The sequence below is a fragment of the Euleptes europaea genome, chromosome 4 (assembly GCF_029931775.1).
Source record: "Euleptes europaea isolate rEulEur1 chromosome 4, rEulEur1.hap1, whole genome shotgun sequence".
NCBI lineage: Eukaryota > Metazoa > Chordata > Lepidosauria > Squamata > Sphaerodactylidae > Euleptes > Euleptes europaea.
Window position 1 is genome coordinate 12492880 of NC_079315.1, and position 70980 is coordinate 12563859.

The following is a 70980-nucleotide window of genomic DNA, read 5'->3' on the forward strand; positions in this document are numbered from 1 at the left end:
CTTGAATATTGCTCTTCTACTGAGGTATTTTCTTGCCCCAAGCAGGGTACACCCATCCCCTCTGAGCCTGTGCCTCCACTGCAAACCCCTGCAAGAAGCACTGCAGGGGATTTGTTTGGACCTTGCCAGCAGTAATGTGGGCCCAGGACAGGATGCTTGTCACCTCCACTGCTAGGGTTGTGCAAAAAAATATTAATATACATTTCAGTAAATCCAGATTCAACCACTGAATGGTTGATCAGACCAAGTTTGATCCGATTACACGGCCCCTAACTCAAAAGGGCCCCAACTACGGGGCTTAACAAAACCAGTTAAAAAAAGATGGAAAAATGGGAGAAAGGACAGAGCCATGCAACTGAGCAAAGGTGAATAGCCGAACCTGAAAAAAGCCGAATAAATATTTGGCTTTTTTCGGGAATCACCTATTCAGCTTTGGGCAAATTCCCAGGTTTTGGTACTCGGTAAAACCGAAACCAATTTATTGCTGAAATGGCTAATTTCAGGTTTATTTTCAGTTCAGGTGTATCGATATGCACAACCCTATCCACTGCCCTCAGATGGCTGGGAGTGAGCTGAGTCCCCCAGCTTCTTTGGCATTCTCTTCATTTCACAGTCCCAAGCAGTTGTTTGGATGGCTTAGTTGGAAAGCCAGCCCTGTTCAAGTCTGAAAAGAAGAGCAGAGATGAAGTAATGAGATCACATCATGGCAGGGTCTGCCAAAAGAGTCAGTTGGCCAATAGGTTTGAGCCTGATGAAATAAGGCATTCCTTCATACAACGCATACGTAACTGAATATTGAAAATTAAGTTTGCGCTAAATCCAAAAAAGTGTGTTAAATATTTTGCCAAATAATATGCCAAAATATATATTGAACTATTTAAGTATATGGTCTCAGCGGCAAGAGTGGTGTACGAAAGAAAATGGAAAGGAGAGGACTGACTACCCAGATATAATTGAATGGACAGACAAAGTAGCAGAATATGCAACTATGGCCAAATTAACGTCTTTAGTGCATTACAGATCAATCTCTGAATTTTATGAAAAATAGAAAATATATTTAATCATATAGCCGATAATTGGGAAAAAGAATGTAACAATAATAAATCCATGATCAGATATGTCAATATAATTAGAAAGTAGAAAGCAGTAAGTCAAAGAAAGTGATAATTGGATTGCAATCAAAGTAAGTCCCAAAATAATCTAACAATTTGTGTGAGTATGTTTGTATGTTTTGTTTGAAAAATAATTTTTAAATTTTTAAAAAATGTATGTAACTGACAGAATTTGGTGCCACAAGATATGAGATTTTGAGGGTTGGGTTTGTGGACTTCAATGTGGTATAATGCCATAAGGTTGTCAGAGGTGTCAGTCGTTCCTTAGCTAGTGCCTTGTGTTGCTCTGTTCTGCCATGCTGGGGCCGGCCCGTACAAGCGGTTAGGCTCTTGACATGAGCACAGGCCCGGTTGCGGATGTTTGCATATTTGCTGTACTGTTCTCACCCTCGGTTTCCCTCCACCCGTTGCTGTAGCCTTGAGTGGCTAACAAGCTATGTCTCCCCACTCTCCCTTCATCCTCCCTCTTCCCCCCCAGACATTTACACCAAAACGATGGAGGAGCATGTAACTCTGGTCAAGGAAGTCTTAGCACGACTACGTGCTCACAAGTTGTATGCCAAAGTGTCCAAGTGTGACTTCCATCAGTCGTCTCTGACTTTCCTGGGTTACATTGTGTCGCATCAGCGGTTTGAAATTGATCCCGAGAAAGTTCGGGCAGTTGTGGAGTGGGAGCCTCCCACTACTCGTATGCAGTTGCAACAGTTCCTCGGTTTTGCTAATTTCTATCGGAATTTCATTCCTCATTTTGCTCAAGTCGCTTTGCCCCTCACCTCCTCGTTGCGAACTAAAGGGAAAGGTCCTGAAGCCGCTTTGCCGTCTGCTCGGCTTCAGTGGACCCCTGAGTGTCAACAAGCGTTCACTGCACTCAAACAGTTGTTCACGTCTGAACCAGTGCTGCAACATCCGGACTGCGAAAAGCCTTTTTGTTGTGCAGGTGGACGCCTCTGATGTTGCTATGGGGGGGGGGGCTGATGCAAAAAGACAATAATGGACATTTGAGGCCATGTGCCTATTTTTCCAAAAGGTTTTCACAATCTGAGCTCAACTGGGCTATTTGGGAAAAGGAAGCGGCTGCCGTAAAACATGCTCTTGCGATTTGGAGTTGAGGTGCCCTTTGAGGTCTGGACCGACCACAAGAACCTAGAGGCCCTGAAAGGGTCAAGAAAGCTGTCCGTGAAGCAAGTACATTGGGCCCAATTCTTTGCTAAGTTTCATTTCGTTTTAAAACATGTTGCAGGAAAGGACAGTGCCTTAACTGATGTGTTGTCTCGCTTCCCTCAGTACCGGGGACAAAGCGACCGTCCTGTTGATTCTCTGTTCACCCCGGAGCAGCGGGGGGAGGTGTCGGGGTTGGCTGTGACTACTGGGCTCAAAGCCGGACTAACGGTTCGACCACTTTTAGTGGGCTTCCAGACACTTTTCGGTTAAAACTAAGCGAAGCCTTGTGTCAGGAGGAAACCACGCAGATCCTCCCCCAAGCCCTCACTCGTCAAGGGGATTTATGGTTGCATGGGGAACAGCTTTACGTGCCCGAAGCTGTTCGGAAGGACGTTTTGGAGATGGTGCATGGGGCAAAAACGGCCGGACATTTTGGGTTTGTCAAATCTTTGCACTTGTTGCGTCATCAATTTTGGTGGCCGGGAATGAGGGCTGATGTGGATCTTTTTGTGTGCAGTTGCCCAACCTGCGCAAACTCTAAAAGACTCATGGGGAAGCCCCCTGGACTTCTCAAACCTCTGGAGATTCCGTCTGCTCCCTGGGAGGTGGTTACCATGGACTTCATTACAGACCTGCCTCCCAGCCAGGGGAAAACTGTTTTGTGGGTGGTGACGGACTTGTTTTCCAAGCAAGTGCATTTCCTTCCCTGTTCGGGGTTGCCTTCTGCCCAAACGTTGGCACGTATGTTTGTTACACATGTGATGAAATTGCATGGGATCCCACACAAGGTGGTCTCCGACAGGGGGTCCCAGTTCGTGGCTCAGTTTTGGAGGGCCTTCCTGAAAATGATGGGGGTGGAGCAAGGTTTGTCCTCGGCTTACCACCCTCAAACGGACGGTCAGACCGAACGGGTCAATGCTGTGATTGAATGCTATTTGCGCTGTTATGTGAATTACCATCAGGATTGGGTCGATTTGTTGCCTTTTGCTGAATATGCCTACAATAATGCTCCTCATTCGTCCACAGGGTTCAGTCCCTTTCAGGTGGTATATGGCAGGGAGTTTGGGCCTTTTGGGAATGCTTCTTATTCCCCGGAGGGGGAGGGGGCTGTAGAAATCCAGGACTGGGTGCATGTGGTTCAAACCACCTGGCCCTGGCTCCAGAAGAATTTGGAACGAGCCAAATCCAAGTATAAGGAACAAGCAGATAAACATCGTTCTCCTGGTTGTGCGTTTAAAGTAGGGGACCTGGTGTATCTGTCCACAAAGAATCTGCGGTCCTTACGTCCCAGTAAAAAACTCAGTGAGAAGTATATCGGCCCATACCCAGTCACCAGGGTGATCAATGAAGTGGCAGTCGAGCTTGAACTCCCCAAGGCTCTTAGGGGGGGTTCATCCAGTGTTTCATGTCTGTCTCCTCAAACCTTACACGGCAGCTCCCCACTTCCACCCGGTGCCCAGTCCTGAAGTGCCTACCATGGGGGGGGGGGAGGTGCATTTGGAGGTCGCTAAGATTCTGGATTCTAAGCTGAGGAGGGGAAAGTTATTTTATCTGGTTCGTTGGAAACATTTGGGACCTGCCCAAGATGAGTGGGTGGCTGCCCCCCATGTTGCAGTCCCTTGCCTAGTGTGTGAATTTCACACTGCTTACCCTCAAAAGCCACGTCCTGCCACTGGTGTGGGAGGGGGGCCTTAAGGGGGGCAGAATGTCAGAGGTGTCAGTCGTTCCTTAGCTAGTGCCTTGTGTTGCTCTGTTCTGCCATGCTGGAGCCGGCCCGTACAAGCAGTTAGGCTCTTGACATGAGCACAGGCCCGGTTGCGGATGTTTGCATATTTGCTGTACTGTTCTCACCCTCGGTTTCCCTCCACCCATTGCTGTAGCCTTGAGTGGCTAACAAGCTATGTCTCCCCGCTCTCCCTTCATCCTTCCTCTCTCCCCCCCCCCAGACATTGTTATTAATCCCTTTCCCAGGCTTGTTAGAAAGTGCACCTGTGATGTAATCTTGCTATCACGTTTAAGCTATGCTCTGTAGTCTGGCTCATTCATTAGCAGCTTTGAATTCTGCAAGTTACCTTAGCTGTACCTGATGCTTCTTCAATAAAGTTTACCTGCTTCTGACTTGGCTGTCTGAGCAAGTGGCTTTTTGGGAATTGCCCAGGTTGGCTGGAGAACCTGACATTGGTCCACCTTCCAAAGCAGCCATTTTCTCCAGGTGAACTAATCTCTGTCACCTGGAGATCAGTTGTAATAGCAGGAGACCTCCAGCCACCACCTGGAGGTTGGCAACCCTACCCACTACTCTTCCTCCAAATCCCCAAAGTGCCCATAGGCTCAGCATGGCTGAGAACCTCTGAGGTATATTAGGTACACTTATCAAAGAGTTGCCAACAAAGTATATTGCAATAACATTGGCTATATAGAATTTTTAAGCATATTCAATACTCTTCATACCCAGCATTCAAATTCAGACGGTAAACACATGTCGCTGTCTTTCTTTTTTTATTTATTAACTTTCCCCCCAACATATTATTAAACATACAACAACATACAACAAAAAACATACAAACCAAACGATGTAACAAATCTGCCTGTTAATACATCCCTAGGACAAGTTATCGATGTGAATACCTGGAATGGGTTTATAATCTTTCTAACCTGGACTATTATAAAACTATTAAATGCTTACACAACATAATATTGATTAGTTAAAACTACATGGACCTGCTATATATTTATCTATATATTTTACTTTACTAAAAGATTACATTTTCATATCAATGAGTAGTTAATAGAATTGAACTCAATTTGCTGGTATCAAAAACACATGTCCCTTTCTTTTACACAGAACCTGGAAAGCTAACATGCAGAATCAAACTTCAGTGGCTGAATTCTTCCTACTGGGTCTCTCCAGGAGCCTGACAATCCGTCTCATTCTCTCTGGGTTCTTTTCCGTGATCTACAGCATCACACTGGCAGGCAACACAATCATATTGTTGCTCATTTGGTCGGATTCTCGACTCCATACTCCCATGTATTTCTTTCTGAGTCACCTCTCCTGCGTGGACATCTGCTACACTTCCACCACCATCCCTCAGATGTTGGCCAACCTCCAGAACCTGAGACAAACCATCTCGTTGGTTGGCTGCGCCATTCAGATGCACATTTTTCTCACCTTGGCTATCACTGAGTGCATTCTGCTCGCCGTCATGGCTTACGACAGGTACGTGGCCATATGCCACCCCTTGCACTACACATTCCTCATGAACAAAAGAGTGTGCTTCACACTAGCGCTAACATCCTGGGCTGGTGGCCTTCTGTTGCCGGTGTTACACACTTTCCTCACCTGGCGTTTGCCGTTCTGTGGTCCCAATCGAATCGACCACTTCTTCTGTGAAATGCCAGCAGTGTTGAAGCTGGCCTGTGCCGACACGAAAACGGTTGAAAACGTCACTTCACTGGGGTGCATCTTCACCTTGATCACTCCCACCTCCTTTATCATGATGACTTACATCCGCATCCTGAGAGCCGTCTTCAGAATGAAATCGGCACACGGTCGAGGCAAAGCATTCTCCACATGTGGCTCCCATATTACCGTGGTGGTGCTCTTCTATGGCAGCGCCATGTTAATGTACATGAGACCCACGTCCAGCCACTCACCAGAGATGGACAAAATAGTCTCTCTCTTCTATAGCGTCATCATCCCCATGTTCAATCCCATGATATACAGTCTGAGGAACAAGGAAGTGAAAGGGGCCTTGATAAAAACACTGCAGCATTGCAGAGTTTCTGGACTGTGAAAATGGTTGTAAGATTGTGCAGGCTCTCTTGGCCTCGTCCAGGTGTCCCCTGCATGAGATCCTTCTCCCTCTGTTGTAGTGTTGGTGCCTGCAAATCCTTTAAATTCTTAGTTGCTGATTCCATAGCCAGGGCCAACGTTAATGCAGAATCAAAGGTTAAGGAAGATTCAGACAGTCACCCCTGTATTTTCTCATCATTTACTCCGCATACTAACCGATCCCTTAACATCTGTGTCAAAGTGGTACCATAGTTGCCATTCTGAGAGAGCTTCCTCAGTTCAGCTACGAACTCCCCTACAGACTCCCTGGACTTTCTGGACCGTGAATTAAATTTAAAACTGATGGGAATTTTACCCTTAATAGAGGAAATGGATCGTTGAATATTAATGGAATCACCGGCAGAAGCTAATTAAGGTTGCACGCACACAAAGAAAGACACGCAGTCATTTCTCTTAGTAAAAATCACCTTTACTTACTAACTTCAGGAAAGGGTTACTTGGATGTAAAATAATAAATCTCTTTCTACATTCTAAGTTTCCTATCACATCCCAAAGTGGGAGTTCTATAGTTTACATCTTCACATGGTCAGATCTAAAGTCTAATTCCTAATGGCGGAGGCTTCTTCTAGGTAAGACAAAGAAGAAGCTCCTGGTATGCAAATACCTTTACAACTGTCCTGTTTAGCCAATGGCTATTTGACACATACTGTAGGTCACATCACCTTTGATCTGGTCAGCTTGGTTACAAACAGTTTAACCCTTGAGTGACTGAAATACAATGAAACTCGCTATCCAAAACCCAACAAACCCCTTTTCGAGTTTACATAGTATTCAGGCATACAAACATAAAGCATCACGCAAATATTCAAATTGTTGCTTGTGTAGTGGCTTTGTCAAAATGTCCGCCACCATCTCTTTGCTCTCACAGCACTTCACTTTCAAAAGTCCTCTTTGTTGCTTGTCTCTCACGGAGGCAGTCTTGTATTGAAGAAATCTTCTTCCTTTCCTGGCGCTTTCGCTGCTCAGTATTGCTATGCAAGCTTGATTGTCCTCAAACATTGTTACAGGTGTCAGTCCATCTATTCCGAAGTCACGTAGTAGTTCAAGTATTTCCTCTAGTTCCGCACACGCGCTGCTGGCTGCTTCACATTCAGCATCTGTTGAAGAGGTTACAACATTTTGCTGTTTCTGGCTTGTCCAGGAGATTAGGTTTCCTTCAAAGAAGAATAAATATCCACTTGTGGATTTGCAGTCTGTTCTGTCTCCACCTAAATTAGCGTCCATGTATCCTACGAGTCTTGGTTCATCGCTTGGAGTTATCTTCAGTTTCAAGTCGATTGTTTTCTTTAGGTATTTTGTCAGGTGTTTTATCGCGCTCCAATCGTGTTCTGTAGGTGCGTTGGTCTTTCTGCTCAGAATTCCAACTGCAACAGCTATATCTGGTCTACTAACATTACTCAGGTATAGTAGTTTTCCAATTGCTTCTCTGTATTTGTGATTGTCCTTCAATGGTTCACTTCCTTCCAGACTCATATATGATGGGTCAAGTGGAATATTTTTGGTTTTGCACTCCATCATATCCATAAATTGTAGGAATTTCAGTATTTTGCTCCTTTGGCTGATTGAGAATCCATTATCTTGATCTCTTTCAATTTCCATTCCAACATAATTTTTCACTTCTCCAAGTAGTTTGACTTCTACTGATTGGTTCAGTTTGTCTGCTATTTGCTTAGCAGCTGTTTCTGTATCACAACAGATTAGAATGTCGTCTACAAAAATTAAAATATATTGCCATCGATCATCCACTTTCCTGCTGAATAAACATTTCTCTATGTTTCCTTGTTTGAAGCCTTGAGCTTCCAGTAAGGTTGTAAGTTTGTGGTTCCATGCTCTTGCAGATTGTTTAAGTCCATATAAAGTCTTTTCAAGTTTACAAACTTTATTCTCCGTATTACTGTCCATTAGTCCAGGAGGTATTTCCATGTATATCTCCTCTGTTAATTCTCCATTTAGAAATGCTGTCTTGACATCCAGTTGTAAGACAATTTTGTTCTTAGATGCAGCTATACTCAGCAAAGTCTTTATAGCTGTTTGTCCACTAACAGGTGCATACGTTTCTGTGTAGTCAGTCCCATATTTCTGGGTAAATCCTTTTGCGACTAATCTTGCTTTGTACTTGTTGATCTTTCCATCAGCATTTTCCTTCAGTTTGAAAACCCATTTACATCCCACTGCCTTCTTTCCAGGTGGGAGTGTGGTTAATTTCCAAGTTTTATTTTTCTTCAGCGATTCTAGTTCATCTCGAATTGCGTCAAGCCATTTGGTCCGCTCACCATCGGGAAGCTTTTCCAGCTCTTCCCAACTTGAGGGCTCCATCTGACCTTTCACTTCCGCATAGAGATTCAGTTTAGGCGCTGGTATTCCTTTTGTAGTCCTTGTGGATCTTCTTAGGATTGGAGAGGGTGAGGTGGTTCCATCAGCACCGGGGTCATCCCCTTTTGTTCCTGCAGTCTCTGGGTTGTCTGCAGAATCAGGTGGTATGATTTCCCATGCTGTAAACGGAATCCCCTTTTCTTCCTCTTCACTGTCCTCTGGATTAGATGAGTAGCTGGTTTGCTTTCCATTCATGACATCTCTCTCATCTATGTACACTGCATTCAATGCTTGAACTTTGAATGTCTTTGGATTCATTACACGGTATCCTTTTGGGAGGTATCCTACTAAGATTCCAAGTTCTGTTGTAGGACTTAGCTTTCCCCTTTTCTCTTTCGGGATGTAAGTATATACATGACTTCCAAAAGCTTTCAAATGTCTTAGACTAGGCTTTCTGCCATTCCATCTTTCATATGGAGTCATGTTAATGGTACTAGAAATTGACCTATTGTAGAGATAGGCTGCTGTACTAACACATTCTCCCCAGCAGGGGTCAGGCAATCCTGCCTGCAACAACATACATCTCGCACTTTGCATCAGAGTTCTATTAAATCTCTCTGAGAGTCCATTGTGCCGTGGGCTATATGCAACACTGGTCACATGTTCAATCCCTTCAGATTCAACAAATTCCTTCATTTGACTATTAACGTACTCAGTTCCTAGATCTGTGAATAACACTTGAATTCCTTTATTAAATTTGTTCTTCACCATGGCAGCATACATCTTAAACTTATCAACTACTTCAGTCTTTGATTTCAATAAGTAGACATATGCATATCTTGAATAACTGTCTATAAAATGCAGAACGTATTTAGATCCTCCAGCAGAATCTTTGATTGGCCCAATAAGATCAGAGTGAACTTCATCAAGAATTTCTGCCTTAACATCTGTGCCTCTCTGCACGTGCTTTGGGGCAGTTCCTTTCCCTCTAATGCAAACGCTGCATCGCTCCTGGCTGGCAAAGCATTCTTTTACTGCTATATCACAATCATTCAGCAGTTGCTTCACAGATTTGAAATTTCTATGCCCTAATTTCACATGATATCCATAAACACAGTCCTTATGATTACATTCCTTAGTTTTCATCTCATTTGATTTTCCATTATATGCAGCTAAATGCTCCGTTTCTGAATCGCAGGCCTCATCCTGCGCTTCCTGCAATGCCTCATCATTGCAATCTGAATCAGAAGTGTCTATTTCATCTGCTATGTTAACCAAACAGTAATGAGATCCTTCTGCTTTGGTTGGATAAATCCGTCCTTTAGGGTCAATTAACCAACATCCATCTTTCTCCATAGTCACTTTAAAATCTGCATTATTCAGTTTCCTTACAGACATCAAACATTCTTTGGCATTAGGCACATGATAAACATCAGTCAAATTCAGTTGCATTACATTTCCACATAGGCTCTCTATATACACAGTCACAGATCCCTTTTCCTTGCAAGTGATTGACTCTCCATTGGCAACTGTAAGTTTCTCATTGCATGCTTCCATATGGTTAAAACATTCTCTGTTAGACCATAAGTGGCAATCCGCTCCTGAATCAAGAATAATGTCTCTAACATGCTTGGATTCAGTTTTAGACTTTAAATCAATACAAGAAGTCTTCTTAACCATAAGCGTGGTCATCTCATTTGGCCTTTTACTTGTACTCTGGTTCCCTCTTGTGGCTGGTTGGCGCGATTGCTGCCTTTCCGGCCTTTGTTTGAATTTCGCGGGCTTTTGGTGAGAAGAAGAAGAGGGGGAGGGGGATGAGGGGCCCCCCTTCGCCATGTTTTCTCGGCATTGAAAACTTCTGTGACCAATTTTCCCACACGTAAAGCATTTAAAAATCTTTCTTTCATGCACATTCATCACTGAGATCCCACTTGATACTTCATTTAAACGTTTCTGATCATTTTCAAACTCTTTCAGTGCACACACAAGATCATTAAGGTTCAGTTCCTTTCTCCCTAGCAGGTTTCTCCTTTCAGACTGAAATTTGGGATGAAGACTGGCTAGGAAAATTGTTATAAAGTCTCTTTCTGACACTGTTTCGCCTGCAATGCGAATTTCAGCGGCCAGGGTCTGTAATTGTCTTAGATGCTCAGTCAGAGAAATATTTTCTGGCATCCTGCTTGAGAATAAGTTTCCTTTCATTGCCATGAGCTGATTTGAGGAAGTTACAGAATACTTTGCAGATAGCTCTTTCATTATATCTTTGGCCGTTTCATTATTTAACAGAATATCAGATTCGCTTTGGCTTAATGCTCCCATTAAGAGGCAGACTGCTTGTGCATTTGCCCTCTTAAAATCAGGGTACTCTGGGTCATCTCTTCCTGGCTTTTCTTTATCTAAGACCCATTCAATATCCATAGCTTCAAAGGCAAACATTACATTTCTCTTCCATAAAGCAAATGGTGTTTTTGCTATGGGAGGTATAGTCACAGTTTGGGGGCCTTTTGCACTCACGACTCGTGGAGTTGCGTTGGGAGCGGCTGGAGTTCCCGTGCTCGTTGTAGCTCTGTCGTCTGGGTTCGACATCCTCGCAGCTTTCCTCCTCTCAGATTACAGCACGCTGGGTCTGAGTTCCTCAGGTCTCACACGAATAAACCGCTGAGCTTTTGCAGAGAAAAAGATCCCTTCTGGCGTTTTGTAATCCGTTTGGCTTCCCTGGAAAAATCCTAACTTAAGCTGTGCGTGTTTTGGCTTCTCCAAAATCCATTAATAATTCATATTAATATTCCAAACCATCCTCTGCTACCAATTTGATGGGAATTTTACCCTTAATAGAGGAAATGGATCGTTGAATATTAATGGAATCACCGGCAGAAGCTAATTAAGGTTGCACGCACACAAAGAAAGACACGCAGTCATTTCTCTTAGTAAAAATCACCTTTACTTACTAACTTCAGGAAAGGGTTACTTGGATGTAAAATAATAAATCTCTTTCTACATTCTAAGTTTCCTATCACATCCCAAAGTGGGAGTTCTATAGTTTACATCTTCACATGGTCAGATCTAAAGTCTAATTCCTAATGGCGGAGGCTTCTTCTAGGTAAGACAAAGAAGAAGCTCCTGGTATGCAAATACCTTTACAACTGTCCTGTTTAGCCAATGGCTATTTGACACATACTGTAGGTCACATCACCTTTGATCTGGTCAGCTTGGTTACAAACAGTTTAACCCTTGAGTGACTGAAATACAATGAAACTCGCTATCCAAAACCCAACAAAAACGCTCCCCTGTCTCACTGGGAGTGGGGTTAAAGCGGCTCTGCAACAGATTCACTAATTCTCCAAATGTTTCATCCCTGGGTTTTTCAGGAAGGAAGAGGTTTCTCATTAAACTCTAAGTGGAAGGTCCCACACTGCTGAGCAAAATTGCTCTCTTCTTTCCCTCATTGTGAAGTGCCTATAAACTTCATTTATATGGGAAAACATATATTCTTTCATATGTATGAATACTCACAGAATTATAAGGTGCTATGCTCAGATATGAGACCATAAGCATCAGGCACATATATATATTCTGCCCCATGTATAAGGGGCAAGAGAACGAATCTTTGGTTCATATTCACTAGTGTGTGAATATGAGTTAGCAGCCATTGCTATCAGGTGTCAGTGACCTCATCCTGCAGGCCTGGTACAACAGGGCTCCTTAACAAGGCTTAAAACCAAGTGATTGAAAACACCAGGAATGTCAGAAAAGAATGTTAGGTTTCGGTTCTTCATTAAGGGATCATATGGCCATCTAAAGTGAATGCCTTAAGACCACTCTTATAGGATATGCAAATGATTGTGTATACGAATCTAATTTGTATTGGCTCTGATTGTTATACACCATCCTGATTAACTTTCCTTTATGCTAAAGTCTATAAAAGATGATGCATTCTTTTGTTTTGGGTGGGCAATGCTCTGATGCTGTAAGGGCATTTCCCACGCGCGCTGCCCTTTTATTGGCCAATAAAAGAACTGTTGGATCCTGATAACCTCTCCTGAATTACTTCATTGGGCAATTGAGGTAATTGAGGCATTTCAATTGGTGACATCATTTGCAGTGGAAAAACTGTGTGAGGATTTCAGAGTATTCCTCCCAAGCTTGTTGCCGCTGATGAAATCGTGATACAGTCGCCAGGGTGGCGGCCATTTTCTCTCAGCCTCAGGTATACTCAGGAAGGAAAAGCAGCTGCTTCTTTGCCAAAATGCCTTCAGTTGATGCTCGTCGCCATAAGTCGTATCGTGAACACAGGACGCATCCGCTTCGCTTAACTTAAGAAGAGTCTTATTAAGTTCTTTTTGGCTGCCTCTCTTTCTACTCGGCCTTCTCTCAGTCAGCCTCTCCATTAGCTGCCTCAGCCATCAATTGCCAAAACTAACGACATTACAACAGTTATGGTCTCCAGGTTGGGAAACACCTTGAAATTTTGGGGGTGGAGCCTGAGGACAGGGCAGGGTTTCGGGAGGGGCGGGACTTCAGCAAGGGATAATGTCACAGAGTCCACCTTCCAAAGCGGCCATTTTCTCCAGGTGAACTTATTTCTATCGCCTGGAGGTCAGTTGTAATAGCGGGAGATCTCCAGCCACCACCTGGAGGTTTATCAAAACAATTCCCAGTGCGATGCTAATGTATGTGTGTGTGTGTGTGTGTGTTAAGTGCCGTCAAGTCGCTTCCGACTCATGGCGGCCCTATGAATGAAAGTCCTCCAAAATGTCCTATCTTTGACAGCCTTGCTCAGATCCTGCAAACTGAAGGCCGTGGCTTCCTTTATTGAGTCAGTCCATCTCTTGTTGGGTCTTCCTCTTTTCCTGCTGCCCTCAACGATGCTAATAGGCTATGCAAAAACAATCCACCCAAGGCTCAGTTCTGTGCATATATTCTAAAGGAGATAGTCAATACAAAATGTGGGGCAAGCAATATCTATAGGTGAGTGACAGTCAAACAAGAGAACATTATACAAAAATATCAAAAGACAAGTCAAAGAACAATATACACAACAAATCTATGTCTAATGTTTCTCTTTGAGTCTTAAAGACTTTCCAGTACAATTTCAGTCTTTGTAAGAGCTGGTCCCGAAAGTAGAAAGATTTCCTACAGGTTTTCCAAGAGTCCAAGTGGGAAATCAGACTTTTATATCCACTGGCTATGTGCTGCAGGTGTTTCAAATGGAGACCAAGCTGGCACTTATAGTAGAATGGAAACGTCTTCCAGGTAATAGACGCTTTCACCAATGATGGCTTCTTCAGCCTTGTTGTTTTCTTAATGCTCCACAGTAGTCTGGTGGTTGAAGTTTGCCTGTGTAGTGGTAGCTTACGCTTTTCTGAGTAAAGTTTCTATTCACAGGTGTTCTTTTGACTATATGTATAGAACTGAGCCTTGTGTGGATTGTTTTTGCACCACCTGGAGGTTGGCAACCCTAAGTGTGGTGTAGTGGTTAGGAGCGGTGGACTCCTAACCGCTGGTGATGTCTCTTGCAGGAGATTTGAGAAACGAATGCAAGGATATCTGACGACTGCGGCAAGGATGGTACTGTGGTGTAGTGGTTAGGAGCGGTGGACTCCTAACCGCTGGTGATGTCTCTTGCAGGAGATTTGAGAAACGAATGCAAGGATATCTGACGACTGCGGCAAGGATGGTACTGGCAGCATCATGGAAACAAGAGACTGTTCCGGACTTAGAAAAGTGGCAACAAAAAAATGGAAGAATTTGCAGCGATGGCCAGATTAACCAACATCCTGAAAGAAAGAATGATTGAAGACTCACAGAAGAAATGGGAATGCTATTTTGAATATGTTAACGGGAAAGTGTAGACTAAAACTTAACAGAGCTAGAAAACAATAGCTATGTACCTTGAATAAGTTATAGATAAAGATAAACTTAGAGTATAAATATAGATAAGTTTAGTAATGTTGAAGTAAATATAACAACAGAGTAATGTTTATGCAAACTGATCCCTGAAGTAAGCGCAAAATGTGTGGATGGAAGTGTATGTATATGTTTGTTTGTTATCTTTTCTGAATAAAATATCTTTTAAAAAAAGATGAACGAATGCAAGAGATAAGAGAAAATACTGTATGTTAGTCTGCAGACTTCAATATAATTGTATGGCTGTTTATTACTCTGACTGAGAATATATGGAATTGTGGGAAATTTGTGGTTTTGGTACTATTTGATAGACATATATATTGCACTTTTCTGACTTATGCTGTCTGTTTTCATTGACATTAACACAATAGCATAAGTAGGGTTGCCAGGTCCCTCTTTGACACTGGCGGGAGGCTTTTGGGGGGGAGCCTGAGGAGGGCAGGATTTGGGGATGGGAGGGGACTTCAGCGCCATAGAGTCCAATGGCCAAAGTGGCCGTTTCCTCCAGGGGAACTGATCTCTGTCGGCTGGAGATCAGTTGTAATAGCAGGAGGTCTCCAGTCACCACCTGGAGGTTGGCAAGCCTAAGCATAAGGGTATTCCTGTTTTGTACCAGTATCTGGAGGTTGGCAACCCTCCCCTCCCCCTCTTTTTCATGGGACCTGCACAAACACAAAGGTGATTTCATTTGGACACACACCCCCCCGGTGATCCGGACCCCCTCCCCTTTTCCTTTCTCTACGAAGCCAACTCAGCAGAGAAAAGGAGAGGGGAATGGCGCTGAGCAAGAAGCTGCCCCGTGCTACTCTGAAAGTGCCCCCTTTCCTCTGTAGGCAGTGAAGGGATTGTCCACATGGTTACGCTCCCTCCTCCTGGTCACTCTGCAGATTCCCTTCTGAGCCAATTTACAGCAGTTTTATTTTTTATTTGGTTTAACCGGGAAAACCTCAGAAGTACCTAGGGTTGCCAGGTCCCTCTTCACCACCGGCGGAAGGTTTCTGGGGTAGAGCCTGAGGAGGGCGGGGTTTGGGGAGGGGAGGGACTTCAATGCCATAGAGTCCAATAGCCAAAGCTGCCGTTTTCTCCGGGTGAACTGATCTCTATCGGCTGGAGATCAGTTGTAATAGCAGGAGATCTCCAGCTAGTACCTGGAGGCTGGCAACCCTAGAAGTGTCCCGAGTCATGTTTTAATGCCAGCATGGTGTAGTGGTTAAGAGCGGTGGACTCTGATCTGGAGAACCAGGTTCGATTCCCCACTCCTCCACTTGAAGCCTGCTGGGTGACCTTGGGCCAGTCACAGTTCTCTCAGAACTCTCTAAGCCCACACAGAGGCAGGCAATGGCAAACCACCTCTGAACATCTCTTGCCCTGTAAACCCTACAAGGTCGCCATAAGTTAGCTGTGACTTGACAGTGCGCGCACACACATGCTTCCCATGCAGAGAAAAATCCTTATGTGAAAGCAGCCAGTGTCAATGCAACACATAGTTAAATTGTGGAACTCCCTGCCCCAGGATGTGGTGATGGCTACCAACTTGGAAGGCTTGAAGAGGGGAGTGGACATGTTCATGGAGGAGAGGCGTATTCATGGCTACAAGTGAAAATGGATACTAGTCATGATGCATGTCTATTCTCTCCAGGATCACAGGAGCATGCCTATTCTATTAGTTGCTGTGGAACACAGGCAAGAAAGTGCTGCCACAGTCATCTTGTTCATGGGCTTCCTGGAGGCACCTGGTTGGCCACTGTGTGAACAGACTGCTGGACTTCATGGGTCTTGGTCTGATCCAGCATGGGTTTTCTTGTTTTTATGTTCGACCCAATTTTGCCATTATGTTTATGGTGTTCTACTGTACTCTGTAGAGTTTTCCTAGACCTGTTGTAAATTGCTTCGAGAATACATTTTCATGGGAAGTGACTAATGCATTTACAGTGCCATCCTAAGCAGAGGCATACCCTTCAAAGCCCGTGGATTTCTTGAATGGAAGGAACAGGATGATCTGGAATGGAGAAGCAGTGAAAGGAAGGTGTAGAGGAAGGAATTTAATCCTTTCCCAGCTTGTTTTCCCACCCCAAACCACTCCAAGATGCTTTCCCCTTCCCAAGGGTGGAACACCAGCAGGACAAAATCAGCAGTGTGTGTGTAGTTTAAAAAGCAGTGGGCAGGGAAGGGGTTAAGCTTTTCAGCTGCAAAGAGTCTCCTGCACAAAATTGTTTTCCCATAGGAAAATCAGTCTGGAGGCTTTTGTTACAAACATATGCAAAGGTAAGATGTATATTCTGAAGAGTGAATGCTAATCCATGTCCTTTTCCAAATGTGGCATCATTAGGGTTGCCAGGTCCCTCTTTGCCACTGGAGGGAAGGTTTTGGGGGCAGAGCCAATTGCCAATGTGGCTATTTTTTCCAGGTGAACTCTATATCGTCTGGAGATCAGTTGTAATAGCAGGAGATCTCCCGGAGGTTGGCAACCCTAGGTATCATAGAGTAATAGTGTGGTGCAGATCCTCCCTGGTATATCTCTGCCATTCCTAGTCTCAATCTCCTTCAGATTTAGGGTTGCCAACCTTCAGGTACTTGCTGGAGATCTCCTGCTATTACAACTGATCTCCAGGCAATAGAGATCGGGTCACCTGGAGAAAATGGGTGTGTTGGCAATTGGACTCTATGGCATTGAAGTCCCTCCCCTCCCCAAACCCTCCCAGGCTCCACCCCAAAAATCTCCTGGTATTTCCCAACCCGGAGCTGGCAACCCCATTCTGACTTCTTGGTTGCAATCCCCCTTTTGGTTGATGATGGAGCCAAGGAACAGAAAATCTTGAACAATTTCAGAAGGAAATGGAGTTTTTCTTAAGAATGATCCTGAGTCTGATTAAGGACTAAACAAAGTGAGTTTATTCAGAAGTCCCAAACTTGGTAAACGACTGAGAGACAGGCTTATTTCTAACTAGGGTCCCTAACTAACAGGGCAACACGCGGCCGGTTGCTCCTCTCTTTCACTGTAACTAGAAGGAAGAGGAGAGGTGCATTATGTGAACTAACAAGAGCACAGGAAGGGAGAAGGATCACAACCTTTCTATCTATGCAACTCTCACACTTGCTGCCTCCTGCTGATCTTCCTTTCTTTAATCAATCTTTGCGCACTAGACATTGTATTTCCAACAATTCCTTCATCATCAACCTTAAAGGTTGTGTAATTCCCCTGTAATCATTACTTTTGTCTCCTTGGTGTTCAGCTGTAATCTTGCTTTGGCACTGTCTGCTTTAACCTTCACCAGTAGTCTTTTCAAGTCTTCACTGTTTTCTGCCAAAGCCCTAGAGGAATCAATTACTGAAAGCTAACTGTGTGTGTCTTACAGAAGACCGCTGCCGAATCCTTTGAGACTCAGCATTACCAGCTTCGGGAGGAAATTCCTGGAGATTTGGGGGTATTGTTAGAGGGGAGATTTGGGGATATTGTTAGAGGGGAGGACCCTCAGCAGGATATAATGCCATAAAGTCCACCCTCCAAAGCAGCCATCTTCTCCACGGGAACTGATATTTGTTGTCTGGAGATCAGTTGTAATTCTGGGAGATTCCCAGGAGGTTGGCAACCCTATTGAGGCTCCAGTTTTCAGAACAGGTAGACCCTTCCTGGATATTATTGCTTCCTCTCCCTGAATATAAGAAACTTCCTTATACTCAATCAGCCTGTGCTGCTCCCTTATGTTTATTCCCTTATGTTTATTCTGATCAGCAGCAGTGAAAGTATTAGAAGAAGAAGTTGGTTTTTATATGCCAACTTTCTCTGCCACTGAAGGAAGAATCAAACCGGCTTACAATCGCCTTCCCTTCCCCTCCCCACGACAGGCACCCTGTGAGGTAGGTGGGGCTGAGAGAGTGTGACTAGCCCAAGGTCTCCCCGCTGGCTTCATGCGTAGGAGTAGGGAAACAAGTCCAGTTCACCAGATTAGCCTCCTCCGCTCATGTGGAGGAGTGGGGAATCAAACCCGGTTCTCCAGATCACAGTCCACCACTCCAAACCACCACTCTTAACCACTGCACCACGCTGGCTTTTCACAGCTTTGCTTTGAGTTCCTCTTAAACAGAGAAGCAAGGGATGAAATCTGATGACTTGCAAAGTATGCGTGCTTCCATTGAATGACATGCTTCGAGCCGATATGGACTTAAAAGTGGACAGAAGCCATTCCCTTGTCCCCAAACATCGAGTGACGATCGGTTTCTCTGAAGTAGTCTGCCACTGGTTTAACTGGAATCACGCTTACTATAATACCAACACTACCAGGTAAGGTTTTTATAAACTGACGAACTGTTACTTTTACCCCCCAAAAGAGAACAATATAGAACAGTCAACTATGATCCCAAAATTAGGATCCACATATATATACAGGTTGAGTATCCCTTATCCAGACTGCTTGGGACCAGAAGTGGTCCGTATTTCAGACCTTTCTATATTTCAGAATATTTGGATATACATAATGAGATATCTTGGGGATAGGACCCAAGTCTAAACACAGAATTCATGTATGTTTTATATATGGTTTATATACACTTTATACACATCCCCTGAATGTAATTTTAAACACTATTTTAAATAATTTTGTGTACATTGAACCATCGGAAAGCAAATTGGTGTGCTGCTGAGAACCTCTGAGTAATTCCTGCATGCCAGCTCTGGTTTTCGGGTCAGTCCGAATATCAGATGTCCAAACAAAGGGATACTCAACCTGTATAGTTTTATTCAATCATTTTATAAAACAGCCAAAATATGGCACTCTGAAGTCTTGCTTTAAAAAAAGCACACACAAACCTGCAACCATTTTATTTTATTTTATTTATTTGCTTCATTGTATTTATAGTCTGCCTTTCTCACTGAGACCCGAAGAGGATTACACAGTGTAAGTCAACACAGTCAACGGGATGAGACAATGGACCAGGAAGCAGGGGACAAGAATTACAGAAATCTGAATGAGCATTGAGCACAGCATATTGGACATGATACAGAGTTCAGATACAAATAAAAAAAATGGTAGAAATAATGTAGTGACATCAGGATCTGACAAGATTGGGCTATATACCATGCCACCTTCCCTGCCTGCAACCCTAAACAGCATGTTAAAAATCCCCAGAAAAACTCTTATGAGCTAAGAGGTCATGAACACATGAAGCTGCCTTATACTGAATCAGACCCCTTGGTCCATCCAAATCAGTATTGTCTACTCAGACCGGCAGCGTCTCTCCAGGGTCTCAAGCTTAGGTCTTTCACATCACCTACTTGCCTAATCCCTTTAACTCAGTGGTTCCCAACCTTTTTTTGACCAGGGACCACTAGGAAGTTTTTGTTCGGTGCAGGGACCCCAAGGTTCAAAATAAAAATTCCGGGAATTTGAAAATAAACTTTAATCATAACTGTTAGTTAAACATTAAACTTAGAATTATATTTGAATATATATATTTTATAATAGAGAACTTTTAATTGAAAATATTAATTTATTATGGGTTTATAACTTTGTTTCGCGGACCTTAATTTAGTTCTCGCGGACCCCTGGTTGGGAACCAGTGCTTTAACTGGAGACACTGGGGATTGAACTTGGGACCTTCTGCAAGGCAAGCAGATGTTCTACCACTGAGCCAAAGCCCCTCACGTGAACTAACATGAAAAATTATAGTAATAAATTATCACTCTTTCCTGCGCTGTGTTTTAATTTTTGTTTTTATGTATTCATATTTGCATTTAAAAAAAGGTAAAGGTCCCCTGTGCAAGCACCGGGTCATTACTGACCCATGGGGTGACGTCACATCTCGACATTTACTAGGCAGACTTTGTTTACGGGGTGGTTTGCCAGTGCCTTCCCCAGTCATCTTCCCTTTACCCCCAGGAAGCTGGGTACTCATTTCACCGACCTCGGAAGGATGGAAGGCTGAGTCAACCTTGAGCCGGCTACCTGATACCGACTTCCGTCGGGATCGAACTCAAGTCGATCCCGTGGTCATGAGCAGAGCTTGGACTGCAGTACTGCAGCTTAGCATTCTTCGCCACGGGGCTCATATGTGCGTTTCAGCGTTGTTTTAATTGTTATGATGTGTTTTTGTTTGGTTTTAGTGGTTTTTAAGAGATGTTTTTATTATGCAAGTTTTTGATCAGTCAGCTGTCTTGGTGGCCCTGATGAAGGCAGAAAAGCAAGGTATAAACCTTGTGAATAAATAAAATAAATATTCAGATATGTGAACATATTTTCTTTTCTCCACCTTGCATAGGTCTAACTTAAGGAACTTTATATAAAAGTAAAATAAAATAATCGTGTGACAAAAAAACACATTGACAGTGAAAATTTTATGATATGTTAAGAATCTTGTGTATGTTTACTGAATCCTAAGCTATACAGATAGCATGTCATATATTCAAATAAGTTCAATATATTGTCATATATTCAAATCACTACACCAGCGTGGTGTAGTGGTTAAGAGCGGTGGTTTGGAGCGGTGGACTTTGATCGGGAGAACCGGGTTTGATTCCCCACTCCTCCACATGAAGCCAGCTGGGTGACCTTGGGCTAGTCACAGCTCTCTTAGAGCTCTCTCAGCCCCACCTACCTCACAGGGGGTCTGTTGTGGGGAGGGGAAAGGAAGGTGATCGTAAGTCGGTTTGATTCTTCCTTAAGTGCTAGAGAAAGTCGGCATATAAAAACCAACTGTTTATAATGTAATGTAATGTAATGTAATGTAATGTAATGTTATGTTATGGGCATGCTCCTCTGATCCTTGAGAGAATAGGTATGCATCACGATTAGTATCAATTTTGAGTAGTAGCCATGAATAGCCCTCTCCTCCATGAACCTGTCCCCTCCCCTCTTAAAGTGGTAGAGAAAATTGCCATATAAAAACCAACTCTTCTTCTTCTTCTTCTTATCTTCATAGCAATGGAAGAGACCAGTGTTTTCTAAGTCATATGGGGAAATATCCATCTTTCTTTTCTACAGAAAATCAAAATTCAGAAGCTGCAATGTGGAACCAAACATCAGTGACAGAATTCATCTTCCTGGGCCTCTCAAGGAACTTGAAGATCCGTCTCATTCTTTTTGGGTTATTCTTCACTGTCTATGCCATCACGCTGGCAGGCAATGCAATCATACTGGTGCTTATCCGGCTGGATTCTCGACTCCACACCCCCATGTATTTCTTCCTGAGCCACCTCTCCTGTGTGGACATCTGCTACACTTCCAGCACCGTCCCCCAGATGCTGGCCAACCTCCAGAGTCCAAACACACCCATCTCACTGGTTGGTTGTGCGGTACAGATGTATACGTTCCTCGCCTTGGCCACCACCGAATGCATCCTCCTCGCAGTGATGGCGTACGATAGGTATGCTGCCGTATGCCACCCTCTGCATTATGCATCCCTTATGAACAAAAAAGTGTGCATTAAGCTGGCTGCCGCAACCTGGACCAGTGGCCTTTTATTGCCCGTGGCACACGCGGTCCTCACTTGGCGGTTGCCCTTCTGTGGCTCCAATGTGATAGATCACTTTTTCTGTGAAATGCCTGCATTGCTGAAGCTGGCATGCGCCAACACCAATGTGGTTGAAAAGCTCACTTCACTGGGATGCATCGTCACCCTGGTCGCACCCATCTCTTTTATCATGGTGAGCTATGCCCGCATATTGGGGGCCGTTTTCAAAATCAAATCTACCCAAGGCCGGTGCAAAGCTTTCTCAACGTGTGCCTCTCATGCTTCAGTAGTGGTGCTTTTCTATGGCAGCGCCATATTTATGTACATGAGACCTGAGTCTAGCCATAGCCCGGGTCAGGACAAAATGATCTCTCTCTTCTATAGCGTCGTCATTCCCTTATTAAATCCCATAATATACAGTCTGAAGAACAAGGATGTCAAAGGGGCTGTGATGAAGGTACTGCATAAATGCAGGTCTTGTTGATCGCCAAGATTACAAAGCTGCTTTATACTGATTCGGACCAGGGGTTCACTGTTAGAGGATTTATATCTTCTAAGTCCATTGATCATCCTGTGTATTAGCTGAACTTATCTGAATAATTACAAGAGGGGCCATGGCTCAGTGGTAGAGCATCTACTTGGCATGCAGAAGGTCCCAGGTTCAATCCCTGGCATCTCCAGTTAAAGGTACTAGGCAAGGAGGTGATGTGAAAGACTTCTACCTGAGACCCTGGAGAGCCACTGCCAGTCTGAGTAGACAATGCTGACTTTGATGGACCAAGGGTCTGATTCAGTATAAGGCAGCTTCATGTGTTCACGTGAATGTTGTTGCAAATATGCTTTATCACTGATTGATGATGTACACATCCATACAACATTGGAAATACATTACAAGACTTCTTTGTGAGCCAATTCAAATGGTGAAATACCTATGATACAAAACAATAAGTGACAACGGGCCACACAATATATAAGGTTATTGCTTTATAGCACTACTTTTACATGTATTTCTGGATGTGCCTCTATAATAATTGTAAATGTATATATGACCACTGAAGAAGGCCACACAGGCAGAAATGCATCTGGTTATTTATTGGTCATTTACATTGGTTTTTATCATCAACAATGATGGGAAATTAGCAACTATTTTATATATATTCTTTTAATTGATTAGGCCATATATAAGGCCCAGTGATTTTACTTCTGCGTACACCGTATAATAAATAATATTATTATTTTGTTATAACTTTCAGTTCAACTTTTAGGTTCTTTGTGTAGTTTAGGTTGAGTTTTTTTTCTCTCTTCTTTTTCTTCCCTTTTCGTTGGTTCCATTGTGGTCAGAACAAAATGAGCTCTCTTCTATAGCATTGTCATTCCCTTGTGCAATCCCATAATATACAGTCTGAAGAACAAGGATGTCAAAGGAGCCTTGATTAAAGTACTGCATAAATGCAGGTCTTGTTGATTTCCAAGATTACGAAGCTGCTTTGTACTGATTCGGACCATGGGTTCACTATCAGTGCAATTCAAAGTGGATTTATATCTTCTAAGCCCATTGACTTCAGGAGTAGGATTGCCAGGTTCCTCTTTGCCACCGGCGGGAGATTTTTGGGGCGGAGCCTGAGGAGGGCAGGGTTTGGGCAGGGGAGTGACTTCAATGCCATAGATTCCAATTGCCAAAGCGGCCATTTTCTCCAGGGGAACTGATCTCTATCACTGGAGATCAGTTATGATAGCAGATCTCCAGCTAGTACCTGGCAGTTGGCAACCGTACTTACAATCTCCTTTCCTTCCTCTCCCCACAACAGACACCTTGTGAGGTACTGTAGGTGGGGTTGAGAGAGCTCTAAGAGAACTGCAAATAGCCCAAGGTCACCCAGCAGGCTTGGGGAGTGGGGAAACCAAACCGGTTCACCAGATTAGAATCCACCACTCTTAACCACTACACCATGCTGCCACTCATAGAATAGGATTAAAAATGGAAATTGTAATTTAAGATTCCAGAACAGGTATGGAGGCAGGGAGTGCAGTGGGTTAGGGTCACAGGGGTTCACATCACAGTACCATTTCCCCTGTAATGACAGCCACCTACATTTCTATCAGCTGTGGTGGAAAATAAGATAGGTATGATATAAGCAGAGGTAGGAGGGCTCATAGGCTCCCAAGGCAAAGACTGCTTAGGTTTCACAAAGAATATATTTCATAGAATCATACAGTTGAAAGGGACCACCAGGGTCATCAAGTCCAACCCCCTGCACAATGCAGGAAATTCACAACTACCTCCCCCCCCCCCACACCCCCAGTGGCCAGAAGGTGGCCAAGATGCTCTCCCTCTCATGAACTGCCTAAGGTCACAGAAGCAGCATTGCTGACAGATGGCCATCTAGCCTCTGCTTAATACCCTCCAGGGAAGGAGCACTTACCACCTCCTGAGGAAGCCTGTTCCACTGAGGAACCGCTCTGTTAGAAAATTCTTCCTAATGTCTAGATGGAAACTCTTTTGATTTAATTTCAGCCCGTTGGTTCTGGTCCGACCTTCTTGGGCAACAGAAAACTCGGCACCCTCCTCTATATGACTGCCCTTCAAGTACTTGGGGAGGGTTATTATATCCCCTCTCAGTCTTCTCCTCTTCAGGCTAAATATATCCAGCTCCTTCAACTTTTCCTCATAGGACTTGGTCTCCAGACCCCTCACCATCTTTGTTGCCCTCCTCTGGACATGTTCCAGCTTATCTACATCTTTCTTAAATGGTGGTGCCCAAAACTGAACACAGTACTCTATGTGAGGTTTAACCAGAGCAGAGTAAAGTGATACCATCACTTCGCGTGATCTGGACACTATACTTCTGTTGATGAAGAGTACGATCCGGATTGAAGTTCAAAGCTCTTTGTACACCCAGTTCCAGATGTCCGAAAGGCCTGTGAAAATGGCCCGCAAAGAGTTGTCATGCTCTTGGTTGTGCAAGTCTGAAAAAAATCCCTGGGCAGATGTGTACAACATGATACCTGCATCATTAGTAACAGAATCCTTCTAACATTTGCATCTCGCTCTATGTATAGCATGCCATGACCATTAAAATAGCCCCTAAAGCCGGAGTTTTCACTGCTAAACATCATACTGAAACCAGGAGAGCAACAATTAAAATCCACTTGTTCCCTTCTCAGATATTTCTCTCCAAAGATGGCAGAGATGGACAGGAACATGTTTTTTCCACTGGGTATCTTTTTTCTGATCATTTTTTGGATCGAGTCTGCTGTTATCCTGTTAGGGAATGGATTCATCATCGTCGTGAACGGCCAGAGCTGGCTCCAAAGCAAGGAGATGCTCCCTTGTGATTTTCTCTTGACCGCTCTGAGCCTCTCCAGATTTCTCTTGCAGTGGATTATCGTGAGCAGCCAACTGGTGTATTTCAGCTTTCCAGAGACATACTTAGGTAGCATAAAACACAAGGCATTCACCTTTTCCTGGGTGTATTTGAACATGATCAGCCTCTGGTGTGTTACGTGGCTCAGTGTTTTCTACTGTGTGAAGGTGTGCAACTTTGCCCACCCTCTCTTTGCATGGCTGAAGCCAAGAATTGGGATCCTGGCGCCCAGATTCCTTGGAATATCAGTTCTAGCTTTCATAGTCTGTTCTATTCCAATCATGGGACAATGTGAAGAGAAAAAATACCACAATCTCACCAGAAATCTAGCAGAGAACAACAGCCAAAGTGAGGCTCACGACAACTGCTCATTTATGGTGTTAAGTCCTCTTAAGTACTGCTTTACAGCCATCAGTTTCAGCATATGTGTATCTGCGTCCATTCTTTTGCTTCTCTCTCTGTGGAGGCACACAAGGAACCTGAAGAAGAGCGGCCTCAGCACCAAGGACCTCAGCACTCAGGCCCACCTCAGCGTCATGAAGCCTTTGCTTCTCTTGCTTGTCTTCTACGTTGTACATTTTGCTGCCATGATCATTGCTGTGGGTGATATTTTCCAGTATGGCAAATTTGAGCGGCTTATTTCTGACATCGTCTTGGCTTTGTATCCTTCGGCACACTCCGTCATCTTGATAACCACCTATCCCAAACTGAAAAAAGCATGCGTCCATATTATAAACCCGAGAAGTGCTTCCTAAACAGAAGAAGAAGAGTTTGTTTTTATATGCCGACTTTCTCTACCACTTAAGGAAGACTCAAACCATCTTACAATCTCCTTCCCTTCCCCCCCTCCACAAAAGACACCCTGTGAGGTAGGTGGGGCTGAGAGAGCTCTAAGAGAGCTGTGACTAGCTCAAGGCCACCCAGCTGTAATGTTTATTGATACAGCACAAGCCAGACAACAATATAAATATACTCTTATAAAATACAAAATTATAGGACGCCAGGCATACTTATATAAATTATACCTTATTATAGCAATTAAAATTCCTTGCATGGCAAGAGGTTAAAAATTAGTGTTCATCTAAGTTTCCGAGGCCCATTCTTAAGTGGCGAGATCACCCAGCTGGCTTCATGTGTAGAAGTGGGAAACCAACCAGGTTCACCAGATTAGCGTCCACCGCTCATGTGTAGGAGTGGGGAATCAAACCCGGTTCTCCAGATTAGGGTCCACCGCTCTAAACCACCGCTCTTAACCACTACACCACACTGGAAAATGTGCAAGATGTGTGTGAGTTTTTATCTTGTCCAATATTTTATTTTTTGTTTTTGTTTCTCTGATGCAAAATGCCTATAGCATTGAAGTTATTGAGTGAGCCGTCATGAGCACTGTTTTCAGTATAAGCAGGTGAAGTGAAGTACGCAATGTAAGAATGGAAGGTAGCTTATACAAGCTTAAGCCTATAAAACATACGATGCAGTGTAATTCAGAACAAAATACACATGTGCAAGTCTAAGTATGGAAGGCCAGAAAAGGGGAGAAGATTGCCACACCCTAAGTAAAAATAATTCCCAGGCATAACTTCCAGACAATTGCATTTCTTGCTTGCTGTCTGTCTCAAAAAAGTATTTTCTTTATTGTGTGCACAAATTCATAAAATGATTAAAACCCAAAGCCCCATCCAGGTATTATGGCCACCATATCTTTGCTTTTTAATCTTTCTATGAATTTGTGCACACAATAAAATACTATTTTGTTATTTTATGATAGCTGCTCAACCTTTTTGATTGCTAACCTGGTTTTGTGGGTTTGGTTTGGTTCCCTTCTTCCTTATTTGAGTTTTCCTTGCTGTCTCTTCACATCAAATACATGTCTTTAAAAACTGGAGAGAGGGCATGCTTAGACAGCATTTTCTACAACGGATTCCTCATTCAAGCTCACTAGGATGCAGCAAAACAAATAGTTTAATCCTTCACCAAAACTATGGCTCATCCGTATTCAAATATTGCAACATGTAACATGACCTATTTGAATACCCAGGAGAAGCAAAACTAGCAAAGGCTAGCAAAGCCACAAACAGAAATGGATCTTGATTCACAGAGTGACAATAACGGGTGGCAAAATGTTCAGCACCCCTTAGTATTCTTTGTCTGGTCGTTTTTGAAATGATGACAGTCGTTGGTCTACCAGGGAATGGATTTATCTTAGCTGTGAACAGCTACAGTTGGCTCCGTAGTGGGAAACTTATCGATTGTGGTTTTCTCCTGCCTTGCCTGAGCATCTCCATATTTGTGGTGCAAGGGCTTCTCATGATGGACCACTGTCTTTATTTCAGCTCTCCAAGGACTTGGCGTATACATGCAACACAATGCACAGCCACGTCATTGGCTGGAAAAAACCACTTAAGATTTGCATCTCTCTCTCTATGTAACATGACCTATTTGAATACCCAGCAGAAGCCAAACCAGATAAAAGCTAGCAAACTCACAAACAGAAACCGACCTTGATTCGCAGAGTGACAATAATAGGTGGCAATATGTCAGGACCCCTTGGTATTCTCGGTCTGGTCATTTTTGGAGTGATATCCACTGTTGGCCTACTAGGGAATGGATTTATCATAGCTGTGAATGGCCACAATTGGCTCCACAGCCAGAAACTGATCCCTTGTGGTCTTCTCCTGACCTGTCTGAGCATCTCCAGATTTCTGGTGCAAGGGCTTCTCCTGATGAACCAATGTGTTTACCTCATCTCTCCGAAGACTTATGAATTTAGCTGTGCAGAACAGATCATGAACATGGCCTGGAACTACTGCAACATGGCCAGCTTCTCCTGCGACACCACTCTCCATGTTTTCTACTGCCTGAAGGTCACCACGTTTGCTCGCCCCCCTTTCCCCTGGTTGAAGTCAAGGATTGACAGGCTGGTGCCAAGACTGCTTACAATTCCCTGTGTCGCTTTTGTGGTTTTATCTCTCCCTTCGTACGTGGATTATGTGAATGGAGGAAAATGCGGCACTCTGACAGGAAACCTAACAGAGCACAGGAACCTCAAAACCAGGGAAACGTTTAGCAAGTTCGCCCCTGTCCAGTTCACTCTCCCTACCCTCTGCTTCATCATATGCTTAGCTGCATCCCTTCTTTTGTTCATCTCTCTATGGAGGCACACAAGGAACATGAGAGAGAACGGCCTGGACACGAAGGATCTCAGCACTCGGGCCCATCTGAATGTCATGAAGTCTCTGCTGGGCTTTCTTTTCTTCTTTGTTGTATATTTTGTTGCCTTGGTTGTTACGGTTTCAAAAGATTTTAGGCTGGGAAGCCTTGGTCATCTGACCGCCATCGTCCTGTTATCTTCCTATCCTTCTGCTCATTCAATCATGATAATAGTGACCAATCCCAAACTGAAAGAAACAGGTGTTCGGTTCCTGAACATCGGGAAAAGATTCCCATTTTCTTCTAGTGGCACCAGCACCGAATGAAGCCTTCGTGACGCAAAAGCCACAGAGCTCACCGTTTGCAAGCACTTGCTGTATTTTATTGGTTTCTGTTTCTATAAATAGAGTAGTAAATGAAGTTGGCATTTGACTGTCTTCCTGGATGCTTCTAGAAACCTCTCCCCACCCCCCGACTGATTCCTCTGTGTTCAATGGAACACCCCCAGTTTGCATTTCAGTCCTTGCCTGGCATGATCTACTCTAAATTGGAGCAATAGCTTGTACTGTAAGGTAACCTTTGTAATTTAAATATTGAGTGTTTAAGTGAAAGATGTACCACATTGAGACTTTTCAGAGAATCTTTGTCATACATGTTAAGTCCCTCATGTTGAGTTATACTAACGTGGTGTAGTTTTTAGGAGCAGAGGACTCTAATCTGGAGAACTGGGTTTGATTCCCCACTCCTCCGCATGAGTGGCGGACTCTAATCTGATGAACCAGGTTGGTTTCCCCACTCCTCCACCTGAAGCCTGCTGAGTGACCTTGGGCTAGTTACACATCTCTCCGAACTCTCTTAGCCTCACCTACCTCACAAGGTGTCTGTTGTGGAGAGAGGAAGGGAAGACAGTTTGAGTCTCCTTAAAGGTAGAGAAAATTGGGGTATAAAAACCAACTCTCCCTCTATTCTTTGTAATCCAGTAATCTCTGTACCAATATTCATATTTCTAGCTCGCATCAAAAGTAATCATTTAAGGGTCAGCTATATGCATTCCAGTGAAAGGTGGAGAAGTACAACTTTTCAGATTTGTACATTGATGTGGGTGGGCAACATCTGTACCACATTTCATCATAGTTTACAACCCACGTTGTATGCAAACAGTTTCGATGCCACAGAGACTGCATGACTATCAGGACCTAATTACCAATGGCAAATGGCCATGAGTAGACCTTCCATCTTTTTAAATTGTTACTGAAAAGGGGATCCGCTTGGAGGGGAGAAGCAGTGCTTAGAGAAGTGTGTGTCTCAACCAGGTCGCTTCTTCCTGAACCTCAAAAGGAACACTACAATCTTTGCCAGCGTTGTAGGCTAATAAAAGCTAAGTGTTCCCTCCAAGCCAAATAAGACTTTTTAAATGTATTGCACTCAAGACTTAATATGAACTATATGAACAAATCCCTACGCAGATCTGTACAACATGATACCTTCATCATTAGTAACAGAATCCTTCTAACATTTGCATCTCGCTCTATGTATAGCATGCCATGACCATTAAAATAGCCCCTAAAGCCAGAGTTTTCACTGCTAAACATCATACTGAAACCAGGAGAGCAACAATTAAAATCCACTTGTTCCCTTTTCAGATATTTCTCTCCGAAGATGGCAGCGATGGATGGAAACACGTTTTCCCCACTGGCTATCTTTTTTCTATTTGTTTTTGAGATGGAGTCCATTGTTTCCCTCTTAGGGAATGGATTCATCATGGTTGTGAACGGCTATGGCTGGCTGCAAAGCAAGAAGATGCTCCCTTGTGATTTCCTACTGACCACTCTGAGCCTCTCCAGATTTCTTCGGCAGTGGGTTTCCATGAGCAGCCAATTTGTGTATTTTAGCTCTTCAGACGTATATAGTAAAAAACTGCAGTTACTCATCTTCTCATGGATATATTTGAACATAGCCAGCCTCTGGTGTGTCACGTGGCTCAATGTCTTCTACTGTGTGAAGGTGACCAACTTTGCTCATCCTCTCTTTGCACGGTTGAAGCTAAGAATTGGGGCGTGGATGCCCAGATGCCTTGGAATATCCCTCCTGGCTTTCATAATCTGCTCTGTTCATCCAGTCATGAGGTGTTTTGAAGATGAAAAATGCCGCAATCTCACAGGAAACTTGCCAGAGAAAACCAGCGAAAGTGGGGCTCAAGGCAATTTTGCAGTTTCATTATTACAGATTGCTTTTACTGCCATCAGTTTCGGCCTATGTGTATCTGCTTCTGTTCTTTTGCTTGTCTCTTTGTGGAAGCACACAAGGAACCTGAAGAAGAGCGGCCTCAGCACCAAGGACCTCGGCACTCAGGCCCACCTCAAGGTCATCAAGCCTCTGCTCTTCTTGCTCGTCTTCTACATTTTACATTTTGCTGCCATGATCATTGCCTTTACTAACATTCTCTGGTTTGGAAAACATGCGTGGCTTATTTCTGACATCGTCCTGTCTTTCTATCCTTCTGTACACTCAGTCATACTGATATTCACCAATCCGAAACTGAAAAAAGCATACATCCACATTATAAACTTCAGAAGAAGGGCTTCCTAAAGGGAAGGGAAAGACGGTAGATAGGTGTGTGTTTATCCTGGCTCTTTTTATTTGTTTAAATTGTTCTCTTGTTTTTTTTTTTTTTTTTTGCATTGAGGTTACTGATTGAGCCATCTTGAACATTGTTTTCAATGTAAATTAAGTAAAATACGCCGAGTGAGAATGGTAGGTTGCTTACTTACGTTGAAGACTACACATCCTTGTATGCACTGTGTCTGGCTGCTTTGTTCTATTGTGCTTAATAAACCCATTTCATTGCATATCTAACCAGTTGTTTGTGGTTGGTCTCCATCCAGTTGGAATCCGCACTGAACATTACGATTGACTTTTAAAAGAAAAAAAGAAGTAGAAGAGTTGGTTTTTATATGCCAACTTTCCCCACCACTTAAGGAAGAATCGAACCAGCTTACAATCACCTTCTCTTCCCCTCCCCACAACAGACACCTTGTGAGGTAGGTGGGGCTGAGACAGCTCCTAAGAGAGCTGTGACTTGCCCAAGGTCACCCAGCTGGCTTCATGTGGGGAAACCAACCCAGTTCACCAGATTAGCGTCCACCGCTCATGTGGAGGAGTGGGGAATCAAACCCGGTTCTCCAGATTAGTGCTCCAAACCACTGCTCTTATCCACTACACCACGCCAGCTTACAATTACAGTGGTCTTAGTGTAGCAGCAGCAAAGATTTCATCCCTTTTTTCTACCTGAGTTTGCAAGTTGAATAGAGATTATGCACCTGCTGTTTAGGTCATTCTTTGTCTTAGATAGTTGGAAAAGTTACAGAAAAAAAGACCTGAGAAAGTGCTTTTTAAGAGTTCTGATTGGCCTTCTATCTTGGTATCTCAGATGACCTCATAGGTACTTGCTGACTGGTCATTAGCATCTGTGCTGTTATCTCTTATTAGAAGTAACCAAACGGATATTTAGAAATAGTCACATGACTGTTAGAATCAGCTTTAGAAAATGATAAGATTGATCATTTTATCTATAAATTAGCACTCCTGTAAGAAGCAAATCAGATTTCCTAGGATTGAAGTCTCAAAATGCAGAGATTGAAGAATTAAGATCTCTTTGTGAGATTGGGTATTTTTTGGACTTATTTGATAATCCCTAAAAGCAGAAACAAAGGGCTAAAAACTAATTTGTTTTAAATATTATAACCAATGATGATATGAATTAAAATGTTAGGAACAATGATTTTATTAGCATGCCTGTCTATTCTATCTATTGGGTTAATTATCTTTTGTCTTTATTGTTTAATGTCTTGCATAATAAAAAGAATCTATTCTTTATTTAATAAAAGATTAAAAGATTCTACAGGTGTTTTGGTCCGCTGTTGTTGGTAGCTCAAGAGGAGCAAACAGGACTCGGGGTCCACAAAGATTATTTATTGTATTATAAAAAGCCAAAGAAAGAGGAGTAACTTTTTTTTTCTGGCAAGATAAAGCAAAGAGAGATGTGAGACTGCTATCTTTTTAGAAGCAGAGCTTCTGAGGGAATTTTCAGTGCCATCTGTCTGGTGTTGAGAGATAAATAATTCTCACGTTACTTTAGTACACCTGAATATTTTCACAGAGTACTCAACTCGTGGGCAACAATGAAATTCCCTCTGCCCTGTCTCATTTGAAGAACTCCACAAGCAAAAGGAGTTATCCTCCAATCAGTGGCGGACCTACATTTTTGGGGCCCTGAAGCTTGAACTGTTATGGAGCCCCCTTCGCAACCAGCAATAGGGCATCGTCCAACAAGGTCCAAAGGGCCTGGCTGCCCTTGCAAGGACCTTGAGGCCGAAATGGCGGAGAACAGGGTGGTGGATTGGAGTCCTTGAAAACTGCCATACAGTGATGAAATAAAACTATAGAACTATTAAGCCATGCACCAGAGAAGGATTTGAGGATCCAGCTGCCAAAATGTAGGCTATGAATAGATTCTGGCGAGCTCAGAGAGCCCTTAAAGCTGATGGTTGGGGCGCTGCAAGCCCCCGAGAAAATTTTGAAATTTGACCAATTACAGGGACATTTTGAGGCCACACGAAATGGGTATTAGAGCATATTCTAAGGTCAAGATTAAGGACTTCAACCCATTGGCTTATGATTCTATCACTAAAAAAAACTTGCATTGATTTTGTTCAGAAATTCACTCATTAAAAAAAAAGTTGCTTCAGGGGGCCCCTCCGGGATTAGGGTACCTGAAGCTTAAGCTTCATTAGTTTCACAGTAGATCTGCTTCTGCCTCCAATGCAAGAAGACTGGAAGAAGCTACCATCCACAGACAGCTCCTTGGCCCTTCAAACTAGGCTGCAGGCTCGGATCTACGTTTGTTTTTTTTGAAGGGGGGAAAAAGTACAAAATGATGCCCCCCCCATATGGTACACACATATTTTTCTTTATATGTGTGTGTGTGTGACCCTTTTTTTGTTGTAAAAGGGCCAAGTTAGTGACCACAGGATTTTAGATGCCCCCATTCAAAACCTGAAACACTTGAACACTTAAATAAGTGACATTTATTTAGAGGGGAGGGTAACAATAAAGTCAGACTGGGAGTGTGAAACAAAGTAGTGTGAATAACAATTATATTAATCAGGGGAGGGGGCGTGGCTCAGTGGTAGACCATCTGCTTGGCATGCAGAAAGTCCCAGGTTCAATCCCTGGCATCTCCAGTTAAAAGGACTAGGTAAGTAGGTGATGTGAAAGACCCCTGCCTGAGACCCTGGAGAGCCGCTGCCGGTCTGAGTAGACAATACTGACTTTGATGAACCAAGGGTCCGATTCAGTATAAGGCTGCTTCATGATTTTGGGGAAGGGCTGTGACCCAATGGTAGAGCATCTGCTCGGCATGCAGACGGTCCCAGGTTCAATCCCCGGCATCTCCAGTTCAAGAGACCGGGCAAGTAGGTGATGGGAAAGACCTCTGCCTGAGACCCTGGAGAGCCGCTGCCGGCCTGAGCAGACAATACTGACTTGGATGGACCGAGGGTCTGATTCAGTATGAGGCAGCTTCATGTGTTCATGTGTGTAACCAGTCCCAAAGTCAGTGGGGAAAGAGAAGGAAGCCTTTTTAGTCTCTGGGTTCTGGTTCACAAACTGCAGACAGGCTCCATTCTCCTCCCAGTCACTGAGAGAAACCCCTTTTCCTCCCAGTCACAGCAGAAGTCCCAGTAACATTCAGAAGGCTCAGCCCAGAAGACGGCCACTCTTCTGCCAGCTGCCGTTCCCTGCGTCCTCGGCCGTTTCTTCCCTTGAGATTTTTCTTGATGTGACAGCAAGGTAGACTTCCCCTGACTATGGAAGATCCACTGATTTAGCAATTTGTAATAATCTCTTTTCCTTTCTGTAAAATGTATTAGGGCAACCAGGGAATAGCTTGTTGCTGGGCAGAATATCTCTGTATGTCTGTGTGCTAAGGAATTGGGGCAAGAGTCATGGAGGGTTAGAGTAAACCATAACAAGAACTGGGTGAAACTGTTATTCTACTGTTACTCTACTGCCGCCTCGATGTCTGGAGTGTTATCAGCGCTACCCTGAATGCTGATGGGTTGTCATATCTTGAATTTGGATAAATATCCCTTCCTCAGTATGATCGGGGCTCAGAGATTTCTGCCCATTAGGGCCTCTGAGTCAGCAGCTGCAAGTAAACTGTTTTCTTGAAATAACGATCTCCGGTCTCTCTCTCCCCCCACGAACCCTCGTTTGCCATATCATTGAAATTCCCCACAACACCAGGAGGAAAAAACCCTCAGCTCCCCATCTAGCTGAGTCTCCCTCTTTGAGACCTCCCTCTTCTTCCACTGCCTGTTGCCAGGCAAAAAAAAAAAAACCCTTTTCTTTGCCTCCCTTGTAATAAGCTCCTCCCTCTTCTTCCATTGCCTGTTGCCAGGCCAAAAAAAACACCCTTTTCTTTGCCTCCCTTGTAATAAGCTCCTCCCTCTTCTTCCATTGCCTGTTGCCAGGCAAAAAAAAAAACCCTTTTCTTTGCCTCCCTTGTAATAAGCTCCTCCCTCTTCTTCCATTGCCTGTTGCCAGGCCAAAAAAAACACCCTTTTCTTTGCCTCCCTTGTAATAAGCTCCTCCCTCTTCTTCCATTGCCTGTTGCCAGGCAAAAAAAAAACTTTTCTTTGCCTCCCTTGTAATAAGCTCCTCCCTCTTCTTCCATTGCCTGTTGCCAGGCAAAAAACAACAACACCTTTTCTTTGCCTCCTTTGTAATAAGCTCCTCCCTCTTCTTCCACTGCCTGTTGCCAGGCAAAAAAAAAACAAACCCTTTTCTTTGCCTCCCTTGTAATAAGCTCCTCCCTCTTCTTCCATTGCCTGTTGCCAGGCAAAAAAAAAACCCTTTTGTTTGCCTCCTTTGTAATAATCTCCTCCCTCTTCTTCCACTGCCTGTTGCCTGGCAAAGAAACTCACCCTGTAATAAGCACCTCCCTATAGAGGGCAGCGTTCCCAGGCTAGTATTTCATAACTATGCCAGAGAAGAAGAAGAAGAAGAAGAAGAAGAAGAGGTGGTTTTTATATGCTGACTTTCTCTACCACTTAAGGGAGACTCAAACCGGCTTGCAATCGCCTTCCCTTCCCTGCAGCAGACACCCTGTGAGGTAGATGAGGCTCAGAGATTTCTGAGAGAGCTGTGACTAGCCCAAGGTCACCTAGCTGGCTTCATGTGCAGGAGCGGGGAAACAAATCCAGTTCACCAGATGAGCCTCCGCCGCTCATGTGGAGGAGTGGGGAATCGAACCCGGTTCTCCAGATCAGACTCCACCGCTCCAAACCACCGCTCTTAACCGCTACACCACTCTGGCTCTCAAGGCAATACACTTTTCAACAGAAATATTTTTTTTTTACAAGGCTTACATATGCATATAATCAGCGCATATAATATACATCTATAATCAACCACGCTTTTAAACGATAGAATAAATGGTGTGGGCCTCCATGGACCATGAATATTGAATAATTACACTTTCATATTCTCTTATCTATTTAATTCACAGTGGGTAGCCGGGTTAGTCTGCCTGCAGTAGAAGAAAAGGGCAAGTAGCACCTTAAAGACTAACAAAAATATTTTCTGGTCGGGTATGAGCTTAGCTGTGGCTCACGAAAGCTCATACCCTACCAGAAAATATTTTTGTTAGTCTTTAAGGTGCTACTGGACTCTTGCTCTTATCTATTTATTATCTATGAATAATTACACTTGACACTTGTCAAAAGTGTAGGCTGTTAGGGCGCATAAAGGAGAAAGTTGAGAGCCTGGATGATCGGACTTCTACCTAGGGTTGCCAGCCTCCAGGTACTAGCTGGAGATCTCCCACTATTACAACTGATCTCCAGGAGATAGAGATCAGTTCCCTTGGAGAAAATGCCCGCTTTGGCAATTGGGTTTTGTTACATTGAAGTCCCTCCCCTCCCCAAACCCCACCCTCCTCCGACTCCACCCCCAAAATCTCCAGGTATTTCCCAACATGGAGCTGGCAACCCTACTGCTACCCTTCATGAGATCAAGGAAGGAGATAATTAAATTAACAGCAGCCATGAGGCCCTGCAAAGGGATGGGGCGACTAGTGAGAGGGACAACAGAGTGGATGACTTCCCTAACAAGAATGGGTGACTTAATAGTAACTAGCAGGCTAGAGTTGGTAGATGTTAGGTGGTGTGGACATCAGGGGGAAGGGACCATGCCCTCCTTGAATTCCTTTTGCTGTTGGAAGCCAGTGGAGTTCATACAGATTGTTGTGCCTAGAAAAACGCTAGGTCAGATCAAAGATAGCGCACTGGAGATCAGGAAGTAGTTTAACAGCTTGCTCTATTTAATGGTACCAAATTTAAACAAACTAGCCAGGATCAAGTCTCTCCAGCCAATACCCCAGAGGGTCACACTGCAAAAAGAAATCATCATTCTGTGCTTCAAGCAGCACCCTTTATACAATTTTAGCAAGAAAGATACTTTTCTTAAATCACCCCATATGTCATTGTTAAACAATCAGTCGCTGTAAAGCTACTCCAAAGCTGTTCTTTAGCTGAGGCGTAGAGTTCCCGTTACATAGATAATAACCTTAGCAACGCAGAGGAATCCGGCAGCTCCTACTTGTTATAAACTTAACAAGACTAACTGAATTTGCAAGTAAAGACAGAAGACAGAGGCGGGGGGGGGGGGTGATTCTTGACACTCGTTTATCTACACAAGTGTTCTGTCTAAAAGAGGGATTCCTGTACCTGTTCATGTACACAGGCAGTTCATAGTGCCACAGGTAAAATACCTTTATTGTGGGCACTTCAAGATCAATAGCTGAACATAAATGTATGATTTTAGGAAGACAAACTTTAATGGACTCAGAGGCATGATGAGTAGAGTTGCCAACCTCCAGGTACTAGCTGATCTCTAGCTGATAGACATCAGTTCACCTGGAGAAAATAGCGGCTTTGGCAATTGGACTCTATGGCAATGAAGACCCTCCCCTCCCTAAACCCTGCCCTCCTAAGGCTCCACCCCAAAACCTCCAGGTATTTCTTAATCCAGAGCTGGCAACCCTAACTTTGAGAGTCATTCCATGGCAAAAATGCTGGAAGGGAGAGGAGCAAGTGAAGGGTGGGCTCTCCTAAAGCAAGAGCTCTTGTAAACTCAAGGCGTCAGTATTCCAGTAAGATGGAAATGTGGTAGAGAATTCACTACAATTGAACTTTTTTTTGCTTTTTTCCCTGCTAAGCTTCTCACAGCATCGTCATAATTAATGTTATTTGCCACATCACTTTCTATAGACAATGTAGACAGGCTTGATAAAGTTTGGCAGGATAGGGCCCTTAAATGTCAAAGGCCTCGAAGAGAAGGGATTTGTTACCTTTTGCTTGTCATCAAGGAACAAGTTTGCATTCTAGACTAACTCCCATTATGCAGATCTGTATTAAATTCTTGTGGGAAGAATCCCAAGTAGTGTTTGAAAAACAGTGAGTGTTCTAAACAGAAAAGTCAGCAGGAAGACATGGCAAAGGATTAAGACAACTCCATCCACGAAGGTAATTCCTTGACAAAAAAACATATATCTGCAAAGCTCAATGACTTGGCTGATTGCTATGTCTGTAGAACCAAATGTGAAAATATAGTAAGAAGAAGAAGAAGAAGAAGAAGAAGAAGAAGAAGAAGAAGAAGAAGAAGAAGAAGAAGAAGAAGAAGAAGAAGAAGAATTGGTTTTTATACCCTGGTTTTCTCTACCTTTAAGGAGACTCAAAGTGGCTTACAATCGCCTTCCCTTCCTCTCCCCACAACAGACACTCTGTGAGGTACGTGGGACTGAGAGAGATCTGAAAGAACTGTGACTAGCCCAAGGTCACCCAGCAAGCTTCATGTGGAGGAGTGGGGAAACCAACCCGGTTTACCAGATCAGAGTCTGCCACTCATGTGGAGAAGTGGGGAATCAAACCTGGTTCTCCAGATTAGAGACCATCGCTCTTAACCACTACACCACGCTGGTTACTTGCAGGCAATTATTTCCATAAAGGGATCCTCACATAACATACAAAAGCTGACCTGTAGATTATAGGAGAAACAATTGCTTGACAGTCCTTCACACAATACATTGTGTTCCCCTCACAATGTATGTGTGCATGATGCAGAATGGAGCTTTTTGTAAATCCAGCTTCTGATGTTCCAAAGCATGGTGAAAGTTGCACACAAACTGTTGTCATACTCTTGGTAGTATAACTCTGGACAAATCCCTGAGCAAATGTAAACAACACGATACCTGCATCATTAGTAACAGAATCCTTCAAACATTTGCATCTCGCTCTATGTATAGCATGCCATGACCATTAATCTAGCCCCAAACGCCAGAGTTTTCATTGCTGAACATCAGAACGAAACCAGGAGAGCACTAATTAAAATCCACTTGTTCCCTTCTCAGATATTTCTCTCCGAAGGTGGCAATGATGGACAGAAACATGTTTTCCCCACTGGGTGTCTTTTTTCTGGTCGTTTTTGGGATCGAGTCTATTGTTTCCCTCTTAGGGAATGGATTCATCATGGTTGTGTATGGCTACAGCTGGCTGCAAAGCAAGAAGATGCTCCCTTGTGATTTCCTACTGACCACTCTGAGCCTCTCCAGATTTCTTTGGCAATGGGTTTCCATGAGCAGTGAATTTCTATATTTCGACTCTCCAGAGACATACATGCATAGTACAAAACACCAGGTAGTCACCATTTCCTGGATGTATTTGAACACAGCCAACCTTTGGTGTGCCACCTGGCTCAATGTCTTCTACTGTGTGAAGGTGACCAACTTTGCTCATCCTCTCTTTGCCTGGCTGAAGCTAAGAATTGGGGCGTTGGTGCCCAGATGCCTCGGAATATCTCTCCTAGCTTTCATAATCTGCTCTATATATCCTGTCTTGAGGTCCTTTGAAGATGAAAAATGCCGCAATTTCACAGGAAACCTGCCAGAGAACACCAGCCAAAGTGAGGCTCAAGTCCACTACTATTTTAAGGTTTTACATGTTCTCCTACTTTATTTTACTGCCATCAGTTTTAGCATCTGCTTGACAGCGTCCAGTGTTTTGCTTCTCTCTCTGTGGAGGCACACAAGAAACCTGAAGAAGAGCTGCCTCAGCACCAAGGACCTCAGCACTCAGGCCCACCTCAACGTCATCAAGCCTTTGCTTCTCTCGCTCTTCTTCTACATTCTACATTATGCTGCCATGATCATTGCCTTCACTAATACTCTCAAGTTCGGCAGTCCTGAGCGGCAGATTTCTGACATCGTCGTGGCTTTGTATCCTTCTGCGCATGCCGTCATCTTGATATTCACCAATCCCAAACTGAATAAAGCATACATCCGTGTTATAAACTTCATAAGAAGGGCTTCCTAAAGTGAAAGGAAAGACAGTTAGATATGTGTGCGTTTATCCTGGCTATTTATATTTGTTTAAATTGTTCCCTTCCCTTCCCCCCCCCTTTTTTGCATTGTGTCTAGCATAAATAGTGGCTGATGAAGCCAGACACAAAACGTGACAGAGATATCTAGATCGCACGTTCCAGTTTCTCCTACACATCCTGAACATTGTGCATCATTACCTTAGTCCGGCTGCGGACTTTGGACTCTGGCAGATACAAGGTTGCATTTTGGGTTTTTGGGTGTTGTATTCTCGTGTTGTGATTTCATGTTTGTATTTCCATTTGACTATATGTATTGTGAATATTACACAGAGTATTTATGAGCCTTGGTGCTATTTGAATATCCAGCAGAAGCCAAACCAGGCAAAGGCTAACAAACCCACAAACAGAAACAGATCTTGATTCGCAGAGTGACAATAATGGGTGTCAAAATGTCAGCACCCCTTAGTATTCTCTGTCTGGTATTTTTTGGTATGATGTCCATTGTTGGCCTATTAGGGAATGGATTTATCATAGCTGTGAATGGCTACAGTTGGCTCCACAGCCGAAAACTGATCCCTTGTGGTCTTCTCCTGCCCTGTCTGAGCATCTCTGGATTCCTTTTTTAAAATTTGTTTTTAATTTTTCAACACAATATAAAACATACAACAAAAAAACACGCAAACTACCCCACACAATTGTTCTACCTATCAATACAAGTCTTAGACAAGTTACTGTTTGTAAGTAGCTGAAATAAATATAAACCTTCTAACCTAAACTACGGTAATATAAAACCATTAAATACTTACGAAGCATAATATTAATTAGTTAACACCCTATTATCCTGCCATATACATTTATGATTTTACCTAGGATACTGCACTTTCATGTTTACTGATGTCAGAAATTTACTTATATAATATTTAGCATGCAGAATAATAATAAAATAAAGAGTAAAAGTAATAAAATACTTACATGTATCATAACCTTATTTAGTTATCTCATTAGAATGTAATTATTCTGTATAATAACACTAAACTGTCTTCAATTGTTAATTGTGAGAAAGTCATCTCATATTATAACTTTCCACTTGACAGAATTACTTCGCAATATACTCATAATTTCCAGTGCTTTGTAAAGTCTTCTCTCGGTTTTTTATTGACAAATGTTTGCCAGCTTGGCCATCACTACACGTTCTGCAAGTTTGTCTAGCCAATTGCTCAACGTTGGAATTTTTTCTTGCTTCCAGTTATGGGCAAGGACCATTCTTGCTGCAGTTATCGTGATGTATCTAATCATTTCTGACTCATTTTTCTCAATCTCGGGTGGTAGAATTCCTAAGAGCAGACTCTTTGGGTTCAACAAAAAGTCCCTCTTTAATATTCCTCCTCGGGAGGTGGTAAGCTCTCCTTCCCTGGAGGTTTTTAAGCAGAAGCTAGATGTCCATATGTCAGCAATGCTGATTCTATAACCTTAGGCAGTTCATGGGAGGGCATCTTGGTCATCTTCTGGGCATGGAGTAAGGGTCGCTGGGGGTGTGTGGGGGAGGTAGTTGTGAAATTCCTGCATTGTGCAGGGGGTTGGACTAGATGACCCTGGTGGTCCCTTCCAACTCTATGAGTCTATGATTTTTTGTATCTCCTGGTGTACCTCAATCCAAAATTTTCTTATTTTAGTCCAAGACCACCAGCAGTGCACATTGCCTGGCAAAATGGCCCCAAACGTACAAGGGCGTTAAACTTCTTTCTGGCAGGTGCCAATGACCCCAACAGCTCAGTCTCTGCAATTGCTCCAGTAAGGAGGGGCCACCTTCCCACCCCCTTTGTCCTTCCCCCTTTTCTCTTCCCCTCTCCTCCAGTTTTCTCAGAAATGTTGCCCTAGCATTTCCATCAGCCTTGCCTCACAGGGATGCTTCAAGGATCATCTGAGGTACTTGGAGGAAAAATGGGATAAAAATGCACTGGATGGATCTTGAACACATGAAGCTGCCTTATACTGAATCAGACCCTTGATCCATCAGAGTCAGTATGGTCTATTCAGACCCGCAGCAGCTCTCCAGGGTCTCAGGCAGAGGTCTTTCCCATCACCTACTTGCCTAGTCCCTTTAACTGGAGACGCTGGGGATTGAACCTGGGACTTTCTGCATGCCAAGCAGATGCTCTACCACTGAGCCACAGCTTCTCCCTCTTCTGATGTTTCTGAAGGGCTCCAAAACAGCTGTGAGTGCAGGGAGTAGAACAGATTAGGGTTGAAGTGCTAGGGCAGAGATTAGCTCACATTACCATTTCACCAACAGAAACAGCCCTGGGAGTTCCTGTTACAGTAAGTGGTGGGAAAATGACAGGTAAGATATACTTAGAAAAAGCAGGCCTCATAGCTCCCCCCACCCCCAAGCACAAGGCTGCTGCCATTCAGACAGGAGATGCTACGGAAGAGGAAGAGCCATTCTTCCAACCAATTGCCACATCCTTTCTGGAGATCAACAGGCCCTTAGATCAACAGCATAGAGAAGTTACCTGTGCACCTCCATTATACCTCCTTCCTGGATGCTCAGGTTTCAGTAAATGCACCACAGGTCCAGGCTCTGAACGGGGTGGGGTGGGGTACAACCAACCAATAGGTACACCTCATAATAAGGCAAGTGTGGGAGGCTGTGCCAGTATGGAGATCAGTATTAAATTTTTGTGGGAAGAATCCCAAGTAGTGTTTGAAAAACAGTGAGTGTTTTGACCAGTAAAAGTCAGCAGGAAGACACAGCAAAGGATTAAGACGACTCCATCCACGAAGGTAATTCCTTGACATAAAATCATATCTCTTTGTAAAGCTCAACGGTTTAGCTGATTGCTGTGTCTGAATAACCAATTGTGAGAGTATAGGAAGAGGGAGAAGAAGGAGAAGGAGGTTTTTTTTTTTATACCATGATTTTCTCTACCACTTAAGGGAGAATCAAAGCAGCTTACAATTGCCTTCCCTTCCCGTCCCCACAACAGACACCTTGGGAGGTAGGTAGGGCTGAGAGAGTTCTGAAAGAACTGTGACTAGCCCAAAGTCACCCAGCAGGCTTCATGTGGAGGTGTGGGGAATAGGGTTGCCAGGTCCCTCTTTGCTACTGGCGGGAGGTTTTTGGGGCGGAGTCTGAGGAGTGAAGGGTTTGGGGAGGGGAGGGACTTCAGTGCCATAGAGTCCAATTGCCAAAGCGGCCATTTTCTCCAGGGGAACTGATCTCTATTGGCTGGAGATCAGTTGTAATAGCAGGAGATCTCCTACCACTACCTGGATGTTGGCAACCCTAGTGGGCAAACCAACCTGGTTCACCAGATTAGAGACCACCGCTCATGTGGAGAAGTGGGGAATCAAACATGGTTCTCCAGATTAGAGTCTACCGCTCTTAACCACTACACCGTGCTGGTTACTTGAAGGCAATTGTTTCCACAACAGGATACTCACATAAAATGAAAACCTGATCTGTGGATTAGGAGAAACAATTGCTTGACAGTCCTTCACACAACACATTGTTCATGTTTCCCTCACAGTGTATGTGTGCATGATGTAGAATGGAGCTCTTTGTAAATCCAGTTCCTGATGTTCCAAAGCACTGTGAAAGTTGAATTGAAACTGTTGTCATACTCTTGGTTGTATAACTCTGGACAAATCCCTGAGCAAATGTAAACAACATGATACCTGGATCATTAGTAACAGAATCCTTCTAACATTTGCATCTCGCTCTATGTATAGCATGCCATGACCATTAATCTAGCCCCAAATGCCAGAGTTTTCTCTGCTAAACATCATACTGAAACCAGGAGAGCAACAATTAAAACCCACTTGTTCCCTTCTCAGTTATTTCTCTCCGAAGAAGGCAGTGATGGACAGAAACATGTTTTCCCCACTGGGTGTCTTTTTTCTGGTCATTTTTGGGATTGAGTCCATTGTTTCCCTCTTAGGGAATGGATTCATCACAGTTGTGAATGGCTACGGCTGGCTCCAAAGCTGGAAGATGCTCCCTTGTGATTTCCTACTGACCACTCTGAGCCTCTCCAGATTTCTTTGGCAGTGGGTTTCCATGAGCAGCCAGTTTCTATATTTCAACTCTCCAGAGACATACATTAAAGTACACCAGTTATTCACCTTTTCCTGGATGTATTTGAGCACAGCCAGCCTCTGGTGTGCCACCTGGCTCAATGTCTTCTACTGTGTGAAAGTGACCAACTTTGCTCATCCTTTCTTTGCCTGGCTGAAGCTAAGAATTGGGGCTTTGGTGCCCAGATGCCTTGGAATATCTCTCCTGGCTTTCATGATATGCTCTATATATCCTGCCTTGACGTCCTTTGAAGATGAAAAATGCCGCAATCTCACAGGAAACCTGCCAGAGAACACCAGCCAAAGTGAGGCTCATGTAAAATCTTTTAAGATTTTACATATTCTCCAACTTTATTTTACTGCCATCGGTTTTAGCATCTGCTTGACAGCATCCAGTGTTTTGCTTCTCTCTCTGTGGAGGCACCGGAGGAATCTGAAGAAGAGTGGCCTCAGCACCGAGGACCTCAGCACTCAGGCCCACCTCAAGGTCATCAAGCCTTTGCTTCTCTCGCTCTTCTTCTACATTTTACATTTTGCTGCCATGATCATTGCCTTCACTAATTCTTTGAAGTTTGGCAAGCCTGAGCGGCAGATTTCTGACATTGTCCTAGGTTTGTATCCTTCTGCGCACGCTGTCATCTTGATAGTCACCAATCCCAAACTGAATAAAGCATACATCCGTGTTATAAACTTCATAAGAAGGGCTTCCTAAAGTGAAAGGAAAGACAGTTAGATATGTGTGTGTTTATCCTGGCTATTTAAATTTGTTTAAATTGTTCCCTTCCCTTTCCCCCACCCCCTTTTTGCATTGAGGTTACTGATTGAGCCATCTTGAGCATTGTTTTCAATGTAAATTAAGTAAAATATGCAGCGTGAGAATGGTAGGTTGCTTACTTATGTTGAAGACTACAAATCCTATGATGCAGTGTGGACTAAATACACATGCTGGTTAGTTGCAAGCAGTTGTTGCCACAATGGGATCCTCTCAGAAAATGAAAAGCTGATTTTAGGAGAAACAGTTGCTTGACAGTCCTTTACACAACACATCGTTCATATTTTCCTCACAATGTATGTGCGTATGATGCAAAATGGAGCTCTTTGTAAATCCAGTTCTTGATATTCCAAAGCACTGTGAAAGTTGCATTGAAACTGTTCTCTTGGTTGTATATGTCTGGAAAAACCCCTGAGCAAATGTAAACAACATGATACCTGCCGCATTAGTAACAGAATCCTTCTAACATTTGCATCTAGCTCTATGTATAGCATGCCATAACCATTAAAATAGCCCCAAACACCAGAGTTTACTCTGCTAAACATCAAACATCATACCGAAACCAGGAGAGTAACAATTAAAGTGCAGGGAGTAGAACAGATTAAGGTTGAAATGCTAGGGCAGAGATTAGCTCACCATACCATTTCACCAACAGAAACAGCCCTGGAAGTTCCTGATGTGCTGGGGAAATGACAGGTAAGTTATAATTAGAAAAAGCAGGCCTCATAGCCCTCCCCCCCCCCCCCAGGACAAGACTGCCATCATTCAGTCAGGAGATGCTAGGGAAGAGGAAGAACCATTATTCCAACCAATTCCCACACCTTTTCTGGAGATCACACAGAGCTGCCTTATACTGAATCAGACCCTTGGTCCATCAAAGTCAGTATTGTCTAGTCAGACGGGCAGCGGCTCTCCAGGGTCTCAGGCTGAGGTCTTTAACATCACCTACTTGCCTGGTCCCTTGAACTGGATATGCCGGGGATTGAACCTGAGACCTCCTGCATGCCAAGCAGATGCTCTACCACTGAGCCACGGCCCCTCCCCAATCGCATCAGAAGCTTTACACTATGGTATCATTATATCAACAAGTATATATTCAAATTGCTTTTGAAAGTATTTATAGACCAGCCGATAGCTCAGAGATTTCATTTCACTACTAACGATGCATCTAATTTTTCCTCTACTGTTATTCTAACAGAATCTATTATCTTCTTCGACTAAAAAAAAAGAGGGAGGAGAGGGAGATCACCATAGGGGGGGAAATGGATTATAAAAGTTGTATATATTTTTCTCAATAAGTTTAAAATAGCCTAGACGTCTCTGGTTTTCTCCATGGTATTAATATATCTGGCTTTGCTTTTTATGCATACATATATGAACTATGATATATAGCATACAGATCAACAGGCCCTTAGATCAACCGCGTAGAGCGGTCACCTGTGTGTCTCCATTATATACGCGTTACTTGATGCTCAGGTTTCAGTAAATGCCCCACAGCTCCAAGCTCTGAATGGGGGTACAACCAACCAATAGGTACAGCTCATAATAAGGCAAGTGTGGAAGGCTGTGCCATTATGGAGATCTGTATTAAATTCTTGTGGGAAGAATCCCAAGTAGTGCTTGAAAAACAGTGAGTGTTCTGAACAATAAAAGTCAGCAGGAAGACACGGCAAAGGATTAAGACGACTCCATCCACGAAGGTAATCCCTTGACCTAAAATCATATCTCTTTGTAAAGCTCAATGACTTGGCTGATTGCTACGTCTGTATAACCAAACGTGCAAGTATAGTCAGAAGAAGAAGAAGAAGAAGAAGAAGAAGAGTTGGTTTTTATACCCTGATTTTTCTACCATTAAGAACTAAAGCAGCTTACAATTGCCTTCCCTTCCCCTCCCCACAACAAACACCTTGTGAGGTAGGTGGGGCTGAGAGAGTTCTGAAAAAACTGTGACTAGCCCAAGGTCACCCAGCACGCTTCATGTGGAGGAGTGGGGAATTGTAGTGCCTCTGAATTACCCTTAATAGCCCAAACAGTAATTCAGGAGAGGTTATTTCATGTCAGTTCTTTTATTGGCCAATAAAGAACAGCAAAGCGCGTGGAGGAAGCTCTTAAAAAGTCAGAGATCTTCCACCACCCAAACAAAGGAATACATCTTGTTTTATAGTCAAGCAAACAGACAGCACTAATTATCATTGCGTATAACATGTGAGCCAATAAACCATTATAGACGTGTAAGCAACTATTTGCATGTCCAATAGAAAGTGCTCTTCAAGGCGTTACCTAATGATTATATGATGATAATGAAGAAACGAAAGCTAAGATTCCTGGCTGACACTTCTTGTCTTAAATCACAGCTTCAGGCCTCATTAAGGGGCCTGCCTGTACCAAGAGAATTATCTCACTTGCACCTGACTTACAAACTAGCTGCTAGGTCATTCTGACCCAGAGATTCACTAGTGAATCTCTTGACCAAAGATTTCTACTTTACCCATCATGCATAGTGCCTATACATATGTATAAGAATATATATGTGTGTCTTATGCTAAGCTGTTATATCAGAGCATGGCATGATATGTGAATATACATATATGTGAAAGAATATATGTTTTCCCCATAATTGAAGTTAATAAGGCACTTCATTCCCCCCTTGATTTGAACCTTTAAATTCTTTTAAAATGAAAATAAAAACACTTGAGGTGTGGGTGAGGATTAGCGAACTGCTTTGGATAGGAAACGTAGAACCATTAAGTTCCCTGGTGCCTTGGGTGAGGGTTGGTCAAGGGGCATTGTGACCATGGGTGAGCTTCGGAGAACAGCTCAAATGAGATACATGAAGCAGGGGATACAAAAGGGTATAAGGATTATCCCAGCAAGTGCACAAGCTAAAAAGAACATCAACGTTTTCCACCAAGCCCCTGCAAAAAAGATTTTCCCACCAAGATGCATCCCAAACACTTTTCCAGGACTGAACAGGGACATGGGTTACCTTTCGGATATTGGAGGCAATATTAAGGATTGCTTCTCCATTGTCATCTATTTGAAGACAACAGTTACTAAAATTAAATTTGCCACAAACCCCACCCTGCTCAGCCAGGAGGTAGTCCAAGGCAAGTTGGTTCTGGTAAATTGCTGCTCGCATCTGTGTTTGCTGATGGGCCAGCAGCTTTAAGGCACCAGCAGTCTGGTTGGTAATAATTTCTAGGACAGCTTGAAGCCGGATGATGCGATTTAACATGTATATAGGAGTTCTATACCCAAAAGTGCCATCATTGGCTCAAGAAGCAGGGTCATAATATTCAATGATACACTGTGGGGGCCAAGCATCACCCCAATGCTGAGATCCACCAATATTAATAGATCTCTTGTCTCGTTTGAGATAATCATAGATTGGGATTCCTAGGAAACTTCCTTTGACTGAAGGCAGCAAGAAAAACCCTGGCTGGATGGTCCCAAATGCGCAGGTTCCAGCCCAATTCAGTGGCAGTTGAGAATAAGCAGTGTTGCCACACAGCCAAAAGAAACCATCAGGAGCAACCCAGGGGAGGGAGAAATTAGAAGGGTCTCTCCAGAGCAGTCGTAAAGAGGGGAATGCCTGGAATGGGTTACTGCCTGAGCAATTAAACAGTCGGGAGTCATTAGTGGGGACACATTTTTCACTCCTGTTGGTGGCTGAGAAAAAGAAAGTGGGGGCTCGAGGCCACCAGGAGGAGTGGGTGTCATTGGCTACAAGAGTGGAGGTGCACAGAGTATTTCCTACTGGGTGATTGAACTTGGCAGATTGTCTTCGGGATACCAGAGGCTCCCAAGAATTGGACCTCTCAGCAGCCAGAGCTGTGGTCTGGCTGAAGGGTTAAAGGAAGGGTGGCGATTCCACTCAGCTAAGGAAGCCGGGGGGATTTCAATTGCTTCCCAAGGCCACTCCGTGCTGGCTATAGAGCCACCGCAGACCCAGCAATTAGTAACATTTAACACAGCAGCAATTCTTTCTCCCAAGTCAATAAATAATTTTTTTGCTGGATCTGGGAGCTGAACTGTTTTTTCCAGCTGTCTATACAGGAAAGGATACACTAAGGGGCCTTTGGGAGTTGGGATATTTTTCGGAGAAGGGGGAGGCAGCAAGCCTCTGGCATCTGCCTCAGGAGCAGGAGCAGGCAAGTTAGGAAGGGGGGCTTTTGAGTCTTTCTGCTTCACCTGGGAAGTACACACCCAAGGGGCCCTAGGGCAAGACACTCCAGCCCACTTCCCAGTGACATGTCCTAGGTTTGGGGCCATGAGATAAGTCTTCCCTGCCTCTGTACAGGTCTTAGGAGGGAGTTGGAGACAAGCGGAATTGACACTAGGGAAAAAACGAAAAGCTTTGACTGAGTAGCCATCTCGTTTTATGAACTCGTGGCATTGACGGCAGGTAGAGGGGACACATCAAATGCAAGCGATGGACAGTGCCAGGGGGCTACAGAGAATTACTATAAGGAGGGGGGCTAGGGGACCCCTCCATGTATGTAGGGTTTTCATGATAAACAACAACATTTTCTGCACACTGACCTTCAGAAACAGGTACACCACACAGACGCTGTCTTTGAAACCAGCAAAAAATAAAAGCAAACCCCACCCCAATCAAACGTCCCAACAATTCGAAAATCCAGTTCATTCAGGAAAGGCTTTGAAGTCTTCAGGAAAGGTTTTGAAGTCTTTTAGCAATCTTCAGATGCAGAAGAGCGAGCTGCTTAGCTTGCCAGTTGAGATTCGGGTCAGGAACGGACTTCACTCTGGAACAGTGGATCCAAGGCTTGATTCGCTCTACCTTCACCGCTGTCGGAGTGGACAGGAGAACTTGTTTGGGGAGCGACCACCTGGGCTGTTCCGGACTTGGGGAAAGTTCTTTGATCAGGACCCCCGATCCCACCTCTGAGCATGGAGGCCAGTCGGGCTGCGGGGGAAGGGCATCCAGCACCTGTTTGTGAATAGAAGACAAAACCTGCACCAGCTTTTGCATGTACAAACTTAAATTCCTCCCCCCCCCCAATATGGCTGTTTACATACAGAAGCGACAAATGGTCTCCCATACAATATTTCAAAGGGGGACAACCCAAGTCTGGACCCTGGGGCACTTCGAATATGCATTAGAGCAAGGGACAGGACTTTAGTCCAGGGGAGAGAAGTGTCTTGGCACAACCGGGAAATGTGCGTCTTGAGGGTACGGTTCATGCATTCAACTTTGCCTGAAGCCTGTGGGCGATAAGCTGAATGCAGGGACCACTGTATGCCCAGAAAAGTACTGACAGCTTGTGTAACTTCCGAAATAAAGCGCGAGCCATTGTCACTTTCTAACCCCTTTGGGAGCGAGAATCCTGGGACCAGAACGTCCAGCAGGGCGGCAACAACCTCACGAGATCCCTGAGTGGCAGTAGGTACCATTTCCGGCCATCCAGAGAAAAGGTCCACAAAAACCAACAAATGTTTCTGTCTGCCATGTTGGGGCATTTCAGCAAAGTCAACCTGCCACGCCTCTCCGGGGTACTTGGCTGTTCTGAGTCTAGTTGGGGGTCCCTTGGGGACTGGAGACTTTGGGTTGGTTCACAGACATTCGGGGCAGTTGGCAACCACTCGCTGTGCCATGGCACGGAAGCCTTGATTGCAGTACCGGGACTGAAGCCACGCTGTGAGAGCCTTAATTCCCATGTGGCTGGCTTTATGGGCCCGCTGAACTACGGAAAACAGTCCTTCTGCTGGTAGTTGGATTTTATCTCCTACTACCCACCAGCCCTGGTGCCACCTCCCCCCTTGTTCTAGTAAATCCTGACTGCTGTACAGGAGAGATTGAGTCTCACAGGGATCGACTAAGACAAGCAGGCAGAGAGGGTCAGGGGCGGGGGGAAGGAGGGCAGCTTTCTTCACCCAGTGGTCTGCAGCATGGTTCCCTTGTGACACTTCTGAGGTGTCAGCCTGATGCCCGGGACAATGAACAATAGCAAGGGCTGATGGCAGCCAAAGAACATTCATGAGTTCCTCTTCCTTGAGGAGGGGCTTCATTTTCAAGGGCTTCCCATCAGAGCCGCAAAAGCCTCTCTCTCTCCAGAGGGCGGTGTGGGAATGAGCTGCTAGGAAAGCGTACCGGCTGTCCAGATATATGGTGGCTGACTTGTCCTGGGCTAAGCGGCAAGCTTGAATTAGGGCAACTAACTCGGCTGCTTGGGCTGAGCAGTGGGAAGGCAAGGCAGACATAAACACAGGTTGAAAGGAGGAATCTACAATTGCAAAGCCTGTGTGGCGATTGCCATTGAGGATGTAAGAAGAGCCATCAGTCCATAAAACAAGCTCACTGTTGGGGATAGGATCACAGTGAAGATCGTGGCGCCCCCCCCCAAGTGGCTTGTAAAACCTCCATGCAGTCATGGGGGGGTGTCTTGCTCGGGATCGTCTGGAGCGGGCTGCGCTGGGAAGAGGGTGACTGGATTCAGTCGCTCTGAGCGAGTGAGGGAGATCACTTCCTGTTCAATGAGCATGTATTTGGAGAGAAGATAGGATGTAGCCCAGACTGGGGCTTTTTGCTCCAAAAGGGTGCGAACAGAGTGAGGGCAGTGGACTTCTAAAGTTCCCCCCAAGGTAATTTTCTGAGCCTCTTGTACCAAAAGGGCAGTTGCTGCTACTGCACGCACACACGAGGGCCAGCCTTGGGCAACGGGATCAAGGCGCTTGGAGAGATAGGCAACAGGGCGAGGAATAGACGCGAGGTTCTGGGCAAGAAGTCCTACTGCACATCCCTCATTTTCAGTTACAAAGAGGAGGAAGGGTCTCTGAGGATCGGGAAGAGCCAGGGCAACAGCTCGAAGCAGGGCTGAGCGGAGGGCGTCCCAAGCTTCGTGATGGACCTGTGTCCATTCCCATGACTGTCCCTGCTTAGTGAGGTCGTAGAGGGGCTGTGCTAAGACGGAGAACAAGGGAATCCAGACACGCGCATACCCTACAATTCCCAAGAAGGCTCAGACGTCTTTGACAGTTCAGGGTTCGGGCAGGTTGAGGACAGCCTGAACCCGGGATGTGTGAAGGAGCCTGGTGCCCAGATGCAAAACATAGCCCAAGTAGGTGACTTCAGGAAAAAGCCATTGAACCTTCTCTCTACTGACTTTGTAGCCACAGGCAGCTAGGTGAGGAGGGCAATAGAAGAGTCTCGGAGGGCATCCATAGAGTCCGATGCTAGCAAAATATCATCAACGTACGAAATCAACGTACAGCCTGGGGTCTCTAGTTAGGGCAGCTGCAAACACTGTGGGGGAGTTTCTGTAGCCCATGGGGAGCCTTGTCCATGCGAGGAGATGGCGCCCCCCAGTGGTGGGTGGAGGATCCTGCCATTCAAAGCAGAAGAGGGGAAATGACTCGGGGGCAAGTCCCACTGTAAAATAGGCATCCTTAAGATCTACCGAGGTGTACCACGTTTGGAAAGACTGTAACGTGGTCAGGAGGGTATAAGGGTTGGCTACCATGGGATGAAGAGGGCGGATGCGGCGATTGACTATGTGCAAATCCTGCACAAAGCGCCATGTGCCGTTTGGCTTCTGCACTGGCAAGATGGGGGTGCACCAGGAAGACTGCACTGGGACGAGGATGCCTGCGTCTAGGAAGAGGCAGATGAGAGGAGCTAGCCCCTGTCTTGCTTCTAGCCTGAGAGGGTATTGGCGGACTACAATGGATTGTGCATCAGGAAGCAATTCAACCAGGTGTGGGGTGGCATAGCGAGCAAAGCCAGGTTGTCCTGAATACCTCACTTGGGGGTCAATGAAGGAAGCACATCCAGTGAGGTCATCTGGTGACTCGTGGAGAAGAAAGAGGGATTCCTGCTTCTCTTCAGAGGGCTGGTTTAGGTAGCAGAGATAAGCTTTTTCAGTAGGAAATTCTATAGTGATGCCATCTGGTGAACAGGAGACCGTGGCATCGAGTTTGCAAAGCAGATCCCTGCCCAGAAGATTGACAGGGCACTGAGGCATGACAAGGAACTTGTGGGCGAGCTTCGGACCCTGGGGGACCTCAACTTCCAAGGGAGGGGTTACCAGGACACGATTGACTGTGCCTCCTACCCCCATAACTTCCTTGCATTCTGTGGGGATCTGAGGGGTGGCAGGGTCAGTAAGGATGCTGTGGGTAGCGCCTGTGTCGACGAGGAATTGTAATTTCTCTCCTCCAATATTTTGCTCAAACAGAGGGTCGGAGGCAGTCCCTCTGGGGACCCGTCACGCTTGCTGGTCAAAGGCTGACTCATCAAAGGTTGCTAATTGTTAGGCAGGAGAGTTTCCCAAGAAGGGGTTGCCGGGGCCGGAAGAATGATGAACAGCTTGAGGAGGTCGGCCGCCAGATGGGCGAAAAGAGCCGCTAGAGCCTCGGGGCCATGGTGGGGGCGACTGGAAGGACTGCGAAGGGCCGGGGGAGGGATGCCATCCTGTGGCAGCAGTGGTCTGAGGGCACTGAGCTCTCCAGTGGCTAGTTTGGCCGCACTGCCCACACTGATGCCTGCCTAGGCTGTTTCCTGCTCCTCTTCTACCCCGTCTTCTGCCCCTTTCTGGAGGATTAGCAGGGAGTTCATTATGGATGGCGGCTGCCAAGAGGGTAGCCTGCCTTTTCATCTTTTTATCCTCTTTCCGTTCCTCAGCAGCTTCCCTCTGCATGTATGCATGGTAAGCCGTTTGGAGGAGAATCTCAAGGGACTGGGCACTGGGAGCTTGGAGCTTCTGAAGCTTCTTTCTAATATCAGGAGTGCTCTGCCCTATGAAGGCCATCTTAAGGGTTGGTCCCGTTGCATCTGCATCTGTGTCCATATCTGTGAAACGGCGGAAGCTATCCTTTAAGCGGGTCAGGAAGTCAGAGGGGGATTCATTGGCCTCTTGAAAGGTCTGATAAACACGGTGAAAATTAATGGCCTAGGGAACTCCTGTCTTGAGGCCATGAAGAAAACACTGGCGGGCATTAGTGAGGAGAGCTGATTGCTCATTGGGGTCAATGTCACCAGGGGGAGAGGCAAAGGATTTGGCCAGTCCTTAGCCGCGTCACCCCCAGCCTTCACCTTTTCAGCCCATTCCTTTTCAGCTATTGTTAAGACCTGGCGCTTAGACTCAGAATCAAGCAAAGCCGCAAAGAGGGAGTGAAGGTCACTGACATTAGGACGGTGGGTGTCCATGATGCATTCCACAAGCTCCACATAAGCTTAAGGGGCCTCCCGGAAGGGGGGGTAAAGATGCCCTCCAGTTGTATAAATCGGTGCTCGAGAAAGGAGTGTGAATATAGACAAGAGAATCTTTTAACGGAATTTGTCGAAGAGGTGCCTGCAAGCTATAACCAGCTCCTGAGCGTGTAGCTGAAGGAGAGGAGGAGGGGGTGCCAAGCTCTCGGACTTCCCGGGGGAGGGTGGGGGAGGACTGCTGAAGAGGACGAAAGGCCAAGGGAATAGCACGCCGAGCTGCACGCTGCTCTGTCGCTGCTGGAAGACGGAGGGGAGGCTCTGAAGCTGGCGGGGGGTGTTGAGTCAGGAGATTGATGTGCAGCGGCGCATCTAATTGCTGCTCGTGCACGAGGGCAGGAGATGGGGGTGGTGCCGTCGGCTCTGCTACGTAGGGCGGGGGAAAGTCCGGCAGGTCATCTTCTGGGTCTTCAGGGGCTACCCTCAGAGGTTTACAGACAGCGACAATGCCTGACTGTGGCTCCAAAGGGGGAACAGCCAGTTCAAAATGGGCTACGAGCTGTGGGTTTTCCCTGAGTCCCCAAAAGGGGGAGAGATACGCCTTTTCACGGTGCTTCCCTGTTCTGGACATATAGCGGTCTAATTGGGCAAGAAGAGCCAGGTCAAGAGAACCTGAGGACGGCCAGGCAGTTCCCCATGGCAATTCGTATTGAGGCCACGCCACTTGGCAATAAAAAACCAGGAGATTCTTAGAAAGCCCTGTTCTGCCACGTAAAACCTTCCAATTCTCACAGACACAAGCCAGAGGGCCGGAGAGTTTGCTTTGATTACAACCCATATTTCAGCTAAGGGATCTTGTCGTTCATCAACGTGAAAGACTAACGGGCCTCTCGTAAACTGGGCTCCTGCTTTCCCTCCCTATTTTGGCTGAAATGTACCTTTCCGGGGAAGGGAGACAAAATGAGGCGGCACTTGCACACAGACAAGACCCAAAAGGGAGGGGGAACGGAGGAAGAGGTAAGGGGTCCGCTTCCTCGAGACAAAGGAATTTATGACAGCACGCACACTCCCCCCCCCCGTCACCTGCCGCTTGCACGGTCAACGCATGCTCTGGGGGCAATTGCACAGCTCAACAAACAGCCAGCCTCCAAACACACCTCAGACAGACAGTGTCTGATTTGAACAGCAATACCCACACCTAAGGTAGCTGAGGAAACCTCTCCAAGAAATCGCTTGCGCAGCTGATAACCTCTTAGGGCAGGGGTTCGAGTGGGCGGTCGCGAGATCTACCATCTCTCTCTCCGACGGGAGGCTGGAGGAATTCTTTGCTGCAAAAGCAGTGGAGTTGCGCGCAGATCCTCAAAAGTCCCTCGAAGAGGAGCCGATTTCTCTCAGCAGTGGCCGATCGAAGTCCAGGGGGAGTCTAACATCGACTCTCCCTCCCCAACTTTTATTGGTGTTGTAAAGGTTTCGGAGGGCAAGGGGCCTGTCGGCCAGCCCTTAATCACGTTGGGGGCCAAAAATGTAGTGCCTCTGAATTACCCTTAATAGCCCAAACAGTAATTCAGGAGAGGTTATTTCATGTCATTTCTCTTGACCAAAGATTTCTGCTTTACCCATCATGCATAGTGCCTATACATATGTACATAAGAATATATATATGTGTCTTATGCTAAGCTGTTATATCAGAGCATGGCATGTTATATATGTGAATATACATATATGTGAAAGAATATATGTTTTCCCCATAATTGAAGTTAATAAGGCACTTCAGAATAAGGTTGCCAGGTCCCTCTTTGCTACTGGCTACCGTACCATCCCCAAACCCCTCCCTCCTCAGGTTCCAGTCATGTTGAGAAGTGGGGAATCAGCCCTGGTTCTCCAGATTAAGAGTTGATAGCTCTTAACCACTACACCATGCTGGTTACTTGCAGGCAATTGTTTCCAACCTGGTTCACCAGATAAGAGACTGCCGCTCATGTGGAGAAGTGGGGAATCAACCGTGGTTCTCCAGATTAAGAGTTGACTGATTGCTCTTAACCACAGTGGGTAGTCGTGTTAGTCTGTCTGCAGTAGTAGAAAAGAGCAAGAGTCCGGTAGAACCTTAAAGACTAACAAAAATATTTTCTGGCAGGGTATGAGCTTTTGTTAGCCACAGCTCACTTCTTCTGAAGAAGTGACCTGTGGCTAACGAAAGTGGCTCACTTCTTCTGAAGAAGTGAGCTGTGGCTCACGAAAGTTCATACCCTGCCAGAAAATATTTTTGTTAGTCTTTAAGGTGCTACCGGACTCTTGTTCTTTTCTACTACTGCTCTTAACCACTACATCATGCTGGTTTCTTGCAAGCAGTTGCCACAATGGGATCCTCTCAGAAAATGAAAAGCTGATTTTAGGAGAAACAATTGCTTGACAGTCCTTCACACAACACATCGTTCATATTTCCCTCACAATGTATGTGTGTATGATGCAAAATGTAGCTCTTTGTAAATCCAGTTCCTGATATTCCAAAGCACTGTGAAAGTTGCATTGAAACTGTTGTTGTACTCTTGGTTGTATAAGTCTGGACAAATCCCTGAGCAAATGTAAACAACATGATACCTGCCTCATTAGTAACAGAATCCTTCTAACATTTGCATCTCGCTCTATGTATAGCATGCCATGACCATTAAAATAGCCCCAAACACCAGAGTGTTCTCTGCTAAACATCATACCGAAACCAGGAGAGCAACAATTAAAACCCACTTGTTCCCTTCTCAGATATTTCTCTCCGAAGAAGGCAGTGATGGACAGAAACATGTTTTCCCCACTGGGTATCTTTTCTCTGATCATTTTTGCAATCGTGGCCATTGTTTCCCTCTTAGGGAATGGATTCATCATAGCTGTGAATGGCTACAGCTGGCTCCAAAGCAAGAAGATGGTCCCTTGTGATTTCCTCTTGATCACTCTGAGCCTCTCCAGATTTCTTTGGCAGTGGGTTTCCGTGAGCAACCTATTTATTTATTTCAGCTCTCCAGAGACATACATGCAAAGTAAAATACTGCTGGTATTCAACATCTTCTGGATGTATTTGAACATAGCCAGCCTCTGGTGTGTCACGTGGCTCAATGTCTTCTACTGCGTGAAGGTGACCAACTTTGCTCATCCTCTCTTTGCATGGCTGAAGCTAAGAATTGGGGCGTTGGTGCCCAGATACCTTGGAATATCTCTCCTGGCTTTCATGATATGCTCCATTCATCCAGTCATGAGGTCCTTTGAAGATGAAAAATGCTGCAGTTTCACAGGAAACCTGCCAGAGAACACCAGCCAAAGTGAGGCTGATGAATACTACTCTTTTAGGTTTTTTGAAGTTCTCCAACTTTATTTTATTGCCATCAGTTTTAGCATTTGCTTGACAGCATCCAGTGTTTTGCTTCTCTCATTGTGGAGGCACCGGAGGAACCTGAAGAAGAGTGGCCTCAGCACCGAGGACTTCAGCACTCAGGTGCACCTCAAGGTCATCAAGCCTTTCCTTCTCTCGCTCATCTTCTACATTTTACATTTTGCTGCCATGATCATTGCCTTCACTAATATTATCCAGTATGGCAAACCTGAGCGGATGATTTTGGACATTGTTATAGCTTTGTATCCTTCTGCGCATGCCGTCATCTTGATATTCTCCAATCCCAAAATGAATAAAGCATATATCTGTGTTATAAATTTCATAAGAAGGGCTTCCTAAAGTGAAGGGAAAGACGGCAGATATGTGTATGTTTATCTTGGCTATTTATATTTGTTTAAATTGTTCCCTTGCCAATTTTTTTTTTTGCATTGAGGTTACTGATTGAGCCATCTTGAACATTGTTTTCAATGTAAATTAAGTAAAATATGCAGTGTGAGAACGGTAGTGCTTACTTATGTTGAAGACTACAAATCCTATGAGGCAGTGTGGACCAAATACACGAGCAAGACTAACCATCGAGGGATAGAAATAGGAAGAAGACTGGCACACCCTAAATAAAAAAATAATTCCCTGGCATAATTCAGTTGCTTGATTTGCCTTCACATCAAGTCCACTGAAAAAAAGGAAACAACAGAGCCCAGGAGGATATATATTCAAATTTCACTTTCTGTAATGGATTCCTCACTTAAGATGAAAAACTTATCACAGGAATGCCGCAAAACAAATTGTCCAATCTTTTGCCCAAAATATGACTCATATCATTCTCACAAACTATATGACAAATTATATATTTCAACCAATCCTGAGCAAACAGCTTTTGGTAAATTCCAAATGAGATATTGAAGAATTGTGGCAGAAAGAAAGATGTTCCATAGGTTCGGTCACCTGGCATACATGTGCAACGCAGTGCACAACCGTGTCTTTGGCTGGAATGAGATCCTGTGGCCCTAGCCTCTCATACCCCAGCTTTCCTGGCGCACATGGGATAGTGTGCAGGACTAAAGGACTATGCAGGGAGCCTACAACGCAGCAACACAAGCAATGAAAGTGACCCAGACACTACCCTGGACCAGACTGTAGAGCACCAGCAGGACCCTGCAGATGGCAAAGCAGTGTTACGGACCCAGGAAAGGAAGTGGCCTGAACTCCATCTTGCACAGCAGCAAGGGAAAAGACTGTCTCCAGCCTTGCCTGAGACAACCCCCCCCCCCCCACTGAAGGACTGCTCTTCTCCGGAGACAGCGGACAGGACACTGGACGTTTGCATAACCATCACTGTGGCCGTCCTATCAAGATCTGACTGACGACCAGAAGGAGAGACAATGGTGTTCCCCTGTCACAGCTCACATTCCTTCCTTGAGTTAGTCTGGGGCCAGGCTAATCCCATCTTCTGAATTCCTCCTCTTCTCCCATCACCCTCCAGTTCCTGACAGCTGCCTGATATCACAATCACCCGATACTTGTCAGCTATCAATACTCCTATCAGAGTCTAACTCAGCACCCATCCTTTCTCCCTACGCCACCCCTTTACTAGAGAAGCAATTTTACCTTTGTGCCCCAAGACTACCTGTCCGGTGAGTCACCCCGCCTCAGGGCATATTTTTACTATAAGTATTGCCACCCTCACAGTGGTAATTTGCTACTCATTCTCTATCGCAGGTGTGGGGAACGTCAGGCCCGGGGGCCATTTAAGGCCTGCAAAATCATTTGGTCTGGCCCTTTGTGGGTCCTGGCAGATCTCTAGCTCAGAAGGATCTAAGACTGGTGATCCGCCCCCTCCCACGGACAGGAATAGCCTCTATTCAAGGCAAATGTGAATTTGTTTTGCCGAGAAAAGGAACCTTTTCCCCCCTTGCAGAACAGTCGTTAGCTATGGAGTTGCTAGGACCACCCAAGAAACTGTGTTAACTCCTTCCCACCCGGGCCATGGAGAAACGTAGTCCCTCTGTACTACAAGAGGGCTGGGGGCGGAAGTGGTGACCATAGTGGGGTTAAAGGTGGCAGGGCCAGAATGCGCAGGGGTGAGTTCTTAGCCAGTGTGTCCTCATTTCATCCCTGCAGGTGGAGGTAGCAGGAGCCGGCTGTAGAATCCGGCCCTGACCATGCAGAGCAGGAGCAACTCCAGCGTGTGGCTGGACGGCTACGCCCGACCGGTGCAACAGACCATCCTGCGCCACCAGGTGGGCAAGTGCACCACTGATTGGATGCCTGCCTGCTTGCTCATGCGGGGGGTCATCTGGGGCAGCTGCCTGCTTGGGGCTTGGTTGGCTAATTTTTAAGTTGATAATTTTGTATGGCCTGTGAATTATGTTATAAATATCCAGATGGCCCTTGGCAGAAAAAAGGTTTCCCACCCCTGCTCTATCGGATCCAGACAACTGCCCCATGTCACAGCATGGCTTCTCTTATTGCAAAGTCCTGGCTCACTGAGTGATCTTATTTGTGCAGCAGCTTCTCTCACTGGCGGACCTCGGAAAGTAGATGTAGACTGCAACTACCCCCTATCCCTCATAAGACTCTCTTGTGTGATTGCATTTGTTTCATTGCTTTCTGTGTGCATTTGTACCCCCCTTTCATTCCCCTAATAAAAACAACCTGTTTAAGTTCTAATTTGCTTCCTGCAAGGTTTATTCATCTGGTTTGCTCAACCCTCATAAAACATAGGTTAAAAGATCCGCTTTAAAGTAAGCCTCTCATTAGCGCTCAAATTTGTCTCCAATAAGCTAATTCCTCCATTAATTATTGGAGACCCCCAGCATTCCCCGTAACAATCCTCTAAAACTGGCACCTCCCTCTATGTAAAATGTCCTGTTTGAAAACCCAGCAGAAACCCAACCAGACAGAATCTACCAAACACACATAGGGAAACAGACCTTGATCTCGCACAGTGACAATAATGGGAGGGATGTCAGCACCTCTTAATATTCTATGTTTGGTCATTTTTGGAATGATGTCAATTGTTGGCCTAATAGGCAATGGATTGATCATAGCTGTGAATAGCTACAGTTGGCTCCGTAGTGGGAAACTGATCCCTTATGGTCTTCTCCTGCCCTGCCTCTGCATCTCCAGATTTCTGATGGAAGGGCTTCTCATGACGAACCAATGTCTTTATCTCAGCTCTCCAAGGACTTATGAATTTAGCTGTACGGAACAGTTCATGAACATGGCCTGGAACTACTGCAACATGGCCAGCTTCTCCTGCGACACCACTCTCCATGTTTTCTACTGCCTGAAGGTCACCACGTTTGCTCACCCCCCCTTCCTGGTTAAAGTCAAGAATTGACAGTCTTGTGCCAAGACTGCTTGCTTTTGTGGGTTTATTCTCTCCATTTGTTCATAGTTGAGGCGAATCAAGGAGAATGCCACATTCTCACAGGAAACTAGACAGGAACAAGAGGGACAGAGAACACAGAAGTGTTTAAACGTGTTATTTCCTGTCCAGTTTTTTCTCACTGCCCTCTGTTTCATCCTACGCTTAGCTGCATCCGTTCTTTTGTTTGTCTCTCTGTGGAGCTCAGGAGGAACCTGAAAAAAAATGGCCTGGACATGAAGGATCTCTGAACTCAGGCCCATCTGAATGTCATGAAATCTCTGTTGTGCTTTCTTTTCTTCTCTGATGTTTAATTTGTTGTAATTAGTGCTGGCTTGAGCATCTGACCGTCGTTCTTCTGTCTTCCTCTCCTTTTGTTTGTTCGATCATCTTAATACTGGCCAATCCCAAATGGAAAGAAATGTGTTTTCAGTTTCTGAACACCGGGAACATTTGGGGCGGAGCCTGAGGAGGGCGGGGTTTGGGGAGGGGAGGGACTTCAATGCCATAGAGTCCAATTGCCAAAGCGGCCATTTTCTCCAAGTGAACTGATCTCTATCTGCTGGAGATCAGTTGTAATAGCAGGAGATCTCCAGCTAGTACCTGGATGTTGATAACCCTACTCTGGCTGTCCCCAAACCCCCCAACATATTTATATAATGTCTGGGGTTTCAGGTGGACTTGCTGTCATGCCTTGCATAAAGTCATTTTTGTCCACGCCCCTAAAGTGTGAGTCATCACTAGCTAGGAGGCTTCACTCCTACTCATGCGCAAATATAGTTACTTGCAGACAAAGCACTGTAAGAATATCCTACAAAAGAGTTGGCATACTCTTCGTTGTGCCAGTATGGAACAAATCTCTGGGCAGATGGGTACAACATGATCCCTGCATCATTAGTAACAGAATCCTCCTCAGATTTGCATCTCGCTCTCTATATAGCACGCCATGGCTATTAATACAGCCCGTAAAGCCAGAGTTTTCACTAGAAAACATCACACACAGAAACCAGGAGAGCCACAATTTAATTGTCCCCATCTTAGATTTTTTTCTCGGAACATGGCAGTGATGGACAGAAGCATGTTTTCCCTACTGGGTATCTTTTTTCTGATCGTTTTTGCTATTGAGTCCATTGTTTCTCTCTTAGGTAATGGATTCATCATAGTCATGAATGGATACAGCTGGCTCCAAAGGCAGAAGATGCTCCCTTGTGATTTCCTACTGACCACTCTGAGCCTCTCCAGATTTCTTTGGCAGTGGATTACCACAAGCAGTCGATTTGTATACGTCGGCTCTCCAGAGACATACATACATAGTAAAAAAGAGCAGGCATTCACCTTCTGCTGGATTTATTTGAACATGATCAGCCTCTGGTGTGCCACCTGGCTCAATGTCTTCTACTGTGTGAAGGTCACCAACTTTGCTCATCCTCTCTTTGCATGGCTGAAGCTAAGAATTGGGGTGTTGGTGCCCAGATGCCTCGGAATATCTCTCCTGGCTTTCATAACCTGCTCTATATATCCAGTTGTGAGGGCTCTTGAAGATGAAAAATGTCGCACTCTCACAGGAAACCTGCCAGAGAACACAAGCCAAAGTGAGGCTCATGACCACTACCCTTGTAAGTTTTTAATTTCTCTCCAGTTTTATTTTACTGTCATCAGTTTTAGCATCTGCTTGACAGCATCCACAGTTTTGCTTCTCTCTCTGTGGAGGCACACGAGGAATCTGAGGAAGAGTGGCCTCAGCAGCAAGGACCTCAGCACTCAGGCCCACCTTAGTGTCATGAAGCCTTTGCTTCTCTTGCTCATCTTCTACATTTTACATTTTGCCGCCATGATCCTTGGCCTTTCTGGTGTTTTCAAGTATGGCAAGCTTGAGCGGCTGATTTCTGATATATTCCTGTCTTCGTATCCTTCAGCACACGCTGTCATCCTGATATTCACCAATCCCAAGTTGAGAAAAGTGTGTACCCATGTCCTAAACCTCAGAAGAAGTACTTCATGAAGAGGACACGTGCCCCCTTTTTTCCCGGGGAAAAGACCCTACATGCTCATGACGCTGTATCTTTCTGTATCAAAAACCTCTTCTTTCTAGTTACTTCAATCTGACAAACAATCCCCAGTTGTGGAGACTGCCAACTATCACAAAGGAATGCAGACAATTCACCCACATCTTTGAATTTCTTGAAATGGAGGATAACACCAATGCTTGTGTTGGGCTACACTCTTCACATTGCTTGTTTTGAGGTCTGCGCAAGGAGGGGTGCCCCCTTGTGGCCAACAATATCACGTCTGGGTGTTCAGGTGGACATGCTGTCATGCGTAATTTCATTTCTGCCCCCGCCCCTAAAGTGGGTGCCATCACTCGGACGTCCCTATCTAGGAGGCTCCACCCCTACTCATGAATTGTTAATGTCGAAAATCAAGTTAAAGCTTAAGAAAAACACCAAAACATTCATAGCAAATATAGTTACTTGCAGACAAAGCACTGGAAGGATGGCCCTCAAAAGAGTTGGCATACTCTCAGTTGTGCCAGTTTGGAACAAATCACGGTGGGTGGGGGGGGGAGATGGGTACAACATGATCCCTGCATCATTAGTAACAGAATCCTCCTCAGATTTGCATCTCACTTTCTATGTAGAATGCCATGGCTATTAATGCAGTCTATAAAGCCAGAGTTTTCACTGCAAAACATCACACCGAAACCAGGAGAGCAACAATTTAATTGTCCCCATCTTAGATTTTTCTCTCCAAAGATGGCAGTGATGGATGGAAGCGTGTTTTCCCCACTGGGTATCTTTTTTCTGATCGTTTTTGGGATTGAGTCCATTGTTTCCCTCTTAGGGAATGGATTCATCATAATTGTTAATGGCTACAGCTGGCTCCAAAGCCGGAAGATGCTCCCTTGTGATTTCCTACTGACCACTCTGAGCCTCTCCAGATTTCTTTGGCAGTGGATTGTCATGAGCAGTCAATTTGTATATGTCGGCTCTTCAGAGACATTCATACAAAGTAAAAAACTGCAGGCATTCGCCTTCTGCTGGATTTATTTGAACATGATCAGCCTCTGGTGTGCCACCTGGCTCAATGTCTTCTACTGTGTGAAGGTCACCAACTTTGCTCATCCTCTCTTTGCAAGGCTCAAGCTAAGAATTGGGGTGTTGGTGCCCAGATGCCTAGGAATATCTCTCCTGGCTTTCATGATCTGCTCTATATATCCTGTCATGAGTGTTTTTGAAGATGAAAAATGCTGCAATCTCACAGGAAACCTGCCAGAGAACACCAGCCAAAGTGAGGCTCATGGCCACTACTCTTTTCAGTTTTTTGAATTTCTCCAACTTTATTTTACTGCCATCAGCTTTAGCATCTGCTTGACAGCATCCACTGTTTTGCTTCTCTCTCTGTGGAGGCACACGAGGAACCTGAAGAAGAGTGGCCTCAGCAGCAAGGACCTCAGCACCCATGCCCACCTCAGTGTCATGAAGCCTTTGCTTCTTTTGCTCATCTTCTACATTGTACATTTTGCCGCCATGGTCCTTGTCTTCACTAATGTTTCCAAGTTCGGCAAGGTTGAGCGGCTGATTTCTGATATATTCCTGTCTTCGTATCCTTCAGCACACGCTGTCATCTTGATATTCACCAATCCCAAGCTGAGAAAAGTGTGTACCCATGTTCTAAACCTCAGAAGTCCCTCGTGAAGAGGACACGAGCCCCCTTTTATCCCAGAAAAAAGACTGTAGATGCTCATGAGACTGTCTTTTTCTGTATCTATAGCATTTTTTCGCTAGTTACATCAATTTGTCAAACATTCCCCAATTGTGGAGACTGCCAACTGTCACAAAAGAACACAGACAATTCACCCATGTCATTGAATTTTTTTTTTTTTTTTGGTAATTATTTTATTTTTCTTATAAGGGTCTCTGTGTGTGTTAAGTGCTGTCAAGTCACTTCCTACTCATGGCGACCCTATGAATGAAAGTCCTCCAAAATGTCCTATTTTTGACAGCCTTGCTCAAGGGTACAGAAAGAAAATTAGGAGAAAGGAGGGGTAAATAATAATAGGATTTGATATCTGTGTCCTAGTGGTTTAGAACATTACATACAGGCATCCTACATCTGCCCCAAGAAGACATTACTTAATCATTTTTAAAGTTCTCTATCACATCCTCCATTTGTTATTATACTATTGTACTTAGTTAGTTAGTTAGTTAAATTTATTTACAGCTTTTGCCAGTACATACTATTGTACTTTATATACTATGAATATTTCTTCTATCTATATTCAATCTAAACATTGTGGTTTTTAATTTGCCGACTTAAGTCTCTTTCCCCAAAGAATTTAGATCTGATGAATATCTGATGAATTTAGATCTGATGAATAAGGGCTGCCATCTCAACCTGTATTCATCGATTGAGTTCCTTCTCATCAAACATGGCAATTTTGACATCGAAGCAAAGTCAAATGGTTTGTTAGTCATTGAATTTCTTGAAACAGAGGATAACACCAATGGTTGTGTTAGGCTAGTACTCTCTTTGCATTGCTTCATCCTTGGGGATGGTCTCCCTTTGATAGAACCAAGGTACACCTGAACTTGCCTGCCATAAGACACACACCTCTCTGGAAATCCTATCCTTTGGCATTATTTATTTAGACATTGCTGCTAATGTATCTTAATATCCCTTTTTCCTGGTGGATAATTTAAACTGACTAAAGGGCAATTTCATTCAGCCCTCAGACCCTGCATAAAAGCCCTCTTGGACCGTAGACTATACCTCTGTGTTGTTGTAAGTAGGTTCCTTCTGTTTATTTTTTGCATTTGTTTAATGTGTCATTTTAATACTTATGCTTTGCTTCACCTCTGGTTGGTTCCAGATTTCTACAAGTTAAATTCTATTCCCTTTGCTACGCGATGTCCCACCATAACAAAAATACAAGCAAACATGTAAGGAATTTGTCCTAGCCTGTGACTTGCCATTTCAACCAACTGGAATTTCATTGCAGGCTAGAATTTTTTATTCTTTCTTCATTTTTAACCATTCTGTTTGTGGCTGTGTTCTTTATAGGAGGACATATTGGGATCCAAACGTGCTTTGGCTCGGCATTTACCGAATGTGCTGTACATATCCATTATGAAGGTATTAGGGTTTCATTTTGGTAGGCATTTACATAGGCATTGGTTGGATCCCATGACTCTGTTGTAGGGATGCCAGCCTCCAGGTGGGACTGGAGAATCCCCCAGAATTACAGATCACCTCCAGACATCAGAGATCAGTTCCCCTGGGGGAAAAAATTGATGCTTTAGGGTGGACTCTATGGCATTGTACCCCAGTGAGGTCCCTGTCCTCCCCAGGCTCCATCCCCAAGACTCCAGGAGTTTCTCAACCTGGATCTGGAAACCCTAACCCCCCATCCATCTCCAGTGGCCAGAGGGAACCAGGCAACCCTATCATGAAAGTTTCTACAACTTTTTCCCAGGCTAGCGACTTAGTACACAGAAATCTTTCGTGCAGGCTCCCAATTTCTTTGGGGAACTAACTGAAGAGAGAAACGTTCATTTAACCTGGGCCCCACATCAGCTGACCGATCACTCTAGCTCGCCTCAGAAGGCCTTCTTTAGTAGCAAAGATCAATATGAGGAAGATTGTGGCCCTGGTGTAGGCTGTTTTATTCCATATCTGACCCAGGGATCTGTGTGCCCTTTCAGTAGTAAGGTCATAGTTAGGGTTGCCATCTTTGCATTGGGAAATACCTGGAGATTTGGAAGGTGGAGCCTGGGGAGGGACCTCAGCAGTCAATTTTTACATCCGACTGCAAATTTGCAGTTCATGAGAATGGCTTTGTAATCCCTTAGTAGGGATACTTAGTAGTATCCCTTAGTATACAGTCTGAGGAAGCCAACGTATTTTTCAACGCAAAACAAGATGAGACCGGAATCTTGTTACTGTCTATGTGATTAAACGCATAGCTTTTTCCAGCAGTGTTCTGTGTGTACTGAGTGCACAGTTTCAGCCAGCAGCATGTGTATGCTAGCTGAACACAACAGCAAGGAACTCGAGCATTAGCAGAGGATTGGCCAGCGATCATCAGCTGACCACGGAAACATCTTCTATCTTCGGCACAGAAGATTTATACTGCAGGATAAGTCATTGCTAATTTTCCTGGTGTATTAACAAGTTACAGAAGAATTTCAAGGTCTGGATGGATGTTTATTTTACCATCTAAACGTCTGCTACACGGACTTTGATGCACGTGAACCTGCTGTAAGACACACACCTCTCTCGAAATCCCATCTTTTGCCATTATTAATTTAGACACTGCAGCATATGTATCTTAATATCCCATTTTCTTGGTGGAGAATTTAAACAGAGTAAAGGGCAATTTCATTCATCCCTCAGACACTTGCTATAGAGTTGCCATCCTCCAGGTACTAGCTGGAGATCTCCTGCTATTACAACTGATTTCCAGCCAAAAGAGATCAGTTCCCCTGGAGAAAATGGCCGCTTTGGCAATTGGACTCTATGGCATTGAAGTCCCTCCCCAAACTCGCCCTCCTCAGGCTCAGCCCCAAAAACCACCCTACCCTGTGGCATACATCTTAAACTTATCAACTACTTCAGTCTTTGATTTCAATAAGTAGACATATGCATATCTTGAGTAACTGTCTATAAAATGCAGAACATATCTAGATCCTCCAGCAGAATCTTTGATTGGCCCAATAAGGTCAGAATGAACTTCCTCAAGAATTTCTGCCTTAATATCTGTGCCTCTCTGCACGTGCTTTGGAGCAGTTCCTTTCCCTTTAATGCAAACACCACATCGCTTCTGGCTATTAATGCATTCTTTCGCTGTTACACCACCGTCATTCAGCAGTTGCTTAACAGATTTGAAATTTTTATGCCCTAATCTCACATGATATCCATAAACACAGTCCTTGTGAGTACACTCTTTAGCTTTTATCTCATTTGATTTTCCATTATAAGCAGCTAGGTACTCTGTCTCTGAATCACAGGCCTCATCCTGTGCTTCCTGCAATGCCTCATCATTGCAATCTGAATCAGAAGTTTCAATTTCATCTGCTATGTTAATCAAACAGTAGTGGGATCCCTCTTCCTTAGTTGGATATATCCGTCCTTTGGGGTCAATTAACCAACATCCATTTTTCTCCATAGTTATTTTAAAGTTTGCATCATTCAGCTTCCTTACAGATATCAAACATTCTTTGGCACTTGGCACATAGTAAACATTCGTCAAATTCAGTTGCATTACATTGCCGCATAAGCTTTCTATATATACAGTCACAGATCCCCTTTCTTTGCAAGTAATTGACTCTCCATTGGCAATTGTAAGTTTTTCATTGCGTAATTCCGTATAAGTAAAACATTCCCTGTTAGACCATAAGTGGCAGTCCGCACCGGAATCAAGAATAATGTCTCTGACATGTTTGGATTCATTTTTAGCCTTTAAAACATCATGAGAAATATGTTTCAGCATTAGAGTTGCCATTTCATTTGGCCTTTTAGTTGTACTTTGGGTCCCTCTTGTGGCTGGTTGGCACAGTTGCTGCCTTTCCGGCCTTTGTCTGAATTTCGCGGGCTTTGGGTGAGAAGGAGGGGGGAATCCCCCTTTGCCATATTTTGTCTACATTGAAAAGACTTATGCCCAGTTTTTCCACATGTAAAACATTTAAACATCTTCTTTTCATGCACATTCAAAACTGATATCCCATCTGATACTTCATTTAAGCATTTCTGATCATTCTCAAATTCTTTCAGTGCATAAACAAGATCGTTAAGACTCAGGTCCTTTCTGCCCAAGGATTCCTTCTTTCTGACTGGTATTTGGGGTGCAGACTGGCTAGGAAAATTGTTATAAAATCTTTGTCTGTTACAGTCTCCCCTGCAATGTGGATTTCAGGGGCAAGGGTTTGCATTTGTTTTAAATGCTCAGTCAGAGAAATATTTCCTGGCATCCTGCTTGAGAATAGCTTTCCTTTCATAGCCATAAGCTGATTTGAGGAGGCTACAGCATATCTGGCAGTTAACTCTTTCAATATATCTTTGGCTGTTTCATTACTTAAAAGTATGCTAGATTCAGTCTGGCTCAATGCACCCATTAGAAGGCAGACCGCTTGTGCATTTGCTCTTTTAAAATCAGGGTACGTTGGGTCATCTTCATCTGGCTTTTCTTTATCTACGACCCATTCTATATCCATAGCAGCAAATGCAAACAGCACATTCTTTTTCCACAGAGCAAATGGCGTTTGAGTTATAGGAGGAATAGTTACTGTCTGAGGATTTTTCACACTTACAACCCTTGGATTAGCATTGGGAGGGGTTGGAGCTCCTGTGCTTGACGCGGCTTGCTCCGCTCCGTTCGACATTCCTGCAGCTTTCCTCCTCTCAGGTTACAGCGCGCTGGGTTTGAAATTCTTCTGGTCTCATACAAACAGGCCGCTGAGTGTTTGCAGAGGAAAAATCCCTTTTGGCGTTTTGTAATCCGTTTGGTTTCCCGGGAAAAATCCTAACGTAAATTGTGCATGTTTTAGCTTCTCCAAAATCCATTAATAATTCATAATAATATTCGAACCGTCTGATGCTACCATTTGTTGGGAATTAATACCCTTGTTAGAGGAAATGGATCGTTGAATATTAATAAGAAGCTTATTAAGATTGCACGTACACAATAGAGACTCACATTCTCTTCTCTTAGCAAAAATCAATTTTACTTACTAACACCAAGGAAGGGTAACTTGAGTTTAAAATAACAAATTCCTTACTACATCCTATGTTCCCTATCACATCCCAGATTCATAGCTGGGAGTTCTACAGCTTCACATCTTCACATCTTCACATGGTAAGATCTAAAAATACAATGGCGGTGGCTTCTTCTTGCTAAACAAAGAAAGAAGCTCCTAGTATGCAAATACTTTTACAACTGTCCTGTTTAACCAATAGCTAGTTGACACATACTGTAGGTTACATCACCTTTGATCTGGTCAGCTTGGTTACAAACAATTTAACCCTTGACTGTCTGAAATACAATGAAACTCGCTACCTAAGACCCAACACGAAGAGGGACCTGGCAACCTTAACTTGCTAACTATTTCTAAGGGCCATTTTGAGCAATCAAATGTTATGAAGGAATCTCTGTGGGGCAATGTGGTGCAGCAGTGAGAATTTGCAGTCTATCCTGTCATGACGGTTGTGAGGGCCAGGGGTGGAACTTGGGTCAGTCAGCCTAACCTACTTCACCCACCCACCCACCCCAAAATAGGGATGAAAGAGCCAGGTACACTGCCCTAATGACTCACAGGTACCTTTTGAGAGAGATGCACAATTGTTTTTCTCCATGGGAATGTGACTTTTTTTTTTTGCCTTACTGTCTAATGCATGTTGACTCACAAAATAGTCTCACTGAATACAGTGTGATTTACTCTAGTAAGTGAGCATGGGCTTGCTAAACCCCAGGCGATTGACATCAATAGGCTTAGATGAGGTAACTCTGTTTAGGATTGTACTAGATGCTCCACCCTCCCGGCTTTCCTCAAACTATGAAAAACTGAATTATTTAAGAAGGCTTTTTGCGAAGGAAATAGAGCTGTACAGTAACATGATGACTCAGAAAGATGCTTGAGGTAGAAGGTAAGGGACTGTAGTCTATACTACTGTATTTAATTCACACTTGGGGAGAGGCTGTGGCTCAGTGGTAGAGCCTCTGCTTGGCATGCAGAAGGTCCCAAGTTCAATCCCCAGCATCTCCGGTTAAAGGGACCAGGCAAGTAGGTGATGTGAAAGACCTCCTCCTGAGACCCTGGAGAGCCGCTGCCGGTCTGAGTAGACAATACTGACCTTGATGGACCAAGGGCCTGAGTCAGTAGAAGGCAGCTCCACGTGTTCATGTGTTCACTTTCTGTTGCTATAAGTAGGTTCCTAATATGTAATTTTTGCATAGTTAGGGTTGCCATCTTTGGGTTGGGAAATACCTGGAGATTTGGAAGGTGGAACCTGGAGAGGGCAGGTTTGGGGAGGGACCATAGAGTCCACCCTCCAAAGCAGCCATTTTCTCCAGGGGAACTGATCTGGGTCTTCTGGAGAATAATTGCAATAGCGGGAGGTTGCCAGATGTGACTCCTGGAGGTTGGCAACGCTACCTCCAAAGCAGCCATTTTCTCCAGGGAAACTCATCTCTGAAGTTGGAGATCCTGGAGGTCTCCAAGTCCCACCTGGAGATTGGTAACTCTAGTCAATATCCAAATGGAGAGACACAGAGTTTTGGCAGAGATTGATAGAGCGTCCTCGTCACTTCCGAGTAAACCCAGAAGTGATGCAGGCGCGGTGAGCGCACATCGCGCACTGTAGAGAAGTTCCCGCTGATGGAGCTGCAGGCCCTGGTAAGCTACTTGGAGATCACTCAGACATGCTGTTTAGAAGAAGGCTTACCAGATGCCCACTTCTGGCAGGAAGGATCAG

The 70980-nt window shown here is 44.5% G+C and overlaps 7 protein-coding genes across 7 annotated transcripts; all 7 read left to right on the plus strand.

Annotated features, from left to right (window-relative positions):
- The first annotated feature begins 2070 nt into the window (after positions 1–2070).
- LOC130476522 (olfactory receptor 5T2-like) lies at positions 2071–22279 on the plus strand. The gene is made up of 3 exons (XM_056848467.1): positions 2071–2082; positions 5141–6066; positions 21265–22279. Exons 1-3 carry the CDS (start codon positions 2071–2073, stop codon positions 22277–22279), a joined length of 1953 nt encoding a protein of 650 aa, XP_056704445.1.
- A 2697-nt stretch (positions 22280–24976) lies between these two features.
- LOC130476523 (taste receptor type 2 member 7-like) lies at positions 24977–25915 on the plus strand. The gene has a single exon (XM_056848468.1). The coding sequence runs from the start codon at positions 24977–24979 to the stop codon at positions 25913–25915; it is 939 nt and encodes a 312-aa protein (XP_056704446.1).
- A 1779-nt stretch (positions 25916–27694) lies between these two features.
- On the plus strand, positions 27695–28636 carry LOC130476525 (taste receptor type 2 member 7-like). Its single transcript, XM_056848470.1, has one exon. It carries the CDS (start codon positions 27695–27697, stop codon positions 28634–28636), a length of 942 nt encoding a protein of 313 aa, XP_056704448.1.
- A 1333-nt stretch (positions 28637–29969) lies between these two features.
- On the plus strand, positions 29970–30899 carry LOC130476526 (taste receptor type 2 member 41-like). The gene has a single exon (XM_056848471.1). It carries the CDS (start codon positions 29970–29972, stop codon positions 30897–30899), a length of 930 nt encoding a protein of 309 aa, XP_056704449.1.
- A 7907-nt stretch (positions 30900–38806) lies between these two features.
- LOC130476527 (taste receptor type 2 member 40-like) lies at positions 38807–39742 on the plus strand. The gene has a single exon (XM_056848472.1). It carries the CDS (start codon positions 38807–38809, stop codon positions 39740–39742), a length of 936 nt encoding a protein of 311 aa, XP_056704450.1.
- Positions 39743–43611: 3869 nt separating this feature from the next.
- Positions 43612–44538, plus strand: LOC130476528 (taste receptor type 2 member 3-like). Its single transcript, XM_056848473.1, has one exon. The coding sequence runs from the start codon at positions 43612–43614 to the stop codon at positions 44536–44538; it is 927 nt and encodes a 308-aa protein (XP_056704451.1).
- Positions 44539–61570: 17032 nt separating this feature from the next.
- Positions 61571–62515, plus strand: LOC130476532 (taste receptor type 2 member 7-like). Its single transcript, XM_056848478.1, has one exon. It carries the CDS (start codon positions 61571–61573, stop codon positions 62513–62515), a length of 945 nt encoding a protein of 314 aa, XP_056704456.1.
- Positions 62516–70980: the final 8465 nt, after the last annotated feature.

What these genes read in the sequence shown, in the direction of transcription:
- LOC130476528 (XM_056848473.1), top strand. Translation starts at nt 43,612, where the DNA reads ATGGACAGAAACATGTTTTCCCCACTGGGTGTCTTTTTTCTGGTCATT.
- LOC130476526 (XM_056848471.1), top strand. Translation starts at nt 29,970, where the DNA reads ATGGCAGCGATGGATGGAAACACGTTTTCCCCACTGGCTATCTTTTTT.
- LOC130476523 (XM_056848468.1), top strand. Translation starts at nt 24,977, where the DNA reads ATGGCAGAGATGGACAGGAACATGTTTTTTCCACTGGGTATCTTTTTT.
- LOC130476527 (XM_056848472.1), top strand. Translation starts at nt 38,807, where the DNA reads ATGGACAGAAACATGTTTTCCCCACTGGGTGTCTTTTTTCTGGTCGTT.
- LOC130476522 (XM_056848467.1), top strand. An exon ending in CATTGCAGAGTTTCTGGACT is followed by an intron (nt 6,067 to 21,264) that starts GTGAAAATGGTT and finishes TTATCTTCATAG; the next exon opens with CAATGGAAGAGACCAGTGTT.
- LOC130476532 (XM_056848478.1), top strand. Translation starts at nt 61,571, where the DNA reads ATGGCAGTGATGGACAGAAGCATGTTTTCCCTACTGGGTATCTTTTTT.
- LOC130476525 (XM_056848470.1), top strand. Translation starts at nt 27,695, where the DNA reads ATGTCAGGACCCCTTGGTATTCTCGGTCTGGTCATTTTTGGAGTGATA.